We start from the raw sequence: 72089 nt of genomic DNA, 5'->3' as shown, positions 1-72089 counted from the left end.
ATGAGAATTATGGATGTAAACCTTATAATCAACAGTGAACATAAATATCAATCAAATAAACATTGATTTACATATGTGCTTGCAACATGGTGTATTATTATCGTGTTTGTTCTGCTCATTGTGATTGTTTCTATTTTATAAAAAACAACTGAGTTCAATACGGTCATTGAGCCCCCCGGGGGTCAGTGTGTTTAACCTTTTTATACAAAAGGTTTCTCTCTGCAATAGTTTTTTGTTTATGTCAGTGCCTTCTTGGGTCAACACTACCTCAATTATTTGGAATCTGAGTTGTGCAATGGTGTGTTGTTTGTCTTGCCAGTGCTGTGCCAATGTTGAAGTTGTGGACTTATTTCTAATCCTGCTTTTGTGCTCAGAAATGCGTAATATATAATAGGCCACATGGGCATTTAATGGCATATATAACTTGATTGGTATTGCAGTCACCCTCAAATTTCAATTTGATTGTTTGTCCAGTGTGCGGATGAGAAATCAAGTTGCCCACGATCGTATTGTTACAATGCAGGCAATTAGTGCATCTTCGCATGCCCCGATGATCTTTTAAATACGTTTTTTCCTTTTTTTGTTCGAGTATTTCTTTAATGTTCTTAGAGCGAGTGTAGGCAAACAAAGGTCTTTCAGAAAAGATGTTGTTGAAATCTGCTTCAGATTGCAAAAGTTCCCATCTCTTGTTAATGATGTTTTTCATTTTTTGCGAATTGACTGAGAACTTAGACACAAACACATTTCGTCTTGTTACTGCTTTGTCTTTTTTGATCAACAAGACCCGACGTTCTTGATTCAGTGCTTTAAGTTGTGCTTCATTTAGTAGATTCTTCGGATATCGTCTTTTTTCGTAGTTCTCCTTGAATTCAGAGATGTACTCCATACTTCTCTCTTTGTTTGTGACAATTCGCCGTATTCTCAGGAACTGAGAGTAGGGTAGATTGTTTAGTAAGTTTTGAGAATGAAAACTTTGATAGTGCAACAGACTATTTTTATCCGTGTTTTTTTGGTATAATGTGGTAACAATGTGTGTACCTTGTAATTCCACATTTACATCCAGAAATGCTATTTTTGATTCGCTTATCGTGTAAGTCACTTGAATTCTTGGATTTTTTGTATTCAGAGTCGCAATGTTTTCCAACAATTGATCTTTGGTTCCTGACCATATAAGAAAAATGTCATCTATGAAGCGACAAAAGAATTTGAGGTGTTGGGTCCACTCGTTGTTTCCAAAAATATGCTCTTCTTCGTACTTGGCCATGTATGTATTTGCGTAAACCCATTGAGCTACCGTTTAGTTGCATGTAGAATTGGTCGGCCAACTTAAAATAACTATGGTGCAAGCAGAAATGGGTTAATTCCAATAAAAATACTGGGTTCAACTCAACCTCCGGGTGTTGTAGTATTTATTTATTTATTTTATTTATTTATAGCTGTTTTATAACGCGCTCTGTTACTACCAGAGTATCCTGGCGCGAAAGAGGAGAAAAAAACAAGCAGGTGGCCAAAGAAAACAGAAGAAATTAGAATAGTCTAATAAGCAAATCTAAAAAGATGAGTTTTCAGTGCCTTCTTAAAAGGTACAAAATTCTGAATTGATCTTAAAAACAGTGGTAGAGTGTTCCAAGCAGATGCCGCAAGGACAGCAATTGACTGGCCTCCTAGGCACACTCGCCTAAAGCGAGGTACACTCAACAAATTATGATCAGCTGAACGTAAAGATCGAATGGGGGCGTAACAGCTAAATCTTTTCTTCAGATACGAAGGCCCGAGACCATTAACTGCTTTAAATGCTAGTGTCAGGATTTTAAAAGTAATCCTTCGTGATACTGGCAGCCAGTGTAGTTCTTTCAGATGGATGCGTACACTCTCTCTACTGGGCACATTACAGAGAAGTCTCACCGTCGCGTTTTGAATGATCTGTAATCTAGCGACTAAAAAGGCAGGAGTTCCACTGAAAAGAGAGTTGGCATAATCGAGCCGTGATAGTATTAAAGCCCTCCCAACAGACTCTCTTGCCGAAGACGGAAGATATGGAAAGAACTTTCTCATAGCCTTAAGAGACCCGAAGCACACCCCTGTAAGTTTCTTTATGTGTGCCTCAAACCTCACATCCTCCCCAAACCATACTCCCAAGTTCTTTGCAGGGATGGTAACTAAATTTGACAGGGGAAAATCCGGAGGCCACAGGAGTTCTCTAAAATTAGGCACAAATTGGCCATACAACAAAACTTCTGTTTTATCTTTGTTACATTTCAGCTGCGCCGCCGCTAACCAGCTGAAAACCGAAGAAAGACAGGATCGAATAACCTCAGTGCCTATTGCTGTACCAGGCCATGTAAATAATAATTGCGTATCATCTGCATACGCTATACTTTTGGCCCCCATTTGTTCAGCCATCACTATGAACGGGGTAAGGTAGACATTAAAAAGCAGGGGGCTCAATGTAGACCCCTGGGGTACCCCGGTAGTAAGAGGCTTGGCCGAGGAGGAAAAAGGCGGGATCCAAACCCGCTGGGACCTGTCAGACAAAAAAGATTTCACCCATTCCAGAGCTGAACCCACCACACCTATCTCAGCCAATCGAGTCAGAAGGAGAGAGTGCGGGACAGTGTCAAACGCGGCAGAGAGGTCCAATAAAATTAGAACCGCTCTGCCACCACTGTCGAAACACTCCCTAATAGCCTCTGGGATCTCCACCAAAGCTGACTCCATGCTATGCGCTGCACGAAAACCGGACTGAGCAGGGTGGAGAGCCTAAGTAGATTCAACAAAGGCATTCAACTGACGAAATGCAAGTTTCTCTCCAATTTTCGCCATCGCTGGAAGCAGGGAAATTGGTCGATAATTACCCGGCACAGCAGGATCAGCTCCCGTCTTCTTCAGCAAGGGAAGAAGCTTTGCCTGTTTCCATTCCTCGGGAACCTTAGATGTCTTAAAGGATAAGCCCATTATTTGCGAAACCTCCTTTGCCACTGAATCTGCCACTACTGCCAGCACCCGAGCCGGACAAGTGTCACTTGGGGCGCCAGATCTCAAAGACTTAATCGCTACCAGAGTGTCTTCCACTGAGGGGGGGGAGAAAGCCTCCATCGTATGGGTGGGAGGCGCAATAGATCTAACATTATCAAAAATCCTACTCCCACCATTAACAGCTCTGAGACTCTGCTGTATTTTAGCGATTTTCTCTAAGAAAAAAGACGAAAGAATCTCACACCACTCAGCAGACGGCTTCACTGATACTTGTTATGCACAGGGGGAGAGAAAACTCTTGACAATAGAAAAAATGTCACGACTGTTATTGTTAGCCTTCTCAATTCTATTGACAAAGTATTCAGATTTAGCCAGTTTAATACTGGCGTAATACTCCCGCTGTGTCTTGCGATATGCCACCTTGGCTTGTGGGCAGTAAGCCGTCCGCCACACCCGCTCCAATTTTTTACAAGCAAGCTTAAGTAAGCGTAATTGGGGCGAACACCAAGGTTGCGAAGGGGTCAACCTATCTCTACTCGAATTAGACCCCTTCGACGAGGCGGACATCCCTGCTCCCATCCGCCCATCAAATAATTGAAGTGCCGAATCCAACTCAGTCCCCAGAATAGGCCTATTTTGATCAAGCCAGGCAATAAAATTGCCTATGTTGATCTTCAGAGGGCACGTGTTCCTGCAGGACTTGGGCATATCTTTCATGGCCGACCATGTAAATCTAATCAGCCGATGATCAGTCCAAGTGAGAATTTGAGGAGCCTCAACCTTCAAGGGAAAGTTAGAGCAAATAACATCCAAAATATGCCCACCCATATGCGTGGGGGAAGAAACCCATTGGGTAAAAGAGGCCAAGTCAAGAGAGTCATGCAAAATCTTGCTTTCCTGAAGATCAGAACGGTCAAAATAAATATTCAAGTCACCAAGCAGTAGAAAGTGCGAAAACCTCACTGCACGGGGAACCAGAATCTCCAAGAGAGCTTTAAGGAAAGGACCCGAGGGGCCTGGTGGTCGATAGATAAAGGAACCTCCCAATGTAAAATGTGGCGACAGAACCAAAGAAAAGTTCACAATCTCCCCCTCAACTATCTCATCAATAATTTCAACATTAAGGACCCATGATTCCCTAAAGATAATGGCTAATTCGCCACCCCTACCACTGGCTCTATCTTTCCTCTGGATCTTAAACCCTCTAGGGATGGCCAGCTCAATGTCAGGGGCACATGAGCTATTCAGCCAAGTTTCTGTTATAAACAGCAGATACAGCGTACCTTCTTCCAACAGCGAAAAGATCTCTGCTGTATGCTTACTCACTGAGCGAGCATTAATTAAGGCAGCAGAAATAGAATCTAGTAGCATCCATTCTTGTGTCTCCAGGCCCTCGGAATGTGCAATCGAAGTATACAAAGATACAACATCTATTGTACATAGAGTGTAACTGATTTCTGGTTGTAGTTCAATCTGTTGCAATTTAGATAAGAAATCAGAGGTATCCTGGATGTAGGTATGCCATTGTTGAACTAAGGGTTGTAAAAAATGGTCAATGATTCTTCCGGCTGGTTCAAAAAGGGAATCACATCCTGACACTATCGGTCGGAATGGAGGATTTTCCAATGACTTATGGACTTTTGGTAACATGTAAAGTTTAAGTCTTTTTGGGTATTTTACCAATAGAAATCTTGCCATGTTATCAGAGATCCAGTTAGCTTCAAGGGATTTCTCTGTCAATTGTTGAAGTGTTTTCATGATCTCCATCGTAGGATCTTGTCCTAATGGTAAATAGGTGTTTTCATCCTGTACATGCTCTTGAACCTTAGCATTGTAAAATTCAGTGTCCATTAGTACTAAGGCACCACCTTTATCTGCCCTTTGAAAGGTTACTTCAGTATTATTTCCTAGTTGAGTTAACATACTCTTTTCCACCCTGCTCAAATTGTTGGTAACAATTCTACTTCTCCTGTAGTTAAGTTTCTTTAAATCTTTTGTAACTAATGCTTCAAATAAGTCCAAAGTTTTGTGTGAGGTAGGTGCCTCGAAGGTACTCTTTGGTCTGAAGATTTCTCTTTTTTTCTTGGTTGCTTCGTCTTGCGGAATGATATTTTCAAAGAAATTTCGTAATCTTAGGGTCCTCATAAATTTATAGAATGCTATTTCATTTTCAAAGCTAGAGCCCATATATGTAGGGACAAAGGAAATTCCTTTGTTCAGAATCTTTTCCTTATTATGTGACAATCTGTATTTTGAAATGTTGATTACGAGAGTTTACCCTGACTCCTCAAGCCTTTTTTGCTTTTCTCTTACTCTTTCTCCTTTTCTTTTTCCTCTCCTTGTTTTTTTTTTAGTTTCTGGGTCTGGAGGGTGGTTTGAATCCGTGGCCTGTAACAAAAAAGACACTTGTGGACCGGAATTGCTGATTTATGTTCCGTCAGACGGGTCCTGAATTCATGACCCATCTCACCAACATAACCAAGGCCGCATGGACACAACAGTAAGTAAATTACATTTTTACTCCTACAATTATTAAGGTGTTTGGGTGTGATAATTTGATTGTTAAATTGAAAACTTTTTCCTACAATGCACTGGTTGCAGCAGCTGCAGAATTAATTTTTGGGATAGCCTCTATCCTTGAGTTTCAATTTGAGAATGTCAGAATGTTCATAAAAATCATCTAATGTGGAGCAGTTTCTTCGGAGGCGAAGAAACTGCCCATAAGGAATATTATCCTTTTGTGATCTAGGATGATAGCTAGTGTAATGAAGCAAAGTGTTTTTGTCGGTTGACTTTGAGTAAAGTTCCACAGACAATTTGCCTCCACCATGTTTAATATTTAAATCTAAAAAACTCACCATTCTATTACTATGGTGTTCAGTGAATCTCAAATGAATATCACCTAAGTTCAACCAAGATAAAAATTCTTGTAATTCATCATCTGGTCCAGTCCATAGAAACCAGATGTCGTCAATGAACCTGTGCCAATGAGACACATTTTCATAAAAGGGTGCGGTTTCATAGAATATATGTTTTATTTCAAAGAAACCAACATAAGCACATGCCAAGCTGGGGCTACAAGTTGCGCCCATGCTGGCCCCTTGCACTGTAAATATAGAGTGTCCTTAAATAAAAACACATTTTGTTTCAAGACCAGTGATGTACATTCAAGGATAAACTCAGCACTGGCTCCCCTAGTTACACCAACATCCTCCAGGATCTGTTTAATCACATTGATGGTATCTTCCTGGGGGATGTTGGTGTAAAGAGCCTCGATATCCAAGGTAACCATGATCTGGGAATTCGGATCAAAGTCCAATCCTTCCACTATATTGATCATGTGTGATGAGTCCCTGACATAAGACCGTTGGGCTTGTATAACTGGTCGTAGAAAGCTATCTACGTATTTACTTAATGGTTCCAAGGGTGAACCAATGCAGCTGACAATAGCGCAAAAGGGTGGATCAATCTCACGCTTATGGATCTTTGGAAGTCCATATATAGCTGGTATCTTGTCCTCCTGTTGCAAAAGGAACCTATACTCACTATCTGCTATGATATCATTTTCTTTAGCCGCAGTGATGAGTTTAAGTATTCTATCTTTTAAGGTTGACCAATTCCTCATCGGCACCTTCATATAGTGGGCAGGGACTTCAAGTAGTTTAAGTACTCTTCTTTCACAATCAGGGGTGTCAAAAATGACTACCCCTCCCCCTTTGTCTGCGGGTTTAATTGTAATCTGCAGATCATTCTTTAAGGACAAAATTGCCTCTCTTTGTTGTTTGTTTGTATTATTATTTTTAGTAGGGGGCGGGTTATCCCAAATGGTCCTAATTTTGGACTCAACAATCCGTTCAAATGTTTCAACATTTTTGCTTACCATATTGAGGTTTGGAGTAAAGGTGGACCTCGGTTTTAAGCATGAGACACTCTCCTCTGGTGTATATTCTGTTTTGGAAAAAGCGATTCAAACGTATTTTACGGAAAAAAGACTTAATGTCTCGTTCTAATTTAAATTTGTTTATTCTGGGGGTCGGACAAATGTAAATCCCTTCTCCAATACCTCAAGTTCTATACTTTTGAGAACTCTTTTGGAGAGGTTGATGATAGGCATCTTGTTTACCTCCAGTATCGATGGTTCCGGGTCTCGAGATATTCCTCCTGTTGGGGGTGTCTCATATATATAAACTCAAAAGAAGCAGAACCACTCCATCCAGAACATGGTTCAACGATGACCTCAACACAGAAAGGAGAAACTTAAGAGCCAAAAAAAGAAAATGGAGAAATAACCCGACTGCCATCCTACGTGACCAACTGAAATCAGCCCGTAGTAAGTACAACAACCACATCAAAACTAAGAAATCCAACTTCTTCCGCGAGGCACTGGACAAGTCCAAAAACAGACCGAAGGAGCTCTATAGCATCATCAAACAACAAACCTCCAAGCCAGTGTCCTCATCTGTACAGGCGTCCAAAGAACTCTGTGACAACTTTGCACATTTCTTCAACGATAAGATAGCAAGAATCGAACTATCATTAGACATCAACGAATCACACCCCATGAAGAGCAGCTCGGCTGTACCCCCTGCCCTCTCTCCTGGCTCTTCTCTCACCCCCTGGCTTAGCTTTCGCCCTGTTCTAGAAACAGAGATAATCTCACTGATCTCGACCTCCAAACCATCAGCTCACATCTCAGATCCCATTCCTCCCCTACTAATCAAGAAACTGAAGCACGCTTTTGCACCTTTATGGGGCAAAATCATAAATACCTCCTTAAAAAACTGGAGTGGTCCCTGATTGCCTTAAAATGAGACAAATCACCCCCCTGCTGAAAAAACCCGGTCTAGACTCGACAGGTCTGAACAATTTCAGACCTATATCTAACCTCCCCTTGCTCTCAAAAACACTTGAGTGCTGCGTTCTTCATCAACTGACACAACACCTGGATAACATCAACCTCCTAGACCCCCACCAGTCTGGCTTTAGAAAAGGCTGCAGCACAGAAACCGCGATGCTAAACATCATAGATGACATCCATGGATCGCTGGACTCAGACAAATGCTGCCTCCTCATTCTCCTTGACCTCTCGGCAGCATTTGACACAGTGGACCACAAACTCCTCATCAAGGCTCTCCAAGAAAGAGCTGGCCTCGGCGAGGTAGTTCTCAAGTGGTTCTCCTCCTTTATACACAACCGCACGCAAATAATAAAAATCAAGAACTTCACCTCCGAAACCCAGCAAGTTAACAAGGGTGTCCCCCAAGGATCGGTGCTCTCTCCACAGCTTTTTAACATCTATTTGGAACCGCTCTCCAAGTTACTCAATAAAGCCAACATCCGCTTCCACCTCTACACGCATGATACACAGATCTATCTGGAAACCTCCTCTCTCTCTGATATCCAAAGACTAAATGATGTCCTGAAAGATGTTCAAGAATGGCTAACAAACAACCATCTGAAACTAAATCCAGACAAGACCGAGACACTCCTCATCTCGAACAATGAGGACAGCCCTCAAATAACGGAATATCTAAAGGCAATCGATGCGCTCAAAGGGAATCTTACTCTAGCAGACTCTGTTAAATCTCTTGGCGTCACCCTGGACCCTAAACTAAACATGATGAAACACATTAAGAACTCTGCCAAAAGTGCATTCTTTAGCCTCAGACTTCTGAACAAAATCAAACCATACATTCTTAACAAGGATCTCAAACTGGCCACTCAATCCCTGGTACTGTCAAGACTGGACTACGGGAACGCAATCCTAACAGGTATTCCTAAATCACACTTGGCACCGATCAAAACAACATTACATGCGGCAGCCAGAATGATCACAGGCATCAAAAAATCTGATCACATTTCCCCGGCACTCAAAGAACTCAAATGCCTACCAGTAGAAATGCGTAGTAACTTCAGAACGGCCTGCCTAACCCACAAAGCCCTCCACACCGGCAAACCCGAATACCTGGCAAAAAAACTCAAAAAAGCTGGCCAAGCCAGGAATCTGAGAAGCTCTAACTCCCTCCTGCTCATCCTACCTAAAACCAGAAAGAAAAGAACAGCGGACTGCTCTTTCACAGGAAACGCCCCTAAAATTTGGAACTCCATCCACACGCACATCAGAATCATACCATCCTTTGTGGAATTCAAAAGCCCACTCAAATCCTTGTTCCTCATCCGTTCCCTTGGCTGTGGATAACACGGAACAGACTACAACACCAGAACTCTGTGCCCGCAATGAACCCTAAAACCAAAGAAGCTCTGCAGTACATTTATGCAGCTCTTACTGTGACACTCAGTGACTGTCAAAAGCTTTATTATGTCATGCTTCTGTTGATTATTTGCTATTCTTTTAATGTAAAGCACATTGAACCCTGAAACCAAAGAAGCTCTGCAGTACATTTATGCAGCTCTTACTGTGACATTCGTTGATTGTCAAATCCTTTCTTATGTCATGCTTCTGTTGATTATATGCTATTCTCTTACAGTAAAGCGCTCTGTTACCTCTGGGTCTTGACAGCGCTATAGAAAACTTCTAAAATAAAAAATAAATAAATAAAAAAATATTGGCCCCTGCCATAATTCCTGTTTTGTCTTCCCCCTGGGGCGCGACTCCAAAAAAAGCATGGAGGAGGAAGTAGATGGTCCCCCATTATAGTCTGATTTTTGGTGATAAATTTACCAACAAACTCATCAGTTAATTTTTGTTATATTTACACCGTTTATGCTATGTTTGGTTTAGGAGTATTCTGATTTTTGACACTGGAGTGAATGAAGTGTGTTTGTATTTAACATATTATAAGAGCACACGCCGACACACAAGATCACACACGCCAACAGACACAACCAGCACACCACCACAACCTAAGTGTAAGCGCAGATCTTCTGGCACACAATCTCAGAGGGATGCAGGCACACCCACAGGGACTGGGGTCAGACGGCAGGCACGCAGCCACAGACACAGTACACCAGACTCACAGCCCTCTACCTCCACTCCCATTGTGTCTCCGGGTGCAGGTGGTGGTCTGGCGGAACTGGCAGCAGTTTGCAGCGCTGAATTTATTTCCACCTTTGGCGCTGCACAAGTCACTGAGGAGGATTCCTCCCCCCTGCACCCACAATACCTACCATTCCTTCTACTGTCCCTGCGGTGCCGGCCCCTGACCAAGATGATGCCCCCACGGGTCAACAACCCTTTAGCTCCATCATGTGCAGGCAAGTTTGGGGTTGAGAACCTCCCCAACATCCCCCAACCAGACTTTACTGTGGACTGGCCATTGGCCTTGTTTGAGACAGGACTCATTTTTTAAAACATTTTCGTATGGAGCTGAATAAAGCATTTTATTTTTCATTCAAAACTATTGCATTTCAGGTACTTGCTTTAGGTGCTGTGTGCCTAGGAGTTGATGTCAAGGTAATGTTTTGGGATTGTGAAATATGTCTATTTTATGATGTAAATGAGGAGGACCATGGTATCTATGTGCCATCACAATGTTACATCAATTAATCTTTGGTTGTGTGTGTTCAGTGTGCCCACGGACATTGTCCCAAGGAGTGTCCCTTCCTTAGTTATACCATGAGAACTTCTCTACAGACAGTTGCACAATTGTTGGGCTGACATGTGTGCATTTTCCCTATGTTGTTGAACGTTCCCTTCAGCAATGGCCATGCCTGCTCACAGATGACTACTGCTCATTAGTCTGTGCCATCCATGCTACTCACTCTACTTGTGTTTTGAGTATGTAGAAATGCCTTCATGGACACATTCACCCTTTTCCCCCCACTATGCAGATGTATAACCACAGCCTTATCCTCATGTTTGGATTTGTTCTGCAGGGTATTTGTATACATGACTCACAATTTTGTGCATTGTATCTAAGGGGTTTCAACCCTATTCCTTCCATGAGCGAGTACATGTTGGTGGTCTGACCAGCACCTGGACATTCATATCAGCCCAGGGATGTACATGACAGTGTGTGTTCCCTTTTGCTGTCTTTGTTTGGTGGGCTGTTACATGACTATACATTATTGTGTCATCATGGTAGTGTGTGTAGGTTGCCTGCAACCTCCATGGGTGGGTATGCATATGGGATCAAACATCACACCCAGATGTGGTGTGTCACGCAGTGTGTGACAGAAATCCATCCTCCGTGTAGTGGGACACTGCTGTAAGTGATGTGTTGCTATGGCACTATCAGGACTCTCACAGGTTAGGGTTGTAAACATACCCCCATGTACTTGTGGTATGATGATGATGATGCCCCCCTATAACTGAGCACTGCTGGGAGTCCTGTGCACACACCACTCTTATGCATGGGCACTGCTGGGAGTCATATCCACCCACCCCTCCTATTTCTGGGCACTGCTGGGAGTCATATCCACCCAGCCCTCCTATGTCTGGGCACTGCTGGGAGTCATATCCACCAACCACTCTCATATCTGGGCACTTCTGGGAGTCATAGCCACCCACCACTCTCATGTCTGGGCACTGCTGGGAGTCCTGTGCACCAACCACTCCTATGTCTAGGCACTGCTGGGAGTCACATCCACCCACCCCTCCTATGTCTGGGCACTGCTGTGAATCATATCCACCCACCACTATCATGTCTGGGCACTGCTGGGAGTCATATCTACCCACCCCTCCTATGCCTGGGCACTGCTGGGAGTCATATCCACCCACCCCTCCTATGTCTGGGCAATGCTAGGAGTCATATCCACCCACCCCTCCTATATCTGGGCACTGCTGTGAGTCATATCCACCCACCACTCCTATGTCTGGGCACTGCTGGGAGTCATATCCACCCACCACTATCATGTCTGGGCACTGCTGGGAGTCCTGTGCACCCACCCCTCCTATGTTTGGGCACTGCTGGGAGTATTGTGCTCCCACCCCTCCTATTTCTGGGCACTGCTGGGAGTCATATCCCCCACCACTCTCGTGTCTGGGCACCGCTGGGAGTCATATCCACCCACCCCTCTTGTGCCTGGGCACTGCTGGGAGTGATATCCACCCACCACTATCATGGCTGGGCACTGCTGGGAGTCATATCCACCCACCCCTCCTATATCTGGGCACTGCTGGGAGTCATATTGTAGTGTAGTTCCTATCTTCCCAATAGGCTCTGCGCATTGGAATAATACCTACAGCAGTAAAGGCCTAGGCCAGACGTTAACTAGGTCTACTACAGTCGATACTAGACTTAAGTTTTGGGTTTGCCAGCGTAGCTCAGAGTTCGCTAGAAACTTTCTCGAATGTTCAGGAAAGAATTAACTCCCCTGATTAGACAAGAAGGGATTTAGTTTCTGACAACCATAGAACATGACAACTTTGCTCTCCCCTAATCAAGAGTGTATCTCCAGAGTCGTGTGAGCACAAGGCAATTATTTTACTCAGTCAGTACGTGCATTCTTAGTCTCATCAGATTGTAGAGAAAAGGAAGAGACGGGCGTGTTCAATAAAAAGGTGTTATTTATTGATCAGTCTCTTTTCTCGTACAAGAGAAATGGATCGATATTATTGCAATACTTATAGTTAAGTAAAGTGCATACATTAAAAGCAATAGTATAAAATAATACTGTAAAAACATTGATATGGTTTCTGCGCCATATGATGTTTAAAATGATTAAAATATATTACATACACATATACATTTGACTAAACGTACTCAACTGGTGTTTCTAAATACGCCTACCCCGTGTACCTGACCTAAGTCTAATGCGTGGGCGGGAATAGAAAGTTACAGTTTAAGTTAAGTTTGTTTTTGCCAAGTGAATACCTAAAGAATTCTCTGTGAGGGGTTATTCAGTTCTGTACCTGGAAGTTAGGATGAAATGAGGAATGGTATCTCTTTCTCTGCTCTCGATATTCCAGGCCGCCTGCGAGGGCTGCCCGAAAGCGCCGGTGCTGGGTCTCTCGGCAGGAGATAGCAGCGCGTCTCTCAGCGCGTCAGGAAGGCGGGGCTGCTGCCAGCGGGGTCTGCTCTGCTCTTGGCTTCGGCAAGTATGGCTGCTCCGTCTCGTCACCACGCGTGTGTTTGCATAGGGCAAGATCGGCAATATTTATACCTTAAAGGTGCCGAGATTGACGTAAGGATGGACATAGATACGTCAATAAAGATGTCATACGACTTGCTCGTTAGCACATTCTTTTACTGAAGTTCTCTGTGAAATCAAAACAATGGCCGCACGGATTTTCCAGGTTGTCATAGGTTTGATTTGTTATGAGAACGTCGTATGCCTTATCAGGGGCTGGAGGAATGTCGCTTGTCTAATTAGATCTCAAGCGTTATGACCTAATCAGATAACACGTTCCTGTGCCGTAGTGTGACTGCGTCAGATAACGGTATCTGCATCATGGGGGCTTTTCTTGCCTCATGGGCTGACTGTTAGTTAACTTGATAGTTAGTTTAACCAGAATAGGGCCAGGAATAGGGGGATCGATTCAGAACCTATAGGAATACATGACACCCACTCCACGCTAACTATGGTCATATTTACTAATCTATGCATAGTATAACATAGTACAACATACTATAGAGTATAGTGTATACCTTACCACCCCAAAATACATAAATGCATTTTGAAACGTTCAAATATACTGAAAAATTGCAGTCATATGTATCGTATGCACTCAAGCTATGAATTAAATGCCAAAGTAAACACGCATTTGTATACATTATTGCTTATATGGTATATGAGAAATACACATGAAATGGCTCTTAATACGGCTATACAGAAAGAAAGTTCGAGACCATTTCATCACATAATAAAATATTTGTGAACATACCAGCGGGCAACTAAAGTTTATAAAGTATCTAAAAATAGAAATCTTAGTTCTCTAGGAATAGTTTCTTACTTTAAGCAGAAGATAAGTGTCCCGAAATTTTTGTAAAATTTAATTTGGGGCTGCTAAAAAAATTGCTGTCCGTGAACTGGTGGGAAAAATTGTTCATGTGACTTTATTTTCAAAGTTGAAGGCCGAATTCAGGGAACGCCGTGTGCGAGCTTGCTCAAAAGTCTCTATTTCTGTTCTGGAGAGAACATCATATCATTAAGGCTTTCGAAAAAACTGTCAACAGCTTCATGGGAAAGTTCCACTAAGTCGGAAATAGGTGTAACCATGCATTCGTGCGCATGATTGCCTCCATTGACATTCTGATTCGCATTGCTGACAGAGGGTCGTACCTGATCGATGCTGCTTTCATCTTGAACTTCACTACTCTTCAATCGTAGTGGTGAAGACTCCACGAATGCCGTCATCAGGATTGGCAGCCTTTGAGGGCAGCACAAAGCGTGAACCTTGGTAGGAACCAACAATGTATCTGCATCCACTGGCGCATCCGATTGTAGCGTCAGACAGGTGTCTAACACGCATTCTTCTCCGCATAGCAGACACCTTAATACAGGTAAAACACACCTTTGCCACATTGGTCGAAATGATAGAAACCAAGTCATGTTCAGGTCTCTAAGCCGGGAGAGTCCCAGGATTTTTGATATCCGGTCCCGGTATCCAATGGCTAGGATTGTATCTTCCATTGTCGCGAGAGTTTGATCTGTAACATGGGTTGCCATAACGAAAAATAAGGACTAAAAATAGGATTCCTGCAATTAGTCCCAGGAGCAGGGGAAGTCCGCCAAAAATCGAATGGACGAAATCTGGAAAAATACCCAGTATGGCTTTGAATGGTGTTAATGCCATCGAAAATACTGTCTTAAATACCTTTGAGACCCCAGTGGTATCAGAAATATTTAAGATTTCGCTCAGGATTTCCGCGAAATGTACGGGTGAATTAGTTGATAATAATGTATGTATCTCTGCAGTCGTCCTTGCGACTTGTAGATCATACGTTTCTTTTGATGACGTGAGCCTTGTAGGCGTCTGAAGAAGCACTGTTTTCATTCTGCTTAAAGTATCTATTCGAATAGAAGTAATTTTCAAATTGGGCCATGCCCTTGCCTCCCTGTCTGGAAAGGAGCTGGGGAACAAAGAACGTCCACAGCACTTGACCTTCGCAGTCGTAGTTACTAGATAAGGAGTCCCGGGCGTAAGACTACAACATCTGCGGTCTACAATAAGAATGTAACTCCCATTATAGAGTCTTTGAAAGAATGGTTCTATTTCAGTTGCAGGTGCGCCTTGCTGGTGACATGAAAGGTTGTATGAATTCCCTTCACAGGCTCCATGCAAACTAATTCCGTTACACAGAAGCGTGCCGCTTAGTGACATAGCACAATTGTTGCCACTAAGAAACACTTTCTGTCCTTTATTACTGACACATGCATGTGAATAGGGCAGGTTCCAAGTTGTTTTAAGGTACCCCTTTCCCAATCTCTCGTACATGCCAGCCTGTATATATTTTTGGCAGTATTGAAACCTGAAGGTTGAGATTGGAATATTTATGATTCCGTGTATTATCCATTCACTGACAGGTCGTTCTGACATTGTCATTGGTAATCTTTCTAGTTTTTCAATGCTCAAGATTGTATAATCAGCACACTTTTGCGCCATACCGATTTGTCTATCAGTAAGGTTAAAGATTTGGAATAGTGACGTTGTGTTGATTAAACGCCAAGGCACATAGCCTGAACGAAGATTTTGTAACGTCCAGCCAAGCTGTACAATAGAACGCAATTGTGACTGACCATGTTGTAATAACAGTAAGTCTTGCGATAATATATCGATTGCTGAAGACACAATGCTGTCCAATGAAAAAATTCTGGAGGACAGAGTCTTTAACCCATTGTCCACTACAGAAAGTGATTTTTCCAAATTAATACGGTCAATTTCCCGTATTCTCTCTGCTGTTTCAATTTGATTAACCTTCCAGGCCTCATTGTATGCTGCATATACAGAGGCTGCTATGAAACGCTTCTGACGCTGTTTGCGTGGTCCCAAAATGAAATCACGCAAGTCAGCACCATCAGTAAGTAAAGTTAGGTGTTGCTTAATTTCAGGCAGTGTGGAAGTTTGTAGCCATTGAAGGCATAATTTGCCCACACTGTAGGTTGTTATTATCCCTGGGTGATGTCTTTGGGGATATCTAGGGTCTGGCCTGGTCATTTTGAACCCCTGTGTTTTATTCAGGAATCTGTCTTGACAGTTATTTGTATCTGTGGGCTAGATCAACCATTGTTTCCAATCAGGATGTGTTCTGTTTTGGTTTAATATATGGTTTACGTCTATCTCTTCATCCGTATCAGAGCTATTGCTAAACATTGTTGGCTTTGGAATAGACGGTTTATTTAAATCTTTGATTTTGGCTAGGCCAAGACAGGTGGTTTGTTGAACAGTGTCATTTAAAAATATCATTTGTTCTGGGATCATGCAAGCTCTAAACAAAGCTTCTAAACCCTGTACTTGCCATTCTTTTGTACCCCAAACACTTTTCAAATCAACATTTTTGTCCCAATAATCAAAATCCAAAAGTATTCATTTGTTCAAAAAATGAGTCTGAATATAACAATTTTGTGTTGGTTATCATGGTTTTCATCCCTGTCTTGTTTGATAATTTAAAATAAAATGTTTCAGCATTACTTGTGTTAAAACCTGAAAAATATGAATATTTGTCGTAAACGGTTCTTGAGCTCCCTTTTGGAGGTGTTGCACAATGTTCCCATTGATTATAATTTAACACATTTCTAGGTTGTGCAGATCTATGTAAAAAGTGATTACCATAGTGGTTATAGCAATACATACTGTCATAATTTGTAGAACCCTGCAAATAATCATGTTTGGTAAATTTAGCAGACATTACTAAATCAGACATCATGTTATTAATGCTTTCGAAGTCCCAATCATCAGCAAATGAGTTTGGTTTTACGAAGTCACTCAAGGAGATCTTAATTTGGTGTGGATATTTCAGGATTTCGACCGGACCATAAATTTCATAGTCAGTGTTGTCCCAGGCTACCCCACCAGGTATCGGATTGGCTGTGAAGTTGGCTGAAGAAAGTTCTCTTTTCTCGACGTGTGAAGATGTGTGTGGTTTGAGGATCAAGTTGATGTTCTGACTTGCTGTGTCCATTTTAGCATATTTTCCCTCAATGAAGCGTCCCAAAGTTAATACCATGATGAGCCAAAGTATGAGGATAAATGCACCAAAACCCACCCAAAATTCAATCCATGGAGAAATCAGATATGTTTCTTTCAGTTGGTTCAAAAGTTCATTAGCTTTTTCTTTAAAGGTTTTTGATGATGGCTGTGTCTTTGATTCACTGAGGCTTTCAGAGGAATCATCGAAGTTTATGAAGTAGCCGGATGCAGTTCTGTCAATTGTTCCAATTGCTTCAGGATTTTTGTTTCTTGCATTTTCACTTGGTACTTCATTATAGATTGGTGTGTCTCTGCTAAATGTTTTTATTTGGGTTTTCAGAGGTCTTAGTTCTATTGCATTGTTGCATAGTCCTTGTTGTTCTTCTGTAGGCGTTTCGAATGTGATGAGCCTCTTCGTTAGGACCTCTGTACTGGTAGCAAACCTTGGTGTTCTGCTACTTATTGGGAGTCCACTTGGCCTACTGTTTGTTATCGGCCACATGTTGTGGTTTTACCAGGTCGATGGATACAACTCGGTTCTCCTTTTTACCAGCAAGTGGCGGTAGTACAACTGATCTTGTTCCGTTGACAGACAAGACAGGAACTGCTTTTCTGTAAGAAGGCCCAAATTCCTTCTTTACCGCGATCTTCTCCCTGACTAGATCCCCGACTTTTGGAATCCAGACAGGTCTTGCTGGGACAGGTGGTGATTCTTCAGTGGTTGTTGGCTGTTGTTTCAACTGTATGTTGCTCAGGTCTTTTCTTGTTTTGTTTAAGTCCTGCAAAATAGCCAAACGGTCTTTGACATCAAAGCTTTTTTCTTTAACCACTGAAGTCTGACTGTCGAGGTCAGAGATAATCATTCTAGTTCCAAATAATAATTCGTACGGACTGAATCCCTTCAGAGAATTTCTTGGCAAGTTATTTAGACTACGTTGGACACTTATTAGATGTTTGACCCACCCAGCTCCCGAACCTAATATCCTTTCCATTATAGATTGCTTTCTGCCTTGGTTTTTTCTTTACACCATCCCGTACCCTCAGGAAGGAAGTGAGAAGATTCCCGCTGGGCTGTGCTCATTTGGCCATGTTTCCCCCCCGGCCGGAGGGCTAGAGTGAAGACAATGGTCAAACGTAACATGCTCTTAGCGTATATGCCATTTAGACTCGCAAATCTTTGTATAACAGTCCGGACGTCAGCCGAGTGCTGAGGATCGACATTATAATTGGAAACTAGCCTGTATATGTTAATCGCAAGCCCTGCTTTTTACTGGTGATATTATCTGCCTTGATACGACGAGGTATTAAACTGTTTCTCTCCCCACTGCGATCTCTGTTGCAGTTTGGGCAGTTTTTTTACAAACATGGTGTGATGCAGGCTCATGCCTGGCCACCAGTTCCGTGATTGTAATTCTTCCAGAGAATCTTTTAATTTAAGGTGTCTAAGACCTTCCCCCATATGTGCGTCTGCGATTAACAAGTTTCTCCTGTCCATGTTTGGAATCACTCTATCCCCCACTCCAGGGATTCGAGCAAAAGGGACGGAGTTTGCATCGATTATGTATGTATAATTGAGTGGATAGTTGATCGGTAACGCTGAGCAGTCGCCTTTTGATGACGTTTTCACCGCCAGCACTGTTTCACCGTCAATGTATTTTAATGTACGCTTTTTTCGAACTACGGGAGCCGATTTAGTGGCTGCCGCTGCGGCTGCTTCAGCCAATGAATTCCCTACAACGTGAACGCCATCACGCTGATGACTCAGTGAGTGTGTCACGTGAGTCTTTGGTAGTTCTTTTTGTAAAAGAGCTACTTGTTCCCAGAGCAGTTTCTGCTTTATTGGTGCATCTGTGTCATCTTTGTAACCGTTTTGAATCCATGCCTGCAAATCGCTATTATATGATTTGACGCAGTAATATGAATCTGACACTATAAGTGTCGGGAATTCGCGATCCGCATTATCTAGCGCCATTTTCAATGCTATTATTTCAGTTTGTTGTTCTGAATTAGTTTCTACTGAGTGTGATTTTGTTAATAGAGGTTTTAGTTTACCTCCGCGCCACACTTCTTTTGTAATCTCACATGTGGGGTTGTATGCTTGTTCTCCCCAAACGGGGGGTTGAGCATGTCCGTCTGTATAGATTACACAGGCGTAATGTCGTAGAGGCAGAATGTCGATTGGCAGAGGATACGTCTTTTCATACTTTAGATTTTTTACTTCCTCTAGTTCTGGATCAAAGTAGTAGTATACTTTGTCCGTTGTGATTGAATTCACCCATTGTATCCATTCTGGATTCAATGTTGTTGTTGGTAAATTACACGGTGTTGTTAGTGCCTCAAAGGCTGATTCTGCTGTTCTGACTGTGATATGTCTACCGTCAGCTATGTCTTTTTCTCTAGCTATTGCGGTTTGAACTGCACGAATGATTTTTCCTGTATTACTGAATTTCTGTTCAGCTTCTGTGTACAAGTGTGATTTGAATGCAATTGGTACCTTTTCTCCCTCATTAGAGGTCAGGTATGTGAATCCGCATCTCCCTGGGATGACTCGAATCACAAGATTGCGTGTGTTATCACGTGTTTCTAATTTTGTTTTAATTAGCATGTCTGTTTGTAAGGATCTCAAAATTTCTGTGTGTGTTTGAGTCCAATTGGATCTTTTAAAGTCTGGTTTAATTAGATCATAAAGGGGTTTGACCCTTTCTGCGTAATTTGCAATGTATGTTCTTCCGAAATTTAGGAAGCCTAGAATTGACTGTAGGTTTTTTAGTGTTTTAGGAGCTTGGATTACGGCACATTTCTCTAGGAAATTGTCAGCCAGGCTTTTGCCTTCACTTGATAATTCATATCCTAAGAATAGGACTGTCAGATGGGCAATTCTGGATTTTTTAAAGTTGAATTTGTAACCCTCTGCTGCGAACCCAAGTATTATGGTGTTCACTCTTTTCAAGTGAGTCTCCAAGTCATCATCTGTTAAGTAAATGTCATCGACATAAGATAATGCTTCATCATCATATAGTTGTAGTAATTCTGTTACTCTCGCTGAGAATACCCCCGGGCTGTTCTTGTACCCCTGGGCTAACCGACAGAATTGTTTTTGAGTGCCATTTACCGAGAATGCAGTTAAATATCTGCTCTCTGGTGCTATGTTTTGACAAAAGAATCCATTGGAGATGTCCAAGGTTGTTTTGTATTTTTTGCGCACTATGTTATTCATTAGTGCAGCACTGTGTGAGTTTTGCACTGCAAAGGTTTTGCAACATGTGTTAAGGTGTCGGTAATCCAAAACTAGACGATATGAATTGTCTGGTTTGGAGACCGGAAACAAAGGATTGTTCATTTGTGAGGTGCAAGTTTCAATCACCCCCTGGTATTCTAGCTGATCTAGTATTTCATTTACCTGTTTTTTAGCTTCTTGCTTAATTGGGTACTGCCTTTGTGCAGTAGGTTGTGATTTTAACTGGATTTTGTGAGGAGGGGAGTCCTCATCCCATCCTACATGATTTTTATATAAAGCAGGTGCTAGAGCCACTGCCCACTTTCTGGCAAGTGTATATTTTTTATGAATCGGGATTTGATTCGAGAAGGCAGGCATAATTATTTCTTCGCCATGAGGGCACTCCCTAACAAACTCTGGTGGCCAGTCTTTTTCAGCTAGAAGGATATCATAGCCCTTGGAGAGATTATCCCAAAATAGTCCCCTTATTTTCCTAGTCTTATCTCCCTCTATACGTAATGTTATCTCGTATATCTTGTGGGGTTTGCTAACTCTGGTGTCTGCAGTTTCCACTTGAAGATATTCATTCGTGTCCACTGTCTCCAGATGATTCATAAGGACTTTGCGAGCTTTGCTCACTTCTGCTGCGCTGTCTAGCATTGTCTGAGCCCACTCTCCGTTTTTCAGTTGTGTCCTCAGTATTCTCGGCATTGTTAACTACCTTGATACTGGCTACCTTCTTTTTTGGAAATTGTAATTTCTTTTTTAGCTGAGCAGGTTCCTTGTCTTTGGACTTGGCGTGCTCTTCTCTTTGTTCTGATCGTCCTCTTCTTTCCGATTTCTGCGAGGAATTCTGAAAAGATTGAGAGGGACGTGTATCAATGTCTTGATATCTATCAGGTTTTTTAATATTATCCCTATTTCTAAGGTTATATCTTTTCCCAGAGGGGTCACTCTGGGGTGACCTGTGTCTCTGGTTCGGAGATTTCTCCCTTCGCCTAGGAGACCTTCCTCGGGACTGGAATTTCTTTTCTTTTGGATTGGATTGTTTGTTTCCATCCCAGTTCTTTTTTGGTGAATTATTAAAAAATATTTTTTCTGGACTTTCAGTCAGTTGCGGTTTTACTGGTATTCCCCCTAAACTATCTCTACCTAGTTCCTCATAGGATTTTTCTATGATTCTGGCAATTTCAGCTGGTTGGTCTGCTATATCTGTCTCTTTTAACCTTTGGCGGATCGCCAAGTTTGCTGCTTCACCTTTTATATTGGCTAATAATATAGCCGAGACCTGCTTGAAGTCTTTCAGTAATTTCATACCAAGAGTTAAAGCTGGTTCTGGACCGTATTCATCTTGAATTTGTTTTAGCACATCTGGTATTACCGAAATGGATGGAACACCGTGCGTTTTTGTGTAGATTGAAGCAAAGACTGTACCCCAAGTGTCACAGTCCTCTATGTGTGGTGCGATTCCCATTGGGAGACATATAGTCAGAATCCTGTGTTTTTCTAGCGGGGTGGTGTCAGGAAACACCGCCTCTATTTGGGTGATTTTCTGTGCCAACCAGAATGGTATCTGTTCCCGTTTAGCCGGAACTTTACCTAGGCAGGATTGGATGTTCTGTGGTGTAATTTTATTTGTGTTCCCCTGGTGAGGGGTCAGCTGTGGAAGTTTAATCGCTGGCTGAATTGTTGAAGTCCGCATTACATACTGGACTAATTGTCTATGAATTTTTAGTAATTGTTTTAGCTGTATTAACAGCTCTCCAGTAGACATCCCTTCGATGTCTGGGTGTGGTGTGTATCCGGCTAAGACCGGCCACGTTGCTCCTGGTCTACCTAAAGGACCGAGCCTTGTAATGTGATTGTTATGTATTAGGGCGCCATCAAATAAGAGCAAATGCTCTTGGAATTTGAGTGGTACTTCCACCTCCTCGAAAGGAGTGTAAATGTCAGGTGGTACCTCTATTTTGTAATAGTGGAAGTACTTTGTTACAGCATTTGCTGCTGGAAAATGTATCCATGTATAGTATACCTCTGTCTGCCGATATTCGTGTGCCTCAATTACGAATATGACTGTGCCACCTCTAGGTGTCAGTCCATTTTCTATAAGTTTTAAGGTTATAGATCTCCTTTTGCTGACCGGAATGAGTATTATATCCGCGTCTGCATCCTTTAGTGCAGTATCTGCTGCTGCTATTTCAGCTGCTAATCTAACTGCCTCTCTTTCTTCATCACTGTCTCCCATTTTACCGACAGGATGGTATTATGTTTGTTTGCAGATCAGGTTTCTAATGGAACAAAGATTAGATGCACAATATTTCTGAACAGTGTATCCTTCAACGTTGACTGTACCAAGAACCATACATAGGAGTTCCCTCCTGCGAGGTTTTGGAGGATATTACCTTTCACCCACTCCAGACGTCTTTGGAGAATTTGGGAAAAGGGGTCTGAGTGAGAAAGCACGACTGAGTTACTCTAAATGTCTTACGTTAGTTTTATCGCCCTTTCCAAACGCGTTGGGCGCCATGTAGTGTAGTTCCTATCTTCCCAATAGGCTCTGCGCATTGGAATAATACCTACAGCAGTAAAGGCCTAGGCCAGACGTTAACTAGGTCTACTACAGTCGATACTAGACTTAAGTTTTGGGTTTGCCAGCGTAGCTCAGAGTTCGCTAGAAACTTTCTCGAATGTTCAGGAAAGAATTAACTCCCCTGATTAGACAAGAAGGGATTTAGTTTCTGACAACCATAGAACATGACAACTTTGCTCTCCCCTAAACCAGAGTGTATCTCCAGAGTCGTGTGAGCACAAGGCAATTATTTTACTCAGTCAGTACGTGCATTCTTAGTCTCATCAGATTGTAGAGAAAAGGAAGAGACGGGCGTGTTCAATAAAAAGGTGTTATTTATTGATCAGTCTCTTTTCTCGTACAAGAGAAATGGATCGATATTATTGCAATACTTATAGTTAAGTAAAGTGCATACATTAAAAGCAATAGTATAAAATAATACTGTAAAAACATTGATATGGTTTCTGAGCCATATGATGTTTAAAATGATTAAAATATATTACATACACATATACATTTGACTAAACGTACTCAACTGGTGTTTCTAAATACGCCTACCCCGTGTACCTGACCTAAGTCTAATGCGTGGGCGGGAATAGAAAGTTACAGTTTAAGTTAAGTTTGTTTTTGCCAAGTGAATAACTAAAGAATTCTCTGTGAGGGGTTATTCAGTTCTGTACCTGGAAGTTAGGATGAAATGAGGAATGGTATCTCTTTCTCTGCTCTCGATATTCCAGGCCGCCTGCGAGGGCTGCCCGAAAGCGCCGGTGCTGGGTCTCTCGGCAGGAGATAGCAGCGCGTCTCTCAGCGCGTCAGGAAGGCGGGGCTGCTGCCAGCGGGGTCTGCTCTGCTCTTGGCTTCGGCAAGTATGGCTGCTCCGTCTCGTCACCACGCGTGTGTTTGCATAGGGCAAGATCGGCAATATTTATACCTTAAAGGTGCCGAGATTGACGTAAGGATAGAGATAGATACGTCAATAAAGATGTCATACGACTTGCTCGTTAGCACATTCTTTTACTGAAGTTCTCTGTGAAATCAAAACAATGGCCGCACGGATTTTCCAGGTTGTCATAGGTTTGATTTGTTATGAGAACGTCGTATGCCTTATCAGGGGCTGGAGGAATGTCGCTTGTCTAATTAGATCTCAAGCGTTATGACCTAATCAGATAACACGTTCCTGTGCCGTAGTGTGACTGCGTCAGATAACGGTATCTGCATCATGGGGGCTTTTCTTGCCTCATGGGCTGACTGTTAGTTAACTTGATAGTTAGTTTAACCAGAATAGGGCCAGGAATAGGGGGATCGATTCAGAACCTATAGGAATACATGACAATATCCACCCACCACTATCATGGCTGGGCACTGATGGGAGTCATATCCACCCACCCCTCCTATGTCTGGGCACTGCTGGGAATCACATCCACCCACCACTCCCGTGTCTGGGCACTGCTGGGAGTCCTGTGCACCCACCACTCCTAAGTCTGGGCACTGCTGGGAGTCCTGTGCACCCACCCCTCCTATGTCTGGGCACTGCTGGGAGTCAGATCCACCCACCACCCTCATGTCTGGGCACTGCTGGGAGTCATATCCACCCACCACTCCTATGTCTGGGCACTGCTGGGAGTCCTGTGCACCCACCACTCCTATGTCTGGGCACTGCTGGGAGTCATATCCACCCACCCCTCCTATGTCTGGGCACTGCTGGGTGTCATATCCACCTGCCACTCTCATGTCTGGGCACTGCTGGAAGTCATATCCACCCACCACTCGCATGTCTGGGCACTACTGGGAGTCATATCCTCCCACCCCTCCTATGTCTGGGCACTGCTGGGAGTCATATCCACCCACCCCTCCTATGTCTGGGCACTGCTGGGAGTCCTGTGCACCCACCCCTCCTATGTCTGGGCACTGCTGGGAGTCAGATCCACCCACCACTCTCATGTCTGGGCACTGCTGGGAGTCATATCCACCCACCACTCCTATGTCTGGGCACTGCTGGGAGTCCTGTACACCCACCACTCCTATGTCTGGGCACTGCTGGGAGTCATATTCAGCCATCCCTCCTATGTCTGGGCACTGCTGGGAGTCATATCCACCCACCACTTCCATGTCTGGGCACTGCTGGGAGTCATATCCACCCACCACTCTCATGTCTGGGCACTGCTGGGAGTCATATCCACCCACCCCTCCTATGCCTGGGCACTGCTGGGAGTCATATCCACCCACCACTCTCATGTCTGCGCACTGCTGGGAGTCCTGTGCACCCACCCCTCCAATGTCTGGACACTGCTGGGAGTCATATCCACCCACCCCTCCTATGTCTGGGCACTGCTGGGAGTCATATCCACCCACCCCCTCCTATGTCTGGGCACTGCTGGGAGTCATATCCACCCACCACTCCTATGTCTGGGCACTGCTGGGAGTCATATCCACCCACCCCTCCTATATCTGGGCACTGCTGGGAGTCATATCCACCCACCCCTCCTATGCCTGGGCACTGCTGGGAGTCATATCCACCATCCCCTCCTATGTCTGGCACCACTATCATGCATGGGCACTGCTGGGAGTCATATCCACCCACCACTCTCATGTCTGCGCACTGCTGGGAGTCCTGTGCACCCACCCCTCCTATGTCTGGGCACAGCTGTGAGTCCTGTGCACCCACCCCTCCTATGTCTGGGCACTGCTGTGAGTCAGATCCACCCACCACTCTCATGTCTAGGCACTGCTCGGAGTCATATCCACCCTCCACTCCTATGTCTGGGCACTGCTGGGAGTCATATCCACCCAACCCTCCTATATCTGGGCACTGCTGGGAGTCATATCCACCCACCCCTCCTATGTCTGAGCACTGCTGGGAGTCATATCCCCCCACCACTCTCATGTCTGGTCACTTCTGGGAGTCATATACACCCACCACTCTCATGTCTGCGCACTGCTGGAGTCATATCCACCCGCCCCTCCTATGTCTGGGCACTGCTGGGAGTCATATCCACCCACCACTCCTATGTCTGGGCACTGCTGGGAGTCATATCCACCCACCACTATCATGTCTGGGCACTGCTGGAGTCCTGTGCACCCACCCCTCTTATGTCTGGGCACTGCTCTGAGTCCTGTGCACCCACCCCTCCTATGTCAGGGCACTGCTGAGAGTCAGATCCACCCACCACTCTCATGTCTCGGCACTGCTGGGAGTCATATCCACCCTCCACTCCTATGTCTGGGCACTGCTGGGAGTCCTGTGCACCCACCCCTCCTATGTCTGGGCACTGCTGGGAGTCAGATCCACCCACCACTCTCATGTCTGGGCACTGCTGGGAGTCATATCCACCCACCACTCCTATGTCTGGGCACTGCTGGGAGTCCTGTACACCCACCACTCCTATGTCTGGGCACTGCTGGGAGTCATATTCAGCCATCCCTCCTATGTCTGGGCACTGCTGGGAGTCATATCCACCCACCACTTCCATGTCTGGGCACTGCTGGGAGTCATATCCACCCACCACTCTCATGTCTGGGCACTGCTGGGAGTCATATCCACCCACCCCTCCTATGCCTGGGCACTGCTGGGAGTCATATCCACCCACCACTCTCATGTCTGCGCACTGCTGGGAGTCCTGTGCACCCACCCCTCCAATGTCTGGACACTGCTGGTAGTCATATCCACCCACCCCTCCTATGTCTGGGCATTCCTATGTCTAATCATGGGTCCCACTCTACAACTCTGGGTAATAGCTTGTTAATCTCCACAACGGCCCCAACAGCGCTGGGATGCCTGGCTTCACCTTGGGGGTGCCCAGGAGTGGACATTTCACAGGGAAAAGCCAGGAAGGGTTCCACAGCAGTAAGCGTACAGCGCCAGGAATCCCTAGTTGGGGTATAAGTGCGGTTTACAAGTACAAATTCATTTCATTTCAGTGTCGTCGACACAGATCGTACTTGCTGGGCTGGAAACTGCTGCCTGTTTACGGACGACGGCGCGTAGTACGTGACCAGATATGAATCGTATGTATTTTTTTGTCGTATGGTGTTTGGTACGGTTCGTACGGAGATTTGCTTTGGGTTGGGATCGTACTTGCTCGTACGTACGGAGACGTACAGGGTTTACGATTTGTATGGGAAATACGCTCCATACAACTATTCATGGGGGATTTTACCAGATCGGAATTGGCTCCATAATGTGCAATTCACTGATGCAAGAGCTTAGATTTGACTACAGCAGAAGAGGTTGGAGTTTGTTTCAGCTCGATGCCTTAGCTCTTTACACAAGAATTGTTTTTGAAACAGCTGAAGACAATAATGTATGGTTTGAATACAAAGGTACAGAATATGCTTCTCAGAAGCGCAATGTTTGTATTCCTCCTCAAAGTTCCAATGTGAGTAGTACTAGTACCAATTCTAACACGCACCGCATTGAATCTACTGTACAACAGATTGCTGACTATTCTACTGTTGATAATTTTGTGTTACAAAAAAGCACTGCCAAGGTACCTAAAAAGTTTGATGATTACATTTTGCAAATTCATTTTTATTTCTTTCTTTTCTTACAGGATATATGTGGTAATTGTAGCCTACCTTTATTCTCCTTATAGAATGTAGAGTCATTCAAGTGTAATAGCTATTGTTTATGTCACATGCAACTGTAAGTAATCTGCAATTCACTGATGCAGGAGCTTAAGTTTGAATACAGCAGAAGTGGTTCAACTTTGCATCAGCTGGATGCCCTAGCTCTTGCACCAGTCGGTCCAATTATGGCACTTAAATAAAGACACTTTCTATCTAACTTGCAAACTCAATGCCTTTATTACACACAGCCACTTTCTTAGACACACCTCATTTCACCATTTTTCTTCTGTGGCATTGCAACATTCTACATTATATTCTTCACGATTATTTCTTTATTCCTGCTTCATAAAACACTTCATGCGAGTCTACAGACCGGCAGGGGTGAGTAGTTCGGTTTCCACTCCCTGTAAAGAGTAAACGCACACTAACACTACTTACACAGGTATGCTACAGTGGCCAGTATCTTACAGCACCCACAGCACATCACTTTACAGCAATAAACTCATGACTTACACTCACAGTTTCTTCCCTGAGTCTTCAGACCAGTACCAGTGAGTACTTTGCTTCCCACTCCCGCTATACTCAAAATGCATGCTAACACCACCTGCACACATATGCTACAACAGCCAGTATGCTACACCGCCCAGAGCACATCAGTTTACAGCACTCAGCTCACAGTTTAGGCACACGGTTTCATCCCCGAGTTTAACAGTACCTCACCTCTGCACCATCGTACTCTAGACAAAACAGCACTTTCTCACCGGTAACAGTAAATACTTCGGTTCTGCCAGTATGCTACAGACCACTCAGCTCACAGTTTAGGCATACGCTTTCATCCCCAGATGTACTGGCACCTCACCTCACCACCATCTCACAATAGGCAAAACAGCACTTTCACACCGGTAGGAGTAAATACTCGACTTCGGCCAGTATGCAACAGCCCCCACAGCACATCAGTTTACAGCACTCAGCTCACAGTTTAAGCCCACGCTTTCATCCCTGACTTTACAGCACTACCACACCGGTAAGGGTAAATACTTTGCTTCTGCCAGGATGCTAAAGAGCACTCTGCTCACAGTTTAGGCACACGCTTTCATCGCCGAGTTCACCAGCCCCTCAACTCCGCCCCATCTCACAATGGGCAAAATAGCATGTTGTCATAAACGAGTACAGAATGAAGGTTCACTAACCTTAAAGCCAAACACAGCAGGAGCGATGCTTGAATACCTCCTCCCCTACTATGGCAGGACCTGAGAGTATTTCTATAGTACTTCCCAGATTCTACCACAACCGGGGAAGGGGTAAAAAGGGACAAATAAACAAAAACATTGTGGCATACGTCTGAAGTGTAGTTCGTACTCCTACAACGCGCCCTTGGATTCTAATCTGAAAGATAGAAAGAAAACAGGTATGAGTAAACCCCTGTCCCTCCCTCTTCTAAATCAAGTGTATTCGAGCAATATAGGTATTAACTTACAAGTGTATGCTGCCACAAGCACTCCAAGAAAAAGAGCTCAAAAAGAGAAAAATAAAGTAAATAGAAAATAATATCCACAAGGTCTTTCAATCCTCCATTACTCGAGAAGTCACTTAATTCAGTGTCTACTTATAAAAAGAGTCAAGTAAATTTCGATTGAATACAAGTACTTAGCTAACTGTTCGATCTGTTGTTGCAGAATCCGTTTTCAATCAAGTTTAGTGATGAAAAAAGACTGCTTTTCCATTCGTCAGCACAGTATCAGCATAACAAACCCCACGAAGGTCACAAGGATTCCAAAATTCATCGCTACGAGTCAATTCCCCGTAGTCAGCTCGCCACAATGTCCAGAGCTGATTAAACACTAAAGCCAAAATGACAAACTTTCTCAACTATCTTCGTTTACTCCTGCGTGAGTGTTTCTTTTTTTTCTCCTCTGAATCAAAAGTTCATCTCCGGAATACTCAGAAGACACACGAGAGCTCTCCCACGTTCGCGTGTCAATTCAATCCGGGATTTCAAGCTGAAATGCGAATGCACCCTCGCGCAAGCATTTCTTCCAAAGAACGGCGTCCTGTCCGGGTGATTAAAAAAACAATGCGGTCATGTATCAGCGATAACCGCCAAGTGCTCCAAAGTTCCTCTATCGTTCTGACAGCAAGGCAACTCGTTCTCTCCTCAGGAAATACAGATCCAGACTCAGGTGACAAGCACCGAGCAGTGCACTAAACGTGTATTAAATAGGTGGAGCATAGACAGAGGAAAGAGGAGACACATGACCACTCGGCACTCTGGGATATGTAGTCCCCCATTCATACTTCATATGCTATATGTGTGTGAATGCAGGGCTAACCCAGGGTGACACGTGACACATGTTCATGCTGGTAGGGGTAAATACTTCTCTTCGGCCAGTATGCTACAGCGCACAGAGAACCTCAGTTTACAGCACTCAGCTCAAGGTTTACACGCTCGCTTTCATCCCGGAGTGTACCGGCACCTCACCTCAGCACCATCTCACAGTGGGCAAAACAGCACTTTCACATCGGTAGGGGTAAATACTTCACTTCACACTCCCTCTACAGCACACCCTAACCACCCTACAGACCTGAGAGCACTCCTGCCCTCTTCTTTCCCACTTTTTTCTGCCCTTTTTCCCCTTACTGGCTTCAACGGAATCACAAAGTGGCGGCCAACACTTCCTAGTTGCAACCGCTCGCACCGCTCGCAGCCAATCAGCAACAAGCTTGTGCTCGTAACGCTTCAGCCAATTAGATGGCAAAATTCCCAAATATTCATATCTGTAAATTTCAATATTTCTCAAAAACTACTGAACGGATTTACACCAAATAAACAAAAGCGTGCTTTCTAGACCAAGACCCTTCTCCATGCCAAATTTGGGGTAATTCTGTCCACCCGTTCGACCTGTAGCCTTGTCTAAAGTTTCGTATGGAAATTAACATGGAGAAAACACGTTTTGGAACCGCCCTTTTTTCTCAACCCCCCTTGACGAATCACCCCTAATCTTTCAACATAGGAGCTGGTATCAACAAAGAATTAGTTTTGAAAATTTCACGAAGATTCGTCAATCGGTACCAAAGTTATTGGGAATAGAATGTTGCCATTTTCCTATGGTAACTAGGTCCTAACTATAACTACCTACAGGCGACCACCAGTAGGTGATATATATATATATATATATATTAACTGAAAAAACACCATAGGTTTCACACACGTTATAGTTAAAAATTTGCATTTAAAAAACCTTAGAAATTCACTGCTAACAGGTGAGTAAATCGGAATTCGTAGTTCGGCTGATTTTAGAGGAATTTTTTAAAGTTCCAAAACTGCACACTTCGAAAAATTTCCAAGTGAAACTAGTCAATGTTAGCCTATGGAAGGAACTTCAAGTTACTGTAAGTAGGGTTACGATTACTTTTCAGGATCAATAGTGGGCTGAGAGATGCAGCACTGAGGTCTCTCCCGATAACAGGTGAGTAAATCGGAATTTGTAGTAAGGCTGATTTTAGAGGAATTTTTTAAAGTTCCAAAACTGCACACTTCGAAAAATTTCCAAGTGAAACTAGTCAATGTTAGCCTATGGAAGGAAATTCTAGTTACTGTAAGTAGAGTTACAATTACTTTTCAGGATCAGTAGTGGGCTGAAGGATGCAGCAATGAGGTCTCTCCTGATAACAGGCGAGTAAATCGGAATTCGTAGTTCGGCTGATTTTAGAGGAATTTTTTAAAGTTCCAAAACTCCACACAAAAAAATTTCCAAGTGAAACCAGTCAATGTTAGCCTATGGAAGGAAATTCAAGTTACTGTAAGTATGGTTAGAATTACTTTTCAGGATCAGTAGTGCGCTCAAAGATGCAGTACTGACGTCTGTTGTGATAACAGGTGAGTAAATCGGAATTCGTAGTTCGGCTGATTTTACAGGAATATTTTGCTCAATAGTGAAGGAAGGGAGTGGGGCTTGAGGTAACATGTGTGCAAACACCCTGTGGCGCATTTTAGGTTTGGGAATTAATTCCTCTTCAATCCTGAGGTCCCCTGTGAGCCAACTAGCCCACCAGGTACCTCCAGTATGCGCCAGGGAGCGGCGTTGCAGACAGGTGTTCAGAGGGCACGCCCCCTTTTTACAACACTCTGCAACGCAGCTCCATGTTGCTTACTGGAGGTACCTGTTTGACTAGTTGGCCCCTAGGGGACCTTGGTTTGAAGAAGAATTAATTCCCCAACTTAAAACGCGCCACAGAACATGTTTGCACACATATCACCTCTAGCCCCGCCCCCTACCTTCACCACTGTGCAAACACACCCCGTACAGCGTTCTAAGTTGGGGGATTAAGTCCCCTTGTATACTGGGGGTCCATGGAGCTCAACTAACCCACCAGGAACCTCCAGTATACGCCAGGGGGCTGCGTTGCAGAGACGTGTAAAGAGGCCACACCCCTTTTTACACCTCTCTGCAACGCAGCCCCCTGGTGCCTTTTCAGAGGGGGAACTAATTCCCTTTGCATACTGGGAGTCCAGGGACCCCCAGTATGCGAGGGGAATTACTTCCCCTTCTGCAGACACGCTAGGGGGCGCGTTTGCAGAGGGGTGGCAGCAGTGTCCCGGGGGTAGGCACCCTGGAACACTGCAGGAGCCGGCCCTGGGCCATCGAGGGCTCCAGGAGGGGGGCCGCCTGCCCCCGTCCCGACATCTAACAAGCCCCGGGGGGTGGTGGTCCCCGGGGCATGTGGGGGGGCTTGAGCCCCCCATACAGGTTGTTTTAAAAAAAAAAGGAAGCCCCGGAGAGTGGCGGTCCCCGGGGCTGCGGGGGGCCATGAGCCCCCAGCACACTTAGAAAAAAAGCCCCAGGGGGTGGCGGTCCCCGGGGCTCGGGGGGGCCTTGGAGGCCCCCCATCACTAATGTCTTTGCCCCGGGGGGGTGGCGGTCCCCGGGGCTGCGCGGGGGCCGCGTGCCCCCCCGCTAGGATAATAACTTTGCCCCAGGGTGTGGCTGTCCCCGGGGCAGTGTGGGGGGGATTGCCCCCCCCCCACTTTTTTAAAAATATGCCTCCGGGATTTGGTCTCCCCAGGGGCTAATTTTAAAAAAAGCAACCCGGGTTTTTTTTTGGTTTTTTTTCGCGGGGTATGCATACGTACACGTACCCCGCGATTTAAAACATTTCTACCCTGCCCCCTTTGCGTGTTTTGCGCGTTTGTTTTCAGCTTTCTTACAGTAAGCTCCTCTAGATATACTTATGATTATCTCAGGAACTACTGAACGGATTTACACCATTCAACAAAAAGGGTCATCTGCGAACCGAACTCTTCATTTTTGACAAATTTGGTGTAATTCCATTCAGCCGTTCGGGCTGCAGCCCTGGCTAAAGGTCCTATGGACAATTGCATGGGGAAAACACGTTTTGGGACCCCCCTTTTTTCTCTGCCCCCGCTTCACGGACCACCCCCAAACTTGCAGGAAAGGAGCGGAGCAGTCCATTTTCTTGGAGAAATTCACGAAGATTCGTCCACCGGCGCCAAAGTTATTCTGCATAGAATGTTGCGGATTTCCTATGGAAAATAGGTTTTAACTATAACTACCTACTGGCGACCGCCAGTAATATATATATATATATATATACATATATATATATATATATATATATATATATATATATATATATATATATATATATATATATATATATATATATATATATATATATATATCTTTCACAAGAAACTTTCCCAGGAACACAAAGAAGAGAACAATGGAATGGATGAATTCTGGATATTAGGAGACTCTTTTATTGTGAACATTAAGAGAAAAAGTGTTACTTTTGTAAACAGACATAAAAGGACACTGAAATAAGTATGCCTGTACAATCACTATGTTATGTGAACCGAGAAATAGCTTAATTAATCTTGAGATTTGCTACAGATTGTTATTAACTTGTCTTTTATTATGTTTACTTATGAGATGTTTCAGAGAGCTTTGAAGTTACGTGAGGTTGAATATTAGTTTGTACCAAGAGCCGTGCTAAAAAGTTTTTAATCAAAAGCAAATAATGTCAAGTCATTATTTCAAAGACATGTTGTTTTTATTATTTTGTGCAAGATTAATGTGATCATAATAGAAAACAATATTTTGTATCACCGATAATAACAACTTCCTCTTCCCTTCATAGATAGTCCAGATACCCTTCTATTCTCATTTTGTTGGTTTGATTGCTGGCTACACAAGCATTCTTATCATTCAGAGGGCAGAATCCAGTCCAGTTTATTTTGTCTTCTCTCTCATTCGCATGTCAATCCCATTCCCCTTGGAGTCTCCCCAGTCACCATTTGCCTTTATGTAGGTGTTGTCGGGCAGAGTCTCATTATTGTGGGGGCCATTCATCTCCCCAAAGGAACAGCCTGGATTTCAGGTATGTGGCTTCCTCATATTCTAGCACCACATTACCTGATGGGATAGAATGAAGGCCCTTGTCTTGGTCACAAATTGGACACCCCTCACAAGATGTCAGAACACTGCATGGTGTCAGTCAGTCAGTCAGTCAGAAATCTTTATACGGCTAGATAAAAGCTATAAAAGCACAGATAAAAACATTATTTAACAAAGATAAACATAATACGATTTTACCCCGACCTAATCAATACCCAGGAATTCATTTTCCCACAGAGAGATATTTGCTAAAAATAAATCCACAGGTATACTATCCGGCCGAGGAGCCTTGGTCTTTACCGACTATGAAAGCGCCCTATTTACCTCATCTACAGTTGGGGGTCCCAAGGGAGATGCCACATATTGAGAGTAGGCATCACATTGTGTCTCAGTGCTATTACTGTAGAGACCAGCAAAGTGTTTTACCCACATTTCAGGCATAATTGTTGTATCAATGTTGCCACTTTTTTGTGTCACTAAAATACTCTTCATTGACAGTTTTCCAGAAAAGTTTAGCTTCTTTACACTGAGATGCCACGTGCAATTGGCTCCATGCTTCCTACCTAATCTCCATCTTACGTTTCTCCAGTGCACGCTTATAATCTATTGAGCATCTGACTCACTTCCACTTTGTCTCGTGATTTGATTTTGAGGGTCTTAATTAATTTATTATGTAATTGAGAACATTCCCTGTTGAACCACCTTTTATTTTTCTGTATTTTGTTTGTCTGGTTCTTAGTTAGGAGTACCTGTATTGTCTCAGTTATTGCCATATACGATTTAATCATGGCTGAGGCATTTAGGTTTTCCCCCAGACAATCCAATACTTGCCCAAGGTTGCTCTTTATAAACTCCTCCAAAACAAGGTCTAGATTAACAGTAGACCACTTCTGAGTTAACCCCTTATTTTTAGTATAAGACAAGGGGACTACAATAACTGGTATAGTATGAGGATCTGATGGTACCACTAATTTTAGTGTTTGTGAGTAATGATCATTAAAATGTATTTTAGGTACATTAAAAATCACAGTTTGAGAGTTAAAATAGCAAGACAGAATAATAAAATTAATCAACGACCCCTGACCTCTTCCTACATATATTACTACATCAGAATGTAAGAGCTCAATAAAGTCTAAGGTTAAAAAGAGTGCAAATGTCAACAATAAAGAATTCAAAATGTTCCCACAAGGATTATGTTTGAAGTGGTACCCACCCACTGTGTCCCATGCTAGACAGTGACATGCCTCATGCTTAGACAATGAGCACAGTTTACAATTAAAATCACCCCCACAAAGTATTACATAGTCCGTTTTTATCTCCTCAACAATATGCTTCATTAGTGAAGTTTCTAATTCCTGGGCAATAGTAATGTTTACACTATTAAAATTATTATGATAAAAGTTAATAACCATGAGGGTCAAATTTTTCTTAAACAAAATATTAATGATCTGGAAATGCAGGGATTCCAACTGTATTTTCCTAACTCTGCCATTTAAAGTTGTTGGAATCAGAGTTAATAAGCCTCCATTGTTGTGAACACCTACAGACGGTCTAGCTGTTGTGTGAACAGAATAAAAGCCATTTGTGTGAGCTATATCGCGCATCCAAGTTTCCTGTAAGCAAACCATACTAAATTTACTAATAAACTCCACCCAGTCTTTAATACCTAATTTATTTGACAAACCCGCTATATTCCAGAATATACTGGTGTGTGTAATTGCACTAGTGTGAGGGGTGTCCGCGCTCTCGACCCAGCCAGTATGTATGACACCCCCTTCTCCTGTCAACATATTTGTTACTACAGTAGGGTTCAGAGTACTAGCTAGTAGTGCAACAGGGTATACTAACAAAAGATCTGATATAGCATCATTTAGTGAGTTAACAGGGTTAGACCCTATAGAATATGTAGGATCTAATAAACAATCCTGACGGGATGACAAGAATCATTTGATATTTTAGTGTTGAAAAATGACGGAAATTGCTGTTAGGGCATGGTCACTATCTCTTTCTGTTTCAGCAGGGAGATGCAATAAGGTTAAATTTGGATTAACACCTTACGTCCTCAGCAACTGATGGTTCAGTCATTCCACTTGTTCTTGGGGAGAAAAGTGATTAAAAGTTGGAATGATGAATGGGGAAAATAATTTAGGTTGTAAGTGGGCACGACCAGTGTCTACATTTAACAACGGCCTATAGAAATATCCTAGTGGTACTGCTTCAATAGTGCCCCCCAAATTGTTTCTCAAAGGGAGTCTGTCCATAAGCCAATGTGCAAAGTTCCTGTGCCTAAAATTTATAACAATGCAATCTCCTATTTCAGTTTTTGCCTGTGAGTCCACAGATTAAACACGTTCTACATTATTAATAATAGCATTTAAAACGTCACATCCTGACCAGTCCAAGGTTTTCACCAGCTAATGCGCTGTTCAGTTTTTAAGATATTTCCAATCTTCTACCTTGCTGAGAGCCAAAGGTGGGACATTTTTTAGGCCAATAACATAAGGGGTGACTTCCTGAGGTAAGTGGAGTATTCTCGAATTACTTTGATTGGTACCAACTAAGAGTTTATTGTAATTTCTGCCAGTGAGATTAGTCTCACTTGTTTCCCCATTTGCTTTTGAAGGTCCCGGCCGTGCCTTATTGAGTTGTTTTGATAGATGCGTTGTGGTCTCAATGTTACTGGTAATGCCAACCACGGGAGTCATTGTCTGAGGAGGTGGGGGGGCCTGAAGAATGTCTGAATTTACATCCAAAATGGAATTAGTCAGAGCCTGCAGTGACCTTCGAGACACTGGAGCCAATTAATATTTTTAGCGAGACGTCAATGCTGTTTAATACCCCTACCAAACGGTCTAAGATTGACTTAAAGATGACCTCCACCGAGCTTGTAAAGTGTTTGATTAACACATTATCACCCATGAACACCCTCAGTGTTCATGGGGTCCCTCACAACCCTCATTGCTCAAGTCTTTGTTACTGGGTTTTGTGGTGAGGCCGTGGTTTTCTTTCATGTCGCTTTAGGCAATATGTCTTTCTTAGCTTTCCCACAGGCCTTGGATTTTTTAGATGGTGGTGGGCAAAGAGTATCCATGAATCCCCCCTCCTGAGTAGTGGCAATTTTAGCTTAATCTCCACTAGCTTCCAAACTCTTAGATGAAATGTCTTCCGATGTTTTATCGTGCTCACGTGCAATTCCCCCAGTCTCTCCTCCACTGACTCTATTTCACTAGTTATTGCCCTCATCGCCGTCGTTAGAAAGTTGGTAATTGATGAGGTTAGCGCTCTTGCCTTAGTAGTCATGACGGTTTCATGATTCCTCATCTCCTTACCTTTGAGTTTTGCTTTCCCCAACGTGCTGGCTAAGTCTGGGGGGGGTCTGTCCCGGCACTCCTCTCTCCTTGTTAGAGAGCCAAGGGCCCTAGCCCATCCCGGCCTTGTCCGGTCGCAGATGGGCTCATACGGGTGCATACGTCCCCACCCTTGGCCCAGGCATGGCCCCGGCACGCCGGCAGCCACTTAAGTGCGCCGGCTGATACAGACAGAATGTGATCCTGGCGCGAAGGCTGCTGGGTGCGAAGGCTGCTGGGCATTGTAGTCCGGTTTCCTGGGTGAAGTGCGCTGTGCACCAAAGGGCTCCTGCTCCTAGCAGATCACTTACAGCATATCTAGGAGCAAAATATCGACCTGGCAAAATATCAATGACAAAATATAGAATGCCAGAATATCTGATTCCTATCTCCAAAAAGGTAAGTACAAAAATATCGAATCCAAAATATTGTTGTAAATAATATAGTTTGTAGAAATATCGAATTTTTTAAATGTCTAAAAAGTCATGTAAAATAATAAAAGAATTAATATAATTAAGTAAAACATACTTAAAAATACTTAACCTTAAAATTAATTAATAATGAATGTAATTAAAAATAAAAATAAACATGCATTGTTATTTTTTAATACATATATATATTAACTTAATAATATTAAAAAATATTAAATACTTTTAGCGCAGGATAGCGGGAGGGTAAAATGTACTATTCCCACTCCAGTGAGTGGAACAGTAGGGAAAGTGTTGGATAGCAGGAGAGTAAAAATTACTATCCCCACTGCAGTGAGTGCAACAATAAGGAAAGCATTGGATAGCGTAGGGGTAAAAATTACTATTCCTTCTCCAGTGAGTGTAACAGTAGAGAAAGTGTTGGAAAGAGTAGGGGTAAAAATTACTATTCCGAATCCAGTGAGTGCTACAGTAGGGAAAACGTTGGATAGCGTAGGGGTTCAAATTACTATTCCCACTCCAGTGAGTGCATCAGTAGGGAAAGAGTTGGATAGTGGGGGGTAAATATTACTATTCCCACTCCAGCGAGTGCAACAGTAGGGAACGCATTGCAAAACAGGAGGGTAAAAATTACTATTCCCACTCCAGTGAGTGCAACAGTAGGGAAAGGAATGATTTAATATTTAAATAAACATGAATTAATTATCAATACCAATAAAAAATTAAACAAAATTGATTACCAATTACAAAATATTTAATAAGTAATTCATTATAAATACCAATAAATATTATTTATTAAACAAATAATTACCTATTATTAATTAACAACAAATTAATTTTCAATACCAAAATGTAAAAAGTAATACAATTACCAATTAATATTTAATTAACAGTAAATTACTTATCAATACACAAAAATATTTGCAATAATAAATTACAATTACATTACTTCCCACCCTATCCCCTATAAACAACCCGCTCCGAATAATTAATTAATGCAATTAATATAATTATGAATTATTCAATTAATACAAATTAATTAACAATAAATTAAAAATTAATTACCAATTAATACAAAATAATTACCAATTAATAGTTAATTAACAATAAATTAATTAACAATACCAATAAATAAAAATAAATAATTACTTAATAACAATTAAATTACTTTCCACCCTATTCCCCTATAAACCCACAACCCGCTACAGAACAAGAATGCAATATTAAATAAAAAATAATTAATAATTCCAAAAAATGTATATTTAGTTTACTATAATTAAATTACTTCCCATGCTATTCCTCTATAAACCCACAACCCGCTACAGAATTTAATTAGGCAAAAATTAAAAACACTATAAATAAATGATATTTTTAACAACTATAATATGACTATCGCTGTTACTAACTTCGATATTATGGAAATCGATATTTCTTACCTGAATTTCGATATTCTGCACCACTATATTTTGGCAGTTCGATATTCTGTCCATTCTATATTTAAAACTTGATATTCTGTCAATTCAATATTTTTTTTTGATATTGTGACTGTTCACCGCTCCTGCCCAGTAAAGTGCTGAAGTGCGCTGTGCAAAACTGCTCAGATTATTGCATGGTGATTACTCAGCATGCAAAGATTCTCAGTGTTAGCGGAAGCGCCTGCTCCTCTAATCTATCGGAATGCTCATCTTTTATAATAGAAATCAGCCTTGCAATGTGCGATGGATTAGTGATGTTATCGATATGTAGATAGCCTGGTCACCTCGTGGATGAAGATAGTGATGACATGTGTACATAGTGCATAACGAGTCCTTGTACATGATGTTCTGGGCATTGTGATGATGTTGTTTGAAACTAGATGTGTAAAAAAGTTTTGTTTCAGGGAAACTAATCCAACATTGTTGTTCAAGCAAATATGGGCAAAAGGTCGCAGCTGAAAATGTTATTCGTGAGGACAGTGTAAAAAATAAGCTGCTTTGCTACATGAGCCTAATTTTAAAAAGTAGCAGTTCAGCAAAGTGGCAGTCCTTTGAGCAGCACAGCAGTCCTTCTTCCTGCCAGAGTATCCACTGGTCCAGAAGTGCACTGAAGTGGTGGTGGCTGAGGTCCAGTACGTGTACTCAGTGGTGCATTTGAAGTGGGGTAGACTTCAAAGAGATGACCTTGAAGTGCACTGTTGCCCTCCTTTCCACACTGATTCCAGACTTACTATAGAGGGTAGGGAGCCCTTTGTGTGTGGACAGAACACATCCTATTCTTGAGTAAGTGAGGCTGTGTCCAGCTCTTCCCTCCCATCCTGTCAAGATGCCCCATCAAGTCACAGCTAAGCCACCATTGTGTATGGCTGTTAAAGTGGAATACACAAACCCCACTTCCAGCTACACCCAGACATGTGATCAGAGACAGGCTGCAGGCACCAAATGGCTAAGGCAATAAAATGCCCACTTTCTAATGCAAAAAGAACAATTGATGGATAGAATGCAGAATAATGTCACACATTCACCCCAGTACAGAGATCTGGGCCTAAATTCATAGTTTTTTGCTCACTTTGCAATTCCAGTTTGAACCCAGCCATATACAAATAAGTCTTCACCCTGTGCCCAATGGGAACAGTCCAGCCTGAACTGCCAGGCCAGTTCCTCCTTGGAATGGACATAAGCATCCAAGGAGTCCTAGGACCGGTTTTGGGGTTTCACCCCTCATCAGCCAGGATAGCTTGATTCCAGGGGTATGGAGAGCACAGGACTCACGTTTGGGCATACCCGTCCCACTCGGGGTGACAAATGCAGTAAGAGCAATAGATGGCTAGAATGCAGTCTTGACACTGCACCCAATTGGCACAGTCCAGCCCTGGACTGGAAACAAGCATCCTAGGGCCAGTTCCGGGGTTTCACCCCGCATCAGCCAGGATAGCTTGACTCCAGTGGCATGGAAAGCACAGGACCCACGTCTGGGCATACCTGTCCCACTGGGGTGACAAATGCAAAAAAAGAACAATTAATGGATAGAATGCAGAACAATGTTATACATTCACCCTAGTACAGAGATCTGGGCCTAAATCCAGCATTTTTTTGCTCACCATGCCATTTCAGTTTGAACCTAGCCATATGCAAATCAGTCTTGACCCTGCGCCCAATGGGAACAGTCCAGCCCAAACTGCCAGGCCAGGTCCTCCCTGGACTAGAAACCAGCATCCTAGGACCGGTCTTGGGGTTTCAGCCCTCATCAGCTAGGATAGCTTGACTCCAGTGGCATGGAGGGCACGGGACCCGGTCCTTGGGTGCATGTTTTTGGTCCAGAAGGACCTTGCTCAGCAGTTCGGGCTGGACTATGAGGCACATGGTCAAGACTGATTTGCATAAGGCCAGGTCTAAACTGGGGTAGCATGATCAGCAAAAGAATGATGGACTTAACCCAAATCCCTTGATTGGGGGTGAATGTTTTGATTTTTTTCTGCATTCCGTCCATCAATTGTGTGTCTTTTACGTTCTGAAAGTGGCATTTTCAGAATTGTAATTTAAAATCCAACTTTACTATAAGTTAGGATTTTATATTTTAAATTAAGAATCAAAATTCTCTTAATTACTGTGAGAAGTTGGCCTGGCTTATGCTGTCCACTAGTTCTAGTGGGCACCTTGCACCAGTCCAAACAACCCTTATTGATGATAGGTTTAAGACAACCTTTATTGAAAGCTATCCTAGTGGTAGCTATGGAGAGCAGCCTTCAGGCTAAGTCTTGAAGGAGTGTAAAGCAGCTTGGTTTACCAGATTATAACCTCTTGAATGACCAAATGAAAGGAGAACCACACAAGGTATACATAAAATATTTGTATTGATTACTAAACACTCTCTCCTAACCTCTTTATGAGATTAGAGAACAAAATACACAATATCAACAGATGGAACTTCAGTAAACAGCACAATATGCAATGGGGCCCAGATGGAGACCAAACCATATATTAAGAAATTGGTATAAGAACCACGACTTGACTAGAAACAGTGCCTATAGCATGTAGAATTGCTGGGACCCCAAGGAACCACCCAAGGTATTGACACAGGGGACGTGTGCAGTGTGAGAACACAGCTGCGAGCTCCGTTAGCTTCTATGTTGAAAGTTGCAGTTGGAATTTTAAAGATAAAGGACACTTAGAGAGAACTTTGAGCAAACCCCTTTAGACTGAAGGGGTTCTAGGGCCAACACCCATGGGAGCACCGGAGTACTTGAGTTACCTCACCCACGGAAGCCGGGTGCATAAGTGTCAAATGGTGTCGGGAATTGTCGTTGATTTCAATTGCGATGTGCTGCAAGGTGCAAGGTGCTGCTGCCGGAAAGAGGATAATTGTCCGGGAGGATCCAAGCCTGGATCGAAGATGTGAAGAACCTGAAAGCAGAGGGCACAGAGTCTGGGTCACTAGCCAGTGACCAGAGGCACGATAGACGAATGGCCACCGTTGTTGGGTGCTTCAGGTGCGAAGAGGTGAAGCTTGACTCTGCAGCCACGAGGACCAGGAGGTGTCAACGATGACCAGGAGCTGGATTCGCGCTGTCACACGAAGTATGCCGAGTATTGCAGCGTCGGTGCTTGGATTGAACCCAACAAGCCTTGGCAACAGCAACCCACGCAGGAATAGAAAAGATGCTTTGGTGCGGACCAGCAAGGCCCTGGGGACCCCCAAGCATTGGAGAGTCAGGGCACATCTGGAGCAACCAGGGAAGCCCAAGGAAAGTCAGAGTTGCCTTCTCAGAGACCCACAGATCGACGGACCAGGGAAAATACCAATATAATACCCAAGGAAGGGGTGGGATAAACTCTGGGGACCCACCTATGGGAGGGTCAGGAAAGAAGGGTGGCTACACTCATTTCCTTTGCCCAGTATTACACCAGAGCAAGGGCTGGTAGCCCCTGCAACAGGTTTGAGCTGGACTATTCACAAGGACACCAAATGTGCCCCAGTGCAGACATCGAATCACTCTTGGAGTGCACCCACTCATCCCCAATACACTAAAGCCTGTCTGGGAGGTAGTTACACCTCCCTGTGACAGGAAATCTACTGTCCAGGACTACCCTGCCAGAGTTTTGTCCAGCAGCAGGAGGCCAGACTCTTGTCTGTGGATGCAGCATCCATTTTGTGTGGCCAGGTTTCTGTTAAGCTGGTACCTGGTGTACTGGTGTAGTCACGTTTCTCCCTTTAGGAGGGTGGAATCATACCTCTGCCGCCAGGACTGGCGGGGAGGTATGATTCCAAGGTGTTTGACACCAAACATGACATTTTTCTCTGCAGCCATTCCAAAGTTAGCATTTACCGCGAGGTTATAATGCACTTAAGAGTGCATGGTCTGGCTGCATCACAGAACAAACCCGGATGATAGATTCCGAAGTCTGCAGAGGGGCCCTGCTCATGCATGGGCACCCTCACACACAAAATCCAGCACCCTGACTTCAGGATTAATAAGGCCTGCCATAGGGTTGACTGATAGAGGTGACCTTTGCCCCTGCCTGCAGGGCCGGTCGCTCCACACACCGCGCAGCTCCCCCCGTGAGTGCCGGGACCCCTGACCCCTCCGTTGCTCCCTCGCACAGCTGTGTGCCTGGATTGCTGTTCTGCCGGTTCTTTGTCGTTCTGTGTACTTTTTTCCTTAGCCTGTGCCCCTGCTTTTGTATTTGTTGTGCCTCCTGTGCCCCTGTATTTCCGCCGTCCTAGTGTCCTTTTCCCGCCGCTTCTCCCCCTCCCCGCTCCCCGTCGCTGCTCCCCTGTGGCCTGCCCCTTTTCTCTTTTGTAACCCGCCCATTGGCCACCCCGCTCCCGCCTCCCAGCTGCTCCTCCCTCCCACTTGGCCATTTATGGAGGGCGCCGCGCGGTGGTGAGCTGTGACCTTTGCCCCTGCCTGCAGGGCCGGTCGCTCCACACACCGCGCAGCTCCCCCCGTGAGTGCCGGGACCCCTGACCCCTCCGCTGCTGCCTCGCACAGCTGTGTGCCTGGATTGCTGTTCTGCCGGTTCTTTGTCGGTCTGTGTACTTTTTTCCTTAGCCTGTGCCCCTGCTTTTGTATTTGTTGTGCCTCCTGTGCCCCTGTATTTGCGCCGTCCTAGTGTCCTTTTCCCGCCGCTTCTCCCCCTCCCCGCCGCTGCTCCCCTGCAGCCCCGCCCCTTTTCTCTTTTGTAACCCACCCATTGGCCACCCCGCTCCCGCCTCCCAGCTGCTCCTCCCTCCCACTTTGCCATTTATGAAGGGTGCCGCGCGGGAGCGCAGCGGACGTGCGCAGCCGTTGTGCCGATTGTGCGCCGAAGGCACGACAAAGGCAAGCCCGTCTGCGCCCGTCCGCGCCTGGCCCGCGCCCAGCGCCAGAACCCCTGGTCCCCGCAGAGGTCAGCCCACCCGCCGGACGTATGACGCCGCCACCCTCAACGCACTCAACACCGGCCGGATCCATGGCTGCTACCGAGCAACCCCGAGACGCACCCATGGACCCTTCACCTGCCAATCCTGCAACTTCTCCTGCATCCGGACCCGCGCCGCGCCCGCCAAGCCGAGCACCAGCAGCAACCACCTGAAGTGCATCCTGCTCAACACCCGCTCTGTCCACAGACACGCCGTGGAACTCTGGAACCTGCTCGATACCACATCTCCAGACGTTGCCTTCCTCACAGAAACCTGGATAAACGCCTCCTCAGCGCCTGACATCACCATCGCCATCCCGGACGGATACAAGATCACCCGGAGGGACCGCGTCAACCAGACAGGAGGAGGCATCGCCATCATCCACAAGAACACCATCCACATCACGACCAACTCCGACGATACCCTCACAGCCGGCGAACACCTGCACTTCCAGATACACACCGACCCTAAGACCACACTCAGAGGCACCCTCATCTACAGACCCCCGGGACCTCGCATACAATTCAGCGAAGACATTGCAGACTTCATCAGCCCACATGCCCTCTCCTCCGCTGACTACATCCTCCTAGGGGACCTCAACTTCCACCTGGAGAACAACAATGACAGCAACACCACCACCCTGCTGGACAACCTCGCCAACCTGGCTGTTTACCCAGTAGGTTCCCTAGCAGTCCCTCTTTTTTTGTCTGTTTGCTTTCTACTTTTTTTAACTGTGTTATGTTACTCTGAATTAATTCTCCTTACCTAAAGCGCCGGGACACTCTTTTTGAGTAACCGTTGCGCTATACAAAAGAATAAATAACATAACATAACATGACATAACTCAAGCAACTGGTGAACACCCCCACCCACTACGCCGGCCACACGCTTGACCCTGTCTTCTCCTCCAGCAAGTTCATCTCCTTCAGCCACTCCACCGGACTCCACTGGACAGACCACAGCTGCATCCACTTCAGCTTCAGAAGGACCACGACTCACCACCACCCGCAACAGGTTCCCCTTAGGAGCTGGAACAAGATCACCACCGACCAGCTTACCACAGTCCTGAACCAGAATCCTCCCGCCAGATCAACGGACCCCAACCAAGCAGCGAACAACCTCACACAGTGGATCACCAACTGCGCTGACGACCTCACACCCCTGAAAAACCATCCCAGCAGGCCCGGTAGCAAGAAAGCCTTCTGGTTCAACGATGATCTCAAGAACTCCAAGAAGAACTGCCGCACCCTCAAGAAAGCCTGGCGCAAAGACCCTACTACAGACAATATGACTGCCCTCAAGCACGCCACGCGCAAACACTACCAACTGATCTACACCACCAAGAAGTCAGCATTCAAGGAACGACTAGACAACAACTCACACAACAGCAGGGAACTCTTCAGCATCGTCAAAGAGCTCTCCAACCCCGGCGCCGGAACCAACGACATCACCCCCTCGCAAGAACTCTACGACTCACTCGCCTCATTTTTCCACAGCAAGATCGCCGACATACACAACAGCTTCGGCGCACAGACCATGCACCCAACCACCGAACCAACGCCCCCCACCACCACCCTCCGCGCCTGGACCCCGGTCAGCACCGAAGACACCATCCACACGATGAACACCATCCACTCCGGATCACCAACCGACCCATGCCCCCACCACATCTTCAACAAGGCCAACACCATCATCGCACCCCAACTCCGGGACATCATCAACTGCTCCTTCAACACCGCCACCTTCCCGGAGAGCTGGAAGCATGCCGAACTCAGCGCCCTCCTGATGAAACCATCAGCAGACCCCACCGACCTCAAGAACTACCGCCCCATCTCGCTCCTCCCCTATCCTGCCAAAGTCATCAAGAAGACCGTCAACAGACAGCTTGCCGCCTTCCTCGAGTCGAACGGATCCCTCGACTGCTCGCAGTCCGGCTTCCGAGCCAACCACAGCACCGAGACCGCCCTCATTGCAGCCACTGATGACATCCGAGCCCTGCTCGACAACGGGGAAACAGCGGCCCTCATCCTCCTGGACCTCTCCGCAGCGTTTGACACTGTCTGCCACCGCACCCTAGTGCAGCGCCTCAGCAACATCGGAATCCAAGAGAAGGCACTAGAATGGATCATCTCGTTCCTCACAGGAAGAACCCAGAGAGTCCGCCTCCCCCGTTCAGATCCGAGGCCACCGAAGTCATCTGCGGCGTACCATAAGGATCATCACTCAGCCCCACCCTCTTCAACATCTACATAAGCCCCCTCGCGGCCATCGCACGCCAACACAACCTCAACATCATCTCCTACGCCGACGACACCCAGCTGATCCTCTCCCTCACCAACGACCCAGCCACCGCCAGAACCAACCTACACGAAGGGATGAAAGACGTAGCCGAGTGGATGATGAACAGCCGCCTGAAACTGAACTCAGACAAGACGGAAGTCCTCATCCTTGGATCATCACCCTCTGCCTGGGACGACTCCTGGTGGCCCCCGGCCCTGGGCAACGCACCCAAACCGACGGACCACGCACGCAACCTGGGATTCATCCTGGACTCCTCCCTCTCGATGACCAGACAAGTCAACGCCGTCTCTTCATCATGTTTCAACATCCTACACATGCTTCGAAAGATCTTCCGATGGATCCCCACCGAAACCAGGAAGACGGTCACCCAGGCACTCATCACCAGCCGACTGGACTACGGAAATACCCTCTACACCGGAACCACAGCCAAACTACAGAAAAGACTCCAACACATCCAGAACGCCTCCGCACAACTCATCCTGGACATCCCCCACCACAGCCACATCTCCGGACACCTGAAAGCCCTGCACTGGCTCCCCATCAACAAGAGAATCACGTTCCGACTCCTCACCCACGCACACAAGGCGCTACACGACCTGGGCCCCAGGTACCTCAATGACCGCCTGTCCTTCTACACTCCTACCCGCCAGCTACGATCGACCAGCCACGCCCTCGCCGCCATTCCACGCATCCGAAGAGCCACCATGGGAGGAAGATCCTTCTCCTACCTGGCAGCCAAGACGTGGAACTCCCTCCCCATCCACCTCCATCAGACCCAAGACCACCTCTCCTTCAGGAAGCAACTCAAGACCTGGCTGTTCGAGCAGTAGCAGACCCCCCTCCCCCAAAGTGCCTTGAGACCCTCCGGGTGAGTAGCGTGCTATACAAATTTCTTGATTGATTGATTGATATGTGCAGTGATATAAGGTAAATATAGGGAACATATATCTAAGTAAGGGGTGCATACACCACCTTACACAGGCTGCTGTAGCAGAACTGTGGTGTCATTTTGAGTGGTCTCTCAGGGGTGGCATAATACATGCTGCAGCCCCTGAGAGGCCTCTGGGGTACCTATGCCCTTGGTATATAGGATACCATATACTAGGGACTTATAAGGGTACCCCAGAATCCCATCTGTGGTGCACCTAAGGTGCATGCAGTCATTTTAGAGAGGAATCAGCTAGGCTGGGGATCTGGATAGCATGGCCTCAGCCAGACTAAAGTAAAAAAAAATGGTGAAACATCAGCAAAAAGTGGGGGTAACTATAAGAAGCAGATCCTACTCTCCTACAATTTCTTTCAGAGTTGTATCAAAAATTGGTCCAGTGTATCTTTCAGCTAGATTCACCCCATACACCATAGCCAGAACCCTCAGATCTTCTTCGGCAAACCTCCACAAGCCCCCCTGCTTCAGATATAAATCCAAGGGAGGGAAATCGGTAGCCTCTTTACGAGCTAAAGTATGGAATCTCATGCCAGCTCAACTGAGGCTCCTGAAAACAGAAACTCAGTTCAGGAAGGCATTAAAGACCTGGAACTTTGGAGTTCCGGATGATTTTTGCCAATCTCTCGTATAGGTATACACCGCTCTCTGCTCAGCCTGATTCTTGTCCACTTAGAACCAGGCAGCTCCTTCCGGCGTGATAGTTTGTGCTTTATAAGTACCCAATTCAATTCAATTCAAATTAGGTTTCCAGCGACTCAAAACTTGGTCCAGTTATATCTACCCATTTGGGAATTATGCTTATATGATGTAAAAAGATAATCCCAGTGTTGTCCTATGGGAGCTATAGGCCTTGCAGTAGTGATGAATAAATGTAAGATTTTTTCACTACCAGAACATGTAAAACAAGAATGTACATATCCTGCTTCTTAAATACATTGCACCCTGCCTTCTTTGCTGTCCAAGGCCTAGTAATGACTTATATGTATCAAAAAGGAAGGTTTGGGCCTGGTAGAAGGTTTAACTTGACATGTCTACATGACAGTTTAAACTTCACACACATTCTCTCTGATGGCAGGACTGAGACATGTTGACAGAGCTACTTACATGGGTGGCACAATCAGTGCTTCAGACCTACTAGTAGCATTTAATTTGCAGGCGTAAATTAAATATGCCAATTGTAGATAAGCCACTGTTTTTACTCTGGGACTGTATCTAACAAGAGCTCTGTCGCAGTCGCATTGAATTTTTTACTTTGACCTGACCAGATAGCCGCTATTGATGAGTTCGTTTTTTTCCGTTTTTTAAGGACTATTTTACAGTGTATTCTTTAAAAACTCATAAATCCAGTTCTACTGATTAGAATTTTGTCTTTTTGGTCTTGTTTTATTTATTAAAGTGAGATATATTTTTCAAACGTTACCTAGTGTGGGGTCTTTTTGTGTGGTGTTTTCACTGTTTTACACATTGCCTCTAAATTAAATCTGACTGTTCTGTGCCAAGCTACCTGGAAGTTGAGTGCAGGTTAGTTTGGGTTTTGCTTGTGCCTTACACTGACTAGGATTGTGTTAGCTGTTTGACCAGGGCTTACACCCCAGTCAACCAACACCCCAATTTGTAACAGGTAACAAATAGAACTATTTTCTCAATCTGAATAGTTGGTATATGAGGAAAATGTGTACATATAAAAAAAAACTACAAATGAATGTATGTGGGAAAATGGGAATAGGTGTTCCAGGACAAAGAATGCAGATTTTCAAAATGAAGAAATATGAAAGCTAATGTGTAAGTACAGAAAGGAACAATGAACACTTCTGGCACAAGTAGCTCATTTGCAAAACACAGAAAGCAAAAATGATCTTTGAAAGAAAAATGACTGTGTTGTAACAAATGGCCCACTTACTTAAATTATTAACATGTTGGCCATGGGTAAAACATATTTTCAAAAAATGATAAATTAATATTAGGGCAAAATGTATGCATTTCCAAAACATTTTTGGAATTCATGTAGAATTGTTAAATCTATTGCTGCTGTGACAGACTAATGTCTTTTGTGCCAGAAGGCAGTTATTTAGTTGTTTCTGTGGGGGTTATTTAATGGCTCTCTGGGAGCATTTCATTATTTGTATTGGTAGCCATTTATGACTTCATCACTGAATACAACTATTATCTAATTCTATGTGGAAGCTCTGCTGCATGTTCCTCCAAAATTGCCTAAACTGAGAAACAGCTCAGCTCTCACATACCTGAGAATATATTCTAATCTTTGTAAAATTCAATTCCCAATTTTCCAATCGAGTCTCTCCCAAATTGGTTCGCACTAGAAATTCATATTTACCAAGAAGTTGAAGGATAAGAAAAAGAAATCAAGTGGAGTGTCGAGGTGAAGTGAGATATACATTTTGAAATTCGAATGTTGTCTAGGTCCAATTGCAAATTTGTTTGTTGTTTCACAAAGCATTTGCTCGTCTGAGTTCAACGTACATGTAAAGATGCTGAATTTATGATTTTAAATCTACATATGGTGTTTTCGAAACGTAAATCAATATCTTCACAAAGATTTACTTTCACTTACTTTTTTGAATTAGTAAATCTTCTTCATGTAGGTTGAGCATTCTTGTGAGTCAATGTCCTGAGAGTGTATGCACACCTACACACTAATGCATTTGGAGGTTTCAGCAAATGTTATCATCTGTCTTTCTCACGCTTGACGCGGTTGGATATTTACTCCTGCCAATAGTGGTTACTGGGATGGAACAACCCTAACATTGTTGTGGGTGCAGGGGAAATAGGTTTTGCCACAGGGAAAAATATATTTGTTTGTTTGTTTGTTGTTTCACAAAGCATTTGCTCATCTGAGTTCAACGTACATGTAAAGATGCTGAATTTATGATTTTAAATCCACATATGGTGTTTTCGAAACGTAAATCAATATCTTCACAAAGATTTACTTTCACTTACTTTTTTGAATTAGTAAATCTTCTTCATGTAGGTTGAGCATTCCTGTGAGTCAATGTCCTGAGAGTTTATGCACACCTACACACTAATGCATTTGTAGGTTTCAGCAAATGTTTTCATCAACCTTTCTCACGCTTGACGCGTTTGGATATTTACTCCTGTCAATAGTGGTTGCTGGGATGGAACAACCCTAACATTGTTGTGTGTGCAGGGGAAATAGGTTTTGCCACAGGGAAAAATATTTTTTTTCCCAGTAGACAAGCTAACAGTAAAGTGCATTTACACAACAGCCTTTCATTTACACTAGTATAAATGTCTGACATTAACATTTAAACACTCACAAATATTTTGTCATTGTTGTAAGCGTAATTTACAAAATAATTTAAAGAGTACTCCTGAAAACCTGTGAATGTAGCCATTTTCCAGTTGTGTGCCACCATTCTTTTGCGAATTCTCAAAAGTTATATATTAGGAGGAAAACATCAAAGGAAACACGTAGAAGTACATGCCTAACTTTTTAATACTAAACTGTCTATGGAAACACTGGCCTAATATTGAATGTCATGCATATATTTAAAGAACTGTCTGTAAATTCTGTGGCATTCTAATCACCAAGGGGCATATTATCAAGGACCGGTGTTAAAATTATCGCCGTTTTATCGTCAGGAAACTGCCGATAAAACGGTGATAATGGGCTTGATAATACGCCCTTGTTAATTCCCATAGAAGCCCATGTTCTGATGTCAACATTGGCTTCTATGGGAATTAACAAGGGCGTATTATCAAGCCCATTATCGCTGTTTTATCGGCAGTTTCCTGCAGATAAAACGGCGATAATTTTAGCACCCGTCCTTGATAATATGCCCCCAAATTCTATGAAAATGTCAAAATTAAGTCATTTGGCCTTCAATTTACAGATACTGGTGTCAGCATGGTCTCTCCTCTCCTGTGCACCAATAGTAATGTTTTGGTGGTTGTTTTTTTTACTGCCCATTTGTTTCATGTTTATCTTACATTTTTATAAATCTGGCTTGTTAAATCAAGTTAGGTAGATAGAAAAGATGTGAAATGTTTTGATAATTAAGCTTCTTCTAACATATGGGATTTTCTATACATTGGTTTAAGGAGGTAATATTTAGGACAATTGCATCATAAATAGATAGAACACTCAGTACTTCACCAATTATATCATGAATATATGCACATATATATTAAATGTTGGCAATCTTAGAAAAGAGTATTTCTCCATGTTCAAATCCCTTGCTCACATGACTGTTTGAGACTCCACAGTTGCAAGATCTCTGCCTCACTCTCTCCAATTACTTTCATGGTACAATAAAGTAACAACAAACACTAAAGTAGAGCATTTTCCTCAAACACTCTCTTCCTCTACGTTTACCCCACTTCTGATGATACTTTTCCAAAATCAAAACATGTTATGAGTCTTCCACAACAATTGCAAAAATCTTGGCTCCTTCCATTGTTCTCATTCTAACTAGACCATGCAATATTTCTCTAGGTTCAAGCGTGATTCCTGGGAGCAGGAAGAATGACTGAGATAAGTCTGCTTGTTAAGAAGCCCACAGCCATTTCCAATATCATGGCAAATTATTGATCTATATATTTGCTTCCTTTACCTAAAAAAGTCTTGGAAAGTGTAGTAAATGGCTAATTTGTATTTCTACTCAGATGACACCCAACTCATAATGCAACTGGATGCAATGACATTTCCCTTCAAACAAATTTGAAAGACTTCATGTGTTCAGTAGCAAGTTGGAAGAATCTGTTACTGAACATACGTAGGGGCCGATTATGATACAGTTCATAAGGGCTCCGACCTAAGGTCGGAGACTTTAGGGTCACATCGTAATGGGCGGGTATGTAGTGTGCTTTACAAATGAATGATTGATTGATTGCTCAGTTTCCTTTCCGACCACTTCATTATGTTGCAGGTGGTCGGAAAGAAAACCGGTTGGTATTTCCGGCGGGCTTCCGATGAGTTCGGAGAGCCTGTCAATCAGTCGCCATCTGGTAAGGAAAGTTTTGGGGGCCCCAGCAGGGCCACCTTTGGTGCACAGCCTCCGGTGTGAGGCTGAGGGGACACCTGTGGTGCTCCCTGTTGATCCCTGCACCTCGTGGCTGGCACCTTGCGGTACCTCCCATGGGGTTCAGGGATGAATCGCACCTCCCATTTCACTATGGGAGCATGCATTATGGCTGGTTTGCGGCCGTTATTCATGCTCCAATAGTGAAATATAGGAATGCAAACAAACAGTGTTCGGTTGTATCCTAATGAGGCGGTGGGGACCACCGACCGGGGGCCAGTCGGACCCAGGACAGAGTCGGTGTTCGGCGGAAGTGATTTCACATGACATTGAAATCAGGGCCATTAATAAAATGGAAGCTGAATTTGTATACAAAGGAAATGAATAAAAGCAACCCCTGGCTTGTGATTTGCTCTCTTTAGAGCTCTTCAGAGATGTGTAGCGTTGTCCAGACACAAGGGAGCACCCATTGTAACTCAAAACAATACCCTTTCAAGCTTAGAGTGACACAAAAACTATGCAAAAACAGAAGCAGATAATTCTGGGTAGTTCTCAAGTTTAGGTGGAAAGCAACTGCTGTATAGAGCACCCTCAACATCAGTGATACTCTAAATGTGCTCACCTCCAATGTCTGCTTTTCTACCAAAGTTTTAAAGCATAGGATTAGCACAGTGTTCTTTTTTGAGAAAAGAGCTAAAATCTATTTTAAGTCTTTTACAGTATTAAGAATAAATTATAAAAAAACTACTCCAAATCATTAGTTGGTAGCAGACAGCCATTCTGTGGCCTGAACAGAAAATCTGAGAAGATTCTGGTTAGCATGTTAAGCAATTGCAATGTGCAAACGTATACAGGTGATACTTAGAAGCATACTCACAAGGGTTTTTAATTGTGTATTCTATAATCTATTGATTAATGAGAACTGTAATTATTAGCAGACAACTTGTGGTACTTACCTGGGATTTGGTTAGTTTATACATAGAGAAGCTTAAGGTTTGTGCTGATGGACTCACTATTGAAATGTATTACTGTTTTTTTTATTTAATTTTTTGTTTTTTTTATTATATATATTTTTATTATTTGCTTCTTAACAAGCAGACTTATCTCAGTCATTCTTCCTGCTCCCAGGAATCACGCTTGAACCTAGAGAAATACTGCTGTGCTCTCCATCGCTGCGGTGTGCGAGGGGGGCAGACGCAGCCTGAGGAATGTCATCCCGCAATGTTACCATGTTTTGGCCATTGAGGCCATATACACCTTTGAGCTTTGTCTCTTCATACATCAACTTATGCTGCTGTCCGACTTTGGTAACGTGAACCTGCCCGTCGTGCTCCCCGTTGTCTACGCAACTATCGCGCCGCACGCATCGTCCTCGTCCTGTGGGCTGTGCAACCCCTACACTTCCCTCCAGCACCTGCTGATTGGAGAATCGGATTTTGGCAAGACGCCAGAGAAAGTCATCTTCCAACTCGGTGGCGCCATCGGAGCATGGGTGTGCATCAGGCAAGCCCTCCTAACAGGAATCACCAATCTGTACTCCAAAGCGGGGCCAGAGTGTACCAACCACCTGCACACCACCGTGCAAAAGGGCACCCTGGCGGAGCTGGGCTGTTCCTTCGCCTTTCAATCTGTCCTGCACATGCTGCCTCACTTCGAAAGCCGCTACCATGCGCACATCCTCGGCTTGACTTGTGCGGGCCTTGTAGCGGCAACTGGACCACTGACTGGGGCCATGTTCAATCCCGCTGTAGCCTTATCACTTAATTTTTTCTGCAAGGAAACCAACATCTTAGACAACATGTTTGTGTACTGGCTTGGACCTGTTGCAGGAATGATCTTGTCAGTGGCACTGTTTGATCATATCTTCTCTACTCTAAAAAGATTAGCTGGAGGAGGAGGAACTGTGACAGTGAAAAAGGATTAAGGAATTAACAAGTGGGACATTGAATTCTGATGTGATCTTGATTTGAGTGGAAACAACTAATGGCTTATTTACTGAAAAAAGGATCAATTACAGAAGAACAGCATTATTTGCACTCAAGTTTTAGAACAACGCAATTGCTGTGAAGGAATGGTCACAATATTCAAACACAAAAGTTCAAACACTACTTTACTTGTATTAAATTAACCGTCACTCAAATTATTTTGCCCACCTTACAGAAATATATTTAATACACTAATATTCATTTTCAAATGTGTCGCGAAATAATATTTTATGACAAAAATGTAATTTATTCTTATTAAAATATTTTAAATGATAAAAAAAAAAAAAAAAAGAAATCTATTATTGTATTAATGGGGATATGTTTTGTGCTATATTAACAAGTACATCAGATCCAAATCTCTAATATATAGAGAACAAACATTGGTCCTATCTACTGGTGACCAGCAAGAAAAGAAACACAAGATTGTAATTTTCGAACCTGTGTTGGTCTTGCCAAAAGCAAATCTATATTGAATTATATTCTCTAGACATTTTAGGGAGTATCTCAATTCAGGACTGGATTCCCTCAAAGAATTGAACAGTTATTTGAACTGTTTGCTAAACGAGCAAGAATGATTATATTTGGTTGTTTAGTTAAATTGTAAAATGGTTTACCAGACCAAGTATATGTTGATTAATTTGCAAATTCTACAAAGGAAGCATGATCTAGATGGAGATACCACAAAGTACAGTATACTCCCAGAAATGGTTATGCAATTGGATGCACATGTGATATTGGACTTTGGGCATGTTTACTCATGTAGTAGAAAAGGTAAACTGCTTCAGAATTGTAGAGAAAGGATAATATAGATCAACAAAAAGGCTATGAAATTCAAAAGAACAGTTTTTTCATTACACTAAGAATGCATATGCATACTGTTATAAGGTACAAGACAACTATGTCTTCTGGAAACTCATAAATTGTAGTTCCTCTGTCATGTAGGGAAAGTACTTCTTGCACTTATAGTATATGAAGAATGAAGGGTTATTAGAATCACTGACTCAATATTGAGGTAAACAATATTGATTGACAGAAAGATTGTGTCAAAAGTATTGTTTACCAAAACATAGTGTCCCTACACTTATAATGGTAATTACAAATATGTAACATAATTAATACAATTATTTATATTTCATCATATAATTTTTAATATTTAAAATATATTACTATGAAGATAAATATATATGATATTTATATATGTTTTGTTATCTAATATATATCCACAATAAAATCACAAAAACATTTACATTTCAACAACAAAAATATATAAATTAATTCTGAGAATATATAAAATATTACAATGTAAAACACATGCACCAAAAATGCTATAAACACTAGGGAAAACGTTGGACTTCAGAGGGGTTACATTTACTATTCTCACTACAGTCTGTGCTAAAGTAGGGAAAGTATTGGACTTTGGCGGGGTTATATTTATTAATTTCTCTACAGTTTGTGTTACAGTAGGAAAAGAAAATTGGAGAAAGTGTTGGGGTTCAGACATTGGAAGATTAACTTTTCTCACTGCGTCTGTTCAACAGAAAGGACAGCATTGGACTTCAGAGAGGCTACATTTCCTATTCCCACAACTGTCTGTATAACAGTAGGAAAAGTGTAAAACTACGGAGGGGTAAGATTTGCTCTTCCCAGTTCAGTCTGTGCCACAGTAGAGAGAGTATTGGAGGTCAGAGGGATTACATTTATAATTTCTCCTCCAATCAGTGAAACAGTAGGGAATGTGTTAGACTTTGGAAGGTTACATTTACTAATCCTATTGCAGTGTATGCAACTGTAGGAAATGCGTTGGACTTTGGATTTACTATTCCCTCTCCAGTCTGTGCAACAGTAGGGAAAGCATTGGACTTCAAAAGGGGGGAAGATTTACTATTCCCACTCCAGTCTGTAGAACAGTAGGGAAAGTATTGGTCTTTGGAGGGGTAAGATTTATATTCCAACTCCAGTCTGTGCGACATTAGGGGCAGCATTGGACTTAAGAGGGTTTAAATTTACTATACCACTCTAGTCCATGCAACAGTAGGGAAATTGCTGGACTTTGAAGAGATTACATTTACTATTCCCACTCCAGTCTGAGCAACTGTAAAGAAAGTACTTCACTTCAAAAGCCACCACATATTTGAATAACCATATTAATTTATAAAAAAAAGTATTATATAACTGATCAGATAAGCAATATTAATTAACATAAAAAATATATATATGTATATATTTAATGCAGCTTCTTCTTCAATATAATGGAAAGTACTCGGACACTCTGATATGCTTCACATAAAGTTTTAATTGCATAAAATGACGCATTTCGGCTTTACGCCTTGCTCACGGCCACAATAAACAAACTTTGCATTTGCCATTTTGAATGTTTTCACATTGTTAACACCAACAACGGACCTCACCCACAAATAGTGTTTAAGGCAGTGTAGAACATGGCGGCTATTTTAACTAAATTAAATCAGCTATAGTTGTCATACTGAATAATGTGTTATTATTTGTATTTGCAATTCATAAAAAGCATGTTTGCCTATAAAAAGAACCAAATCAAAACAAGTTAAAAGCCCCATAATGGTTGTCCAATAAATCTGTTATTAATGCTTCTGAGCATTGTGTAACTGTGCAAGAGTTTGTCAATTTGATAACATTCCTGCCCCATTACATAACTATGAATAGCAATTCACGATTCCCACCCCTTACATTAGTTAATACTGCATCAATCACCATCATTTTCAACAGCCTTTCATTCTGAAAATGACAATAAAAGAAATGCTGTGCCACCGTATATTGCCTATTGTTATGTATGATTGCACATACATGATCCAGTACTCTTTTTTTCACACAATGTATCATGCTCCCTATATAGAACATATTACAGGGACAAATCAGAGCGTATACAGAATACATGATGTTACAAGTAAGCGGTTTCTTAATCACAAATTCTCTTTTGGAGTTTGATATTATGAACTTAGTACAGTCAATACTATTACTACACGCTTTACAGTTTTTGTAACGTCGAAAGCCTGGACTACCACTGTTTTGTGCATTGTCGCTTGCAGTAATTAGGTTCAGACTCAATTCATCACACAGAGATCTGCTTTTTTTAGAAGTGATCTGAGGATTACTGTTTAAACTCTTCTTAAGGCTTTCATTTGTGCGCAAGACATGCCAAAGTCTGGTCAATATTTTGCGCACCTCTTGTGTCTGAGAAAGTGGTTATGAATCTTGTAGTCTATGGATTTTCATCCCGTCTACTGGATGTAATAGTGTATTCCTACTCACCTCATCTACTCTCTTACTTGCGTGTTCAGTGGTCTGTTTGCCATATCCTCTCTCTCTGAATTGTTTGCACATGATCTCTTTCTCCACATTAAGGACCTCAATAGGATGGCGGTGAATCCGCATCCTCCGGGCCGGCGGAAGCCACCGCCGGACCGGAGGATGCGGATTCACCGCCGCGGCCACATCAAACACCCACCGCCAGATTAGGATGGCGGTGGGAATGTGGTGGGACCAGCGGCGGACAGTAGGTCCGTCCGCCGCTGATCCGCGGGTTTTGCCGGGCCATTTGGTGGCGGTGTCTGCAAGACACCGTCAGCCAAATTAGGAAGCATGAGTAAACATGCTTTTCCGCTGCGGTTTTTCCACCGTGGAAAAGCATGTGGACCTTTGCTTCTGGGGGGCCCTTGCGGGCCCCCAGGGTAAAGGGGGTGTGGGGGTGCACATGGGGGGTACCCCCCTGCATTTGCATGCAAAAAGCGGCAGGCACCGCACGGTGCCTGCCGCTTTGTGCATGTAATTGTGAAACATGCTTTTTTAACCTTTGCGGCGGGTGCTGCTTCAAGCAGCACCCGCCGCAAGGTTAAAGATCCAGGATGTGACCGCCAGGGTGGCGGTCACATCCTAATTTGCATGGAGAGACCGTCGCTGCCCATGCGGACGGTCCCTCTTCCACGGGGGTGGCGGACGGACGCAGGTCCGTCCGCCATCCTAATGAGGCCTATGTTGTCTTTGTGCTGCAGTTGCATTTTGCCCGCAGCAACTCCCCATAGAGGATACTGTAGATATGTTTAGGGGGATGCACACTATTTGCACTTAATATAATGCTCCCTGCCATTTTTTTCCTGAACTGTTTTGTCTCCAGTGTCCCCCTATTGATGGATACTTGTTCATCCAGAAAGTCAATAGATATTTTACTGATATGTTCAGTAAAGATTAAATAACATGTGTTGGCATTGCACTTACTTACAAATTCTCTAGCTGACTCCTCGTCCCCACTCCAAATGAAAAAAGATGTTGTCAATAAATCGTAGCCACAGGACAATGCTGTTCTCAAATTCTATCAGTTGTGCGGCCACCTGCTCCTCCCACCAGCCCATGAACATTTTCGCATAGCTGGGGGTGAAGCAGATGCCCATCGCCATGCCCTGTGACTGCCTATAGATGGTATCTTCAAAGATGAAGAAGTTGGCATTTAAACAAAATGTAATCATCTCTATTAGCATTTCTGAGTGTAAGAACAAAGAGATAGATTGTGTTTTAAAACAAATTCTTACTGCCTGCAGTCCTAGATCATGCCTTATATTGGTGTACAGACTGCTGACGTCAAGGGTAACTAGAGTGTAAGGGGTCTATTACGATGGCAGGTGGACTTTGTCCGCCCACCATCGCCCCGTGAAATGGGACCGCCCGCTATGTGTGTGGCGGTCCCGCATGTGCAATTAGGATGCGCCCGCCACACTCGTGGGCGCATTCTGCATTTTTTTGCATTGCGGCGGGCGGTGCTGCCAGCAACACCCACCGCAATCCAAAAAAGGCACTTGTACATTTGCATGCACAACGTGGCAGGTACCACATGCACCCTCCATAAAAATGCAGATGGGTACCATAGATAACCCCCATGTGCCCTCCACACCCCCAACATCCTGGGGGCCCGCAAGAGGCCCCTAGCTGAGGAATCTGCATGCTTTTCGCTGACATTTTAATATGGATCGCCGTCTCTAGCAGACACTGCCTCCATATTCAACCCTTTTCTGCCCAGTCGACTCGTCGACTAGGTGGAAAAGCGGCGGACGGTATTCCCTTCCGCCGCGGTACCCTCCACATTATATTATGGTGGGGGAAATGGGAAGCGGGCAGGGCATGATGTTAGGCGGATCGCCACCGCCATGCGGGCAGTGGCGATCCTCCCAACATCATATTAGACCCCTTAGTGTCTTCCCAATGTATGCCATTGATTATTGTAAGGAAGTGTGTTGTATCTCTTAAATAGGCTGGTAACCCTATAACAAAAGGTCTTAGGTAATGATCAATAAACATTGAGGTGTTCTCCAGTAGGGAACCTATTGATGTGACTATTGTCCTTACAGGGAGAGCTTCAGCATCTTTATGCAGTTTAGGTAGTAGGTAGAGTACTGGAACCTTTAGATGGGCACATTTCAAATAATTATACTCCTCCCTTTCTATCAGTCCTCTCTCCTTCCATTCTACAACATTTCCCCAAATCTTTTTTTTAGATCTTACTATCTCATTTCTGTCCGAGACACAATAACAATTCACATTACTCAGTTGTCTCAACCCTTCTGCTAGATATTTTTCTTTCTCTAAAACCACCACATTGCCACCTTTATCCGATTGACGGATCACAATGGTATTATCAAGTTTCAAATTCTCTATTGCATGTATTTGGCCAATTGTTAGGTTTTTCTTATTCTCTGGAACCTTTTTATATCTGATTTATTTTTCAAATCCTGCAGAAGTCCCTTCTCAAATACTTCAATTGCATCACATTAGATATTCGGCAAAAATACTGACTTGGGTTTGAAAGTACTTCCGGGATTAATACCTAATTCCAAATCAATATTTTGCAAATTCAAAATTGTATTTTCATTACACATTTCGCTACCGTCAAGTGTAGAAAGTGTATGTAACATCTCGATGTCATCAATATTCAAATGGCTTATTCCTACAGTTTCATCTGCTACCACACCTTTACTGTACTGCATTTCAAACCACTTTTTCAGTTTTAAACAGAAAAACAAATCAGTTCTAGTCTGTGTAAAATTAAGATTCATTGATGGTCAAAAAGACATACCTAATGAAAGATGATCCGTTTCTTCCACAGTAAGCGATCGCTGGGAAAGATTGACAGCATTCATGGTTGCAAGCAAAAGAAAGAAGAAAAAAGTGACAAAAAAGCGCCTGTGGAAATGATGACAGGGTATGATGGGTATAAAGGGGCAGAAAGGGGAAACCATGAATGTTGTCAATCTTTCCCAGGATGATTCCATAGAAATAAAGCCTGCGGACAAAGGCCGGAATATAGTAATCCAAAACAAACAAGATTACGTACAAGACAACACAACAACAAGCTAATTAACATGATCTCTCTATGCTTACAAAACAACAGCTTCACATTCAACAAAAACTTCTTCAGGCAATTCAAAGAAACAGCCATGGGCTTTTGCTTTTCTCCAAATTTTGCTAATATGGTTGTGGGATGGTTCGAACAGAAAATTACCTGGAAGTCTATAAATGATGTTTATGTTTATAGTATAATTTTATGGCTCAGGTTTATCGACGACCTGTTATTGTTTGAAATGGGGCTTGATTGTGCCACCTTTTGCATCTTTGAAACCATTTTGAAGACAATTCTGTAAATATTCACTCTATGATTGAGCACAATAAAAAGAATCCCACACAATAAGTGTTAGGCATTCATGATCCTTATTTTCAAGTGCCAATTTGAATGCTTGTAGTTCATCTCACTGAGCTGTACAATCTCCTCAAGATTGTGTTTTTGTGACCATCGCGCAAACAACCTTTAACAATCATGCATGCTGCACTGTAAGCTTGCTTACTTTCCATAGCGGGTTGTGCAGATCTGTCAGTATAAATTATATATTCGTACTGATCAAGAGAGAGAATCTCAATAGGCAGAGCACACTTGTGGTTGTATTGCTGGAATGCTTGTGTTTCTAAATAAGGATCAAAAACATATACAACATCTGTTACAGCAAGAGGATTTTGTATCCATCTTGGATGTAAAGCGTTTACATTCGGAATGCTCACTTTTGTAACTGCCTCTAAGGCTGGTACTGGAGTCACAACAATTATGCGTTTCCCCTGAGCTAGAGCTCTTTCTTTTGCTACAGTGGTTTGAACTGCTGTCAGAATTTTTTCTGTTGATTTAAAGCGCATTTCCACTTGTGTATACAAATTTGATTTGTATGTAATTGGTACTTTTTCTCCTTCATTAAAAGTTAAGTAGGTGAATCCACATTGACTTGGAACGATTCGGGTCACTAAATTGCATAGGTTTACGCGTGTTTGTAAGTGATTTGTTGCTAACATGTCAGCTTGAAGTAAACGCAGAATATCTGTGTGTTCCTGTTTCCAATTTTTTATTTTGAAATCGGGTTTGATTAATACGTAGAGAGAGGTTTAACCCTTTCTGCGTAATTTAGAATGTAAGTTCTTCTAAAATTCAGGAAACCTAGAATTAACTGTAAATTGTTCAGCGTTTTTGGAGGCTGGAGCAGCGCACACCTTTCTAAAAAGTTAGCTGCCAGGCTTTTACCTTCACTTGAAAGCTCATATCCTAGGAAAAGGACATTGAGGTGGGCAATTCTTTTTTTTTTTTATTGAATTTGTAGCCCTCAGAGGCAAAGCCCAATATAATGGTAGTCACCCTGTTGAAGTGCTTATCCAGGTCATCATCTTTCAGATAGATGTCATCGACATATGACAATGCCTTGTCATCATAAATTTGTAGTAACTCCGTTACTCTTGCTGGGAATAAGCCCTGGCTGTTCTTGAACCCTTGTGGGAGTCGACAAAAGTAACTGGTTCCCCATTATTGAGAAAGCTGTCAAATACCTACTTTCAGGTGCTATTATTTGACAAAAGAAACTGTTAAGAATGTCTAATGTGGTTTTATAATTTTTATGCACAATGTTATTCATTAAGGCTGTACTATGTGCATGTTGCACTGCAAATTTTTTTGAACAAGTGTTCAGGTGTCCGTAATCCAAAACTAGACGATGTGTGTTGTCAGGTTTGGAAACAGGAAACATAGGATTGTTCTTTGAGGAGGTGCATGTTTCAATCACCCCTTGGTATTCAAGTTGATCTAAGATCTCCCTGGCCTGTTTTTTAGCTTCTTGCTTTATTATGTACTGCCTTTGTGCACTAGGTTGATTTTTTAACTGGATCTTGTCGTGAGGTGAGTCCTCATCCCAGCCTACATGATTTTTATGTAATGCTGGGGCTTGGGCAACTGCCCATTTCCTGGCATAAGTATATTTTAAATGTACTGGAACATGGTTGGAGAAGGCTGGCATAATGATGTCTTGGCCATGTGAGCATTACCTGAAAAATTCTGGTGGCCAGTCCTGTTCTGCTAGAAGTATATCATAACCCTTTGAAAGACTCTCCCAAAAGAGTGTTTTCACTGCCCATCGAATGATGAATTTGAAAAACACAGTACAGCGGCCCAAGCAAGATTCAGAAAGAGGAACTATCCAACAAAAGTCATCAAAAAAAGTTTACAGAGAGCAAAAACTAAAAGCTGTACTGAGATCTTAAACAATCTCATTAAAACAAAAATGGAAGATATATCAAAAATCAGACTGATAACAACATACACATCATATCAGTGGATATGTACTCTTTCTTACGGGTTTCGGTCAATGTCCTCTTTGTCATTTACGATGAGAGCGTGGTTACACGTTTACTGAGAAAGTGATGAAAATGTTAATTTCGATCGATTTTTAATGCATAAAACCATTATTTTTATTTGAGCGGAAATCGCGGTTCACTTTTTGGTAGTGTGATTTTAGATATTTGAAACATTTCTGTATTTGGTAACAGTGGTAGGTAGCATATGTGAGCTACTTGGACTCATAAAACTATGCAGTTGTCCTTTATTGCAACTGAAGCCAGCGCGAAACTAGGGACGGACCTTTTAAAGCTTACACAATAAAGTTTAGCATTCATTCTGATACTTTTAATTCAACCAAATAACTGTGATCTGAAGATTTCTGAGGACAGCCCAGAACTCACAAACATGTCCCCAAGAGGATAACATTATCCACAGATGCTCATGGTATTTGAATTGTAGCACCGTACAATGTAATTACTATAAAATCTGTTGTAGTTGTATATCAGACCCAGAGTCTATTAAGACATTTTGTGCTGTTTCTTATTTTATTTGCCCCACATTTCCTATATATAAATAAAGGCTGATTATTTTTTAAAATATAGATCTTTGAATGAACATTGGGTTTTTAGGTGTTATGTCCTGTCATATTGCATCCAATTTTGAAACTTGCTGTTATCTTTGAAGCAAACCTCGACTGCTTACCGAACCTAACTGTGTAAAAACAAGTGGGGAAGGATGTGGCCTAACAGGCAGAGATGCCGACTTTGGTACTGGGGAATCAGGTTTGAGTCTTGGGGTCGGCTCAACGTCCTGTAATTCTGGCCCATCACTTAACCTCCATGTATACCTAAACTAAATGTGTCCCTGTGTAATGTAACTGGTGCTGATTATGTAAAGTGCTGAAATACATTTGAGTCGTGTTTCAACCATATAAAACTGCAAAAAGAAAGTATAGATGAGGTGCAACTTGTTTATTCAGTTGGCATATGATAAATAGTACTTAAGGCCCTGAAATATCAGTGGTAAAAGACAGTATCTTTGACAAGGACTGCCATGTATCAAGCGGCTGACGCACCATGCCTTTCGTCATGCCATTTTTTAACTAAAATAAGTAGTCAACTTATGCTCTGAGGTTTTTGACAGGTGTGCAGAGACTTGGAACACCAAAATACTTAAATTGTGAGTGATAAAAGATTGGTCCTCAACAGTATAGTCCATAAAGCTAATGTAGACAGTAGTACAATCAGTAATGGTTGTGAGACAGCATCTCTATGAAAGCAATGCAAAACCCAGTATTCATTACTTTACTGTGGAATGCTACAGCAGAAACATAATATTGTGCAGTAAGTGGAAACTGAATATTGACAATCATATCACAAAATACTACTTCACTTGTAATTTGGTGAATTGAAGATGTGCAGGGTCGGGTGCATCTGATGTTAATCGGCAGCCCGTTCCAGGTTTTGGCCATGATTTAGGAGAAGGTTCCTCCACCTGTTCTTGCTATGCCGATGTGCGGGGTTCAGTGAAGGTTGTTACATTAGACCTGCAAATTCTCTGTGTATTCTAAACTATATCAGGATCATCTGACAGAAGGACAAACCCTTCATAAGGGTGATCTATACTAAACTCATGGAAGCTTTTGGTAAAGTGACATGTGATCCATAAGCTCAACGGAGAATGACCACATGCATCTCACAATAACTGAAAACGCCCATGACCCTCGTCTCGATGTCAATAGGGTGGAGCGGGAATACACAAGTTTATGGATAAGCCTATGTGCACTATAAACAAAAGGCACCATAATATATTACTAGTAAGTTGTATAAAATGAAGCAATTATGCCCTGTTTTTAGTGTCCGCTTTGCAAACTTGTCTATCACCAGGTTGTTGAGCAGCAAATGGGCATATGTATGATGTTTAATGAAATCAGGAGGGTACTTGGTGAAGTTTCATATGATCCTGAATGAGAGTGAATATAGTACAAAAGTGGGAAACCACAAGAAATGCAATTGTGCAAGTGCGCTAATTTCCTTGTTGGCAAGCTCGCCCCAGAGGCGGTAATGTGATTGATGGCTGCATTATTGTCAATGGTATGGAGACCAACACTGGCCAAATGACAGAGAAATATGTGGGTTGAAAGCATCGGTACTATGGGCCCAAAATGATGCCTCACTTCATCCAAGTTACTGGCTTTTCCTTGGCCCAGACTATCTGCTTATAGTGACGATAATGACTGCTCATTCACCCATTTTCCTTGTCTTCTGATTTTTTATGATGCACAATGACGGACTAACTATCACATATAGAATAGTGATACCCTATTGAATCTCAAGGTGCTCCTCTCCTAGATTGATTTCAGAAGACATGTGTTGTGGAAGGGTGTTTAAACATGGATAAGGTGGTACAGGCTCCTTGTTCTCTAGGATATTGTCCAGATTATGGAGCTTGAAGTGAGAAGTGACGTTTTCTTTTAAATAGCAGTTTTAACTTTGTGACACACATGTAATTAACAGTAGCTCTTTGCAGAGACTGAAACAGAGCATTTGGAGTGATGCTAGGGCCATAAATATGAACTGCTGGTCACAAAAGATTTGTCACAGTTTGTGACCTATTTTCTTTCTTTTTTTATTGAAAATCAGACATGATACATTGGGGTATACAAAAGGAGAAAAAATTAACAACAGGTAAAAAAAAGAGGTTAGATTTAATACACAATAAAAAGGAGAAAAAAGAAAAAAAGCATATATAGCGAAAAGAGGATAACATATTTCTTTACAGATATCCATTGTTATGTTAACGTATAACCAAAAACGTTAGCTCTATTTATTTACCCTACTCCTTGCCTATTTCGTTCCTCCATCCAAACAATAAGAGGTTTCCAGATATTCATACCTTTTTTTCTATTTTTTAAACCTTTACATTTGTATAAAGCAATTTCTTGTTTCCCAATACATATTAGTCGATTTAGCCACTGATGAAAAGTTGGTGGTTCGGAATCCTTCCACACTGTGGCGATCAAAAGACGTGCTATTGCTAAGCTTAGAAACATAAAATCTCTTTGTGGCGTTTCAATTTGCAGTGTTACATCAAAACCCAGTATCATTACCTATTTTCTTTCAACGCAAAAAAAGAATTTGTATGTACCGACTTAAGTATTAATAGGTTGGTTCATAAAATTTTGATTTGTAGTGGGCCGTAATCCGACCTAACTTTGGAACACATTACCCCCACAACTCTGCTTTGAACCCCATCTCCTTTTGTTTTGTAAACTTTTAAAAACCTAGTTATTCCAACAATCGGACCTATAATCTCACCCGTTTTTCTGTTCAGTCGCTAGCGCTGGAATGCCCAAGGGTAGCTATGCGCTCTACAAATGCTTAATAATAATAATATTAACTCATGACTGTTGAGGTATGTCACAAATTGTGACTCACTTTGATTGGTGGCCATCAGAGGGATGGTGGTCTGCAGATGATCATGTTCGTGATCGTCTTTCAAAAAAGCCAATTTTTATCTTTTTAAATGCATTCTTATTATTTGTAGGAAACAGAGCTGGGTTTAAACAAGAACTTTGTTTTCAAAAGTTTGCGAGTTGGCAGTGGTCCCCTTGATGTGGGAGTCAGCTGGATTTTGATTCTAAAATATTAATACATGTCATGTAAATTCTGTATTCGGAAGAGGCACCTCCAATATGCCCCTTCCAAAGACCAATTCAGTATGGGGGTGCAATCCCATTTTAAGAGTCAGTAAAAGTTTATTGACTCGTAAATGGAATTCAAAAATGTTCAAAACTATTTTTGCAGTTAACAACACCAATTTGGAATGTTTACAACCAAGAAATGTTTAATACATCTGGCCCGTAGATATACATCAAATAGTTCAGGACAGACAAATGTAGGCATTCAAAGCTCAAACACGTTATTGTACAGGGAATCTGTCTTTTACCAGAACCCAGTGCAGCATTTTCCTTACTTCAGTTATATATATATATATATTTTTTTTAATTTTTATTGAAGTTATTACCGACATCTTAAATCAAACAAAAGAACATATTCCACACATATATCGGCATTACCATTCTTTTCGACCTTGGAAACATTATATATATAGATTTACTCAAAATACAATCCCCAAATTTTTTCGAACTTTTTAACCCCCCAATTCGTTGTGAATAAAGTTGTTCGCTTTTCCTAACCCGCTTCATTTTGTCCAACCACTCCTGAAATACAGGAACCTGTGTTGAACGCCAATTCTGCAGTAACAATGACCTAGACACTGCCATTACAATATAATTTTGCCAAGTATTCTGAGAACTTAAGATCGGAATCAAAGCCATACAATATTAATTTGACATTACATGAGACCTGAATCATATAATAAGTTTTAAGAAAAGTGAAAATTTCGTCCCAGAATAACTTGATTTTAGAACAGTAAGCCATAATATGGGACCAGTTGGCTGGAGCACATTGTAAACATCTAAAACAGTGTGCTGACATATTATTATACATTTTGGCAATGGCAGCCGGAGTGCGATACAAAAGCCATTTGCTAAAAAAAAAAAGCATTCTGCGCCAATTGGCACCCCGTAATGACCCAAAATTAAGATTATTAATGGTCTTCCAAGTATTAACACTAGATTCTCTTGTTCCTGCCATTTCCTTATTGCTTTTGAGCTCAAGTCTCCCTCCCTACTCTGTGCAAAGCAGCGTTTCCATTCCCCTGGCTTCTTTGTAAACATTCAGAAAGAGATCATCGGCCAAAGGGGAAGGAATACTAATATGTCTTGGGTCCAGTTGCACAAAAGTTTTATGGATCATATTGTAGGACCCAATCAATAGAAAGTTTCCCTGGATTAAACGTGCCATTTCCTCCAAAGTTAGCCAGGAACCATTACCCACGAAATCCAATAATGTACTGAACCCGGCGCGTCCCCAGTTTGCAACTATTCCGGATTCAATTTTAATCCCTATAAAATCAAGTGCACTTCTTAGGGGGGTTGTTAGGTTAAAGAGAGGAAGGGAGTATCTCTTAAGCATAGCATCACGTCTTTTAAAAAACCAATTCAAGGTCTTATATTATAATTTAGGTGAATTGGCATCTGAAGAGTGGAGGGAATTTGAATCTCCAAACAAATTAAATCAAAAAAGAAATTTATGAATAAACCCAAACCCGGAGTAGAGTTTTTAAATCTGTCTAAATACTGTGCAAAATATGCGTTGTAGTAATCTTTAAGATTTGGTAGCGAAAGGCCACCTTGTTCTGTCTCTTCATATAATGTCCCTATCGCGATTCTGGGCGTTTACTTAGCTCAAACAAAGGCTGAAAACATAGATTCCACTTTAGAAAAAAAAACACCAGGCAAAAAAACAGAGATAGTAGAAAATAAAAAATTAAAAAGTGGGAATATGGACATTTTGATCAGTGCGACCCGACCAAGGATGGGTAATGGCAACGGGTTCCACCGGGCAAACATTGAGCGAACCTTCTGGAGCAGAGGGACAAAATTAAGTGTATATAAATCCTGAACCGAGGCAGAAAATAGAATCCCCAAATATCTTTTAGGTCTTGAATTAATACAACCGCCAAGATCCGGATGCAGTTCTGGGTCTACTCCCCCACAGACCAGAATTTCCGTCTTTTTTTATTAATCCAGTAGCCACCTTAGACCTCGAATTCTTCAAAAATTTGTAGCACCTGCGTTTGTGATTGCAGATCTGGTATAATTAATAACATAATTTCATCTGCATATAATTTGATCTTGGCCATAGAAATAACTGGGGGGGCCACCTGTACGCAGTTCCGAATAGCTACTGTAATTGGTTCAATAAAAAAAGCAAAAAGAATGGGGGACAAAGGGCAACCTTGCCTGGTACCCCGCTGGACTAAAATTGACCCCGCCATGACTTTATTAATTATCACGTTGGATTTAGCGCCTGTATACAGATTCCTAATTAAATTAATAATTTGTTGTGGGATCCCGAAATGCTGCAAAACTATAAAAAGTGTTACCCAGACCACCAAATCAAAAGCTTTTTCTGCGTCTAGTAGCAGAATCAAAGCCGGTATCCCCCGTGTCTCAAAATAATCTAAAGCCTCAATCAAAAAATGTGTATTCGTGAATAATTGCCGACCTAAAATAAAACCATTTTGATCGGGATGAATCAAATCTGCAGTGAAATTGTTGAAACGCAATGACAATAATTTGGTGGCAATTTTGTAATCGGAATTTAATAGCGTAATTGGTCTGTATGAATTGGGATCCTGAGATTCTTTCCCCTTCTTCAGGAAACTGACTACAGTACCTTCATGGAAAGACTCTGGAACTTGCCCGCCATCCAACATAGAGTTTAACAATAATAAAAAGAAATCGCAAAAAGAACTAAAAAAACCTTAAAAAACTCAGCTGGGAACTTGTCCGGAGCACAGGCCTTGCCCAGTGTAAGGTCCTTCAATATCGACTCCAACTCCTCCCTAGAAAATGAACTCTGCATTATTAATTGATCGCCTTGTGATAGACTTGGGAATTCATATCTACCTAAAAAATCGGATAGCTTTTGATGATCTGTAATGTGACATGTATTATACATTTTTTGATAATGGGAGAACATTATAGAGCTTATTTCCGCTGAGTCTGATGTCTCATTATGAGTAACTGGGCATTTTAAAGAGTGTATCATATTCGCCAAGCTAAGAATTTACCCGTAAAGTTAATTTCTTCATAGACTTTTTGTGATTGTCTACGAAAAGTCTGTTCACTTTGGGCAAAAAATGGGGCGCTAAGTTCCCGCTTAACTTCACTTAGTTGATTCTGAACACTACGCATGGGATTGCATTGTCGTTGCGCAGTTAGAGCCTGAACTTTCTGTTGCAGAGAGTTTCTGATATTCTTAACGGTGGACCAGTCTGCTGCATCTTTGCCTATTACGATGCCCCGAATAAAAGCTTTCAGAGAATCCCAGATAATGTGCAAGGGTGCCGTACCAGTATTTCGGGTAACAAAATCCGTGATCTCTGATTTGAGTAAAATAACCCAATTTTCATCCTGTAGATGTGCCTTGTTAAATACCCATCTTTTAGGGATTTTCGCCTTATCTCCCAGAACGAACTCAATAGCTAACATCGCATGATCAGAAAAACCATTATGGCAAGTTTTCTGATAAGAGAAATTAAGTTGCCTAGAAGCAAGGAAAAAGTCAATGCGGGAGGAAGACTTAAATCTGCCCGACCAACAAGTAAAATCTGTTTTTTGTGGATTTGTCATGCGCCATGGATCACATAAATCAAGTGTTGACATATTATTTAGCATGGTTCTGAATGATTTAGGTTTAGACTGTCTTTTAGAAGAGGCGGTAGAGTCTAATTTAGTGTTCATAAGAATATTAAATTTGCCGCCAATAATAATATCCCCACCCACCAATAACAAGGACGGAAACATATCGTCATAAATCCGAGAGTTGTCCTCTACAGGAGCATAAAAGCTGACAAAGGTAATGGGTCTTTGTCGGTTTTTAACTCTACATGAAACCCAACACCAGCGACCTAAGCTACCCTCCTCTGTCTGTATAATTTCAGCATCCATGTTCTTATTTAAAAAGAGCGCAACCCCCTGTTGTGAAGCGATGGCAAATGAAAAGCCGCGGAAAGAGGCCCATGCTTTAAACATAGAAAAATCATCCTTTTTGGCAACAGAAACATGAGTCTCTAGCAACATTATTACAGCGGGATTTTCGGTCTTGATCCATGATTCTATGGCACGCATTTTTTTCTTGTTGTTGAGACCATTGACATTGAAAGAAATTATTTTCGGCCCCCCCCTAACAGACATAAAGAATTATATAACCTTGACAAAACCATTGCACAAATAATACACATTTCCCCAACCAACCAGCCTTTCATGGGCTGTAGAAATCTAAAAAGGAGACCCCTCAACCGGAAAAAACCTAATACAAAGAGCGCCAAGAACTTCAATTTTTTTCCCCTTTTATCCCCCCACCACCCGTGCCCCCCCCCCGACTTCACCCCGTGGCCTTCCTCCTACTACTGCCCTCCCCCACGCCTGCCATTGGGTGGGTCCTAACCCCTACCATTGAGGTGACTTGTTATAGCACCTCTTAACCCCCCAAACAACCCGCTCTACCTCCCCCCTCCCTCCTCCCCACATGGATCTTCAAAATCCAAAGCCATATTCAACAGGCACGTTCAAAAGGATACTAAGACTTTCAAATTTACCAAACCGTTCAAGCCTACAAGCAAAAAATATAGCTAAATCCTCCATCTAAGGAACTTTCAGAAATAATTACAAAAGGACAAATTTTCATCCAAGCTTTTTTTAAAGGCTTATCAGAGGAAGAAAAGAAAGAGAAAGAAAAAGACCACAAAAATACACCGGGTCAAAACCCCTTAATCATGCGATATCTTGCTAAGCAGCTCCTGTGCTTCATCTATATCTGCCAGCATGTAAAATTTGCCTTTAACCAGAACTTTTAATTTCGACTGTTACGCAATTGAGACTTGGGCCCCTTTGGCTTTAAACAGGTGCAAAATTTTAACAAATTCCTTCCGTCTGCGAGCTGCAGCAGCTGACATATCTGAAAAGATTCTACATTTAGTAGTAGCATTGGCTGCAAATTGAATCTGTTTAATAGCTCTGGATAGAATTGTCTCTTTGACTCGGACGTCTGCAAAGTTCAGCAGAATAGTACGGGGGAGTGTAGAGTTTAGAAATGGCTAAGCCAGCACCCGACGAGCTCGGGTAATCGTTAAGTCCCCCTTGAACTCAGGGATCACGTCATGTTGAAGAAAGGAGGTGACCCATTGGACCATATTAGACCCCTCGATTCCTTCCGGAACCCCCACTATTCTGAGATTCGATCTTCGATTAAAGTTTTCCAAGTCATCCAATTTTGCTTCCAAAGCTTTGGAAGTTTTAGACATAATTTTGACAATTTTCTTGACTTCCGTCATTTCATCTTCTAAGCCGGAGATTCTACCCTCAGCCTCTTAAAAACGAGCAGGGAATGTAGACACTAACCCCCAGATTCATCATGCTCCTCTTTTGCGAGTCCTTAATAGCGATTATTAAGGAATCGCTATTAAAGACTCGCAAAACGGGATGCATGTAGAAATCGCAAAATTTATAGCGATTTCTACTGCTTCATTATTTCCGATTCGCTAATTGCTAATCGCAAATATTCCTATGGGCCAAAATTCCTTTGGCCCATAGGAATGAATGGGGAGTCATTCCTTAATTGCGATTAGGA

At 42.8% G+C, this 72089-nt stretch overlaps 1 protein-coding gene across 1 annotated transcript; it reads left to right on the top strand.

The window, feature by feature from the left end:
- The first annotated feature begins 37489 nt into the window (after nucleotides 1–37489).
- On the top strand, nucleotides 37490–54369 carry LOC144762515 (aquaporin-11-like). The gene is made up of 2 exons (XM_078647740.1): nucleotides 37490–37522; nucleotides 53324–54369. Exons 1-2 carry the CDS (start codon nucleotides 37490–37492, stop codon nucleotides 54098–54100), a joined length of 810 nt encoding a protein of 269 aa, XP_078503866.1. The 3' UTR covers nucleotides 54101–54369.
- Nucleotides 54370–72089: the final 17720 nt, after the last annotated feature.

The sequence above is a fragment of the Lissotriton helveticus genome, chromosome 1_1 (assembly GCF_964261635.1).
Source record: "Lissotriton helveticus chromosome 1_1, aLisHel1.1, whole genome shotgun sequence".
In the NCBI taxonomy this organism is placed as follows: domain Eukaryota; kingdom Metazoa; phylum Chordata; class Amphibia; order Caudata; family Salamandridae; genus Lissotriton; species Lissotriton helveticus.
The sequence above is the reverse complement of the archived record's forward strand: the minus strand, read 5'-3'. Positions and strand labels throughout refer to the sequence as shown.

Excerpts from the sequence above, each read along its gene's own strand:
- LOC144762515 (XM_078647740.1), top strand. The coding sequence starts at position 37,490 with ATGCCAGAATATCTGATTCCTATCTCCAAAAAG. Across the intron at positions 37,523-53,323 it reads TGATTCCTATCTCCAAAAAG|AGAAATACTGCTGTGCTCTC; the intron begins GTAAGTACAAAA and ends GCTTGAACCTAG.